Source organism: Jatropha curcas, chromosome 4 (genome assembly GCF_041381405.1).
Source record: "Jatropha curcas cultivar XTBG-Jc1 chromosome 4, XTBG_Jcur_1.0, whole genome shotgun sequence".
NCBI lineage: Eukaryota > Viridiplantae > Streptophyta > Magnoliopsida > Malpighiales > Euphorbiaceae > Jatropha > Jatropha curcas.
The window spans coordinates 2200820-2272908 of NC_143154.1; the positions used below are offsets into that span (position 1 = coordinate 2200820).

The 72089-nt window shown below is 32.6% G+C and overlaps 6 protein-coding genes and 2 long non-coding RNA genes across 24 annotated transcripts; 4 read left to right on the forward strand and 4 right to left on the reverse strand.

The window, feature by feature from the left end:
- Positions 1 to 4684: 4684 nt before the first annotated feature.
- Positions 4685 to 7451, reverse strand: LOC105628974 (transcription elongation factor SPT4 homolog 2). Its single transcript, XM_012210486.4, has 5 exons — positions 7267 to 7451; positions 7089 to 7180; positions 6885 to 6940; positions 5897 to 5958; positions 4685 to 4998 (listed from the first exon to the last, which is right to left on the reverse strand). The coding sequence occupies exons 1-5, from the start codon at positions 7354 to 7356 to the stop codon at positions 4948 to 4950; spliced, it is 351 nt and encodes a 116-aa protein (XP_012065876.1). The 5' UTR covers positions 7357 to 7451; the 3' UTR covers positions 4685 to 4947.
- Positions 7452 to 11574: 4123 nt separating this feature from the next.
- On the forward strand, positions 11575 to 13886 carry LOC105628957 (PPR superfamily protein). The gene has a single exon (XM_012210463.4). The coding sequence runs from the start codon at positions 11835 to 11837 to the stop codon at positions 13716 to 13718; it is 1884 nt and encodes a 627-aa protein (XP_012065853.1). The 5' UTR covers positions 11575 to 11834; the 3' UTR covers positions 13719 to 13886.
- A 3844-nt stretch (positions 13887 to 17730) lies between these two features.
- On the forward strand, positions 17731 to 26095 carry LOC105628965 (Pentatricopeptide repeat (PPR) superfamily protein). Of its 16 annotated transcripts, none has more exons than XM_089720151.1 (6): positions 17731 to 21596; positions 22022 to 22264; positions 22408 to 22435; positions 23894 to 23949; positions 25553 to 25608; positions 25799 to 26095. In XM_089720151.1, the coding sequence occupies exon 1, from the start codon at positions 17946 to 17948 to the stop codon at positions 20337 to 20339; it is 2394 nt and encodes a 797-aa protein (XP_089576277.1). In that variant the 5' UTR covers positions 17731 to 17945; the 3' UTR covers positions 20340 to 21596; positions 22022 to 22264; positions 22408 to 22435; positions 23894 to 23949; positions 25553 to 25608; positions 25799 to 26095. The 16 variants fall into 16 exon arrangements, with proteins under 16 accessions (XP_089576277.1, XP_037494631.1, XP_037494632.1 ...); XM_037638703.2 differs by lacking the exon at positions 25553 to 25608 and having other exon boundaries at positions 22022 to 22098; positions 22209 to 22264; positions 22341 to 22435; XM_037638704.2 differs by lacking the exon at positions 25553 to 25608 and having other exon boundaries at positions 22022 to 22098; positions 22209 to 22264; positions 22369 to 22435.
- A 521-nt stretch (positions 26096 to 26616) lies between these two features.
- Positions 26617 to 28479, reverse strand: LOC105628944 (uncharacterized). Its single transcript, XM_012210448.4, has 3 exons — positions 28216 to 28479; positions 27238 to 27391; positions 26617 to 26856 (listed from the first exon to the last, which is right to left on the reverse strand). The coding sequence occupies exons 1-2, from the start codon at positions 28375 to 28377 to the stop codon at positions 27239 to 27241; spliced, it is 315 nt and encodes a 104-aa protein (XP_012065838.1). The 5' UTR covers positions 28378 to 28479; the 3' UTR covers positions 26617 to 26856; position 27238.
- Positions 28480 to 32051: 3572 nt separating this feature from the next.
- On the forward strand, positions 32052 to 33439 carry LOC105629341 (WEB family protein (DUF827)). Its single transcript, XM_012210916.4, has 2 exons — positions 32052 to 32346; positions 32448 to 33439. Exons 1-2 carry the CDS (start codon positions 32209 to 32211, stop codon positions 33000 to 33002), a joined length of 693 nt encoding a protein of 230 aa, XP_012066306.1. The 5' UTR covers positions 32052 to 32208; the 3' UTR covers positions 33003 to 33439.
- A 6267-nt stretch (positions 33440 to 39706) lies between these two features.
- Positions 39707 to 50059, forward strand: LOC105628929 (protein RRC1). Of its 2 annotated transcripts, none has more exons than XM_012210422.4 (18): positions 39707 to 39865; positions 41554 to 41642; positions 41765 to 41900; positions 42075 to 42120; positions 44075 to 44141; positions 44241 to 44393; positions 44622 to 44735; positions 44837 to 45002; positions 45419 to 45531; positions 45703 to 45774; positions 46225 to 46446; positions 46704 to 46762; positions 46882 to 46966; positions 47049 to 47186; positions 47598 to 47822; positions 47905 to 48710; positions 48884 to 49053; positions 49437 to 50059. In XM_012210422.4, the coding sequence occupies exons 2-18, from the start codon at positions 41568 to 41570 to the stop codon at positions 49724 to 49726; spliced, it is 2937 nt and encodes a 978-aa protein (XP_012065812.1). In that variant the 5' UTR covers positions 39707 to 39865; positions 41554 to 41567; the 3' UTR covers positions 49727 to 50059. The 2 variants fall into 2 exon arrangements, with proteins under 2 accessions (XP_012065812.1, XP_012065817.1); XM_012210427.4 differs by having other exon boundaries at positions 44244 to 44393.
- Positions 50060 to 50179: 120 nt separating this feature from the next.
- On the reverse strand, positions 50180 to 52104 carry LOC110008919 (uncharacterized). The gene is made up of 3 exons (XR_002283716.3): positions 52037 to 52104; positions 51237 to 51733; positions 50180 to 51121 (listed from the first exon to the last, which is right to left on the reverse strand). It is a non-coding gene; the product is annotated as an uncharacterized LOC110008919 (long non-coding RNA).
- A 15398-nt stretch (positions 52105 to 67502) lies between these two features.
- LOC119370717 (uncharacterized) lies at positions 67503 to 68035 on the reverse strand. Its single transcript, XR_016320678.1, has 2 exons — positions 67890 to 68035; positions 67503 to 67779 (listed from the first exon to the last, which is right to left on the reverse strand). It is a non-coding gene; the product is annotated as an uncharacterized LOC119370717 (long non-coding RNA).
- Positions 68036 to 72089: the final 4054 nt, after the last annotated feature.

Here is a 72089-nt window from a genome sequence, read left to right on the forward strand (position 1 = left end):
TTAATGTCTTACAAACTCAATACTCTCTTGCAAACTCAAGAATCTATCACCAAGAGGGATTGGGTTCTTAAAGACAAGGAATCTCCCATGCTAAAATCTTATAGGATTATGTTGGGTTTTGTAACTATGGTAAAGTTGACATTTACACACTATAAATTAATTTTGTGGATATTTTGTTTCATCTGTCAGTTATTGTTAAGTTGCAGTTATATTGTTGTAATTAACAATAAATAGAATTACTATGTATTTCATGCGACTATGTGTTGTCCTTTTTATGAAACGTAATTTGTTTATGAAATTTATTATTTGTTTGCTACGTAAATTTGAATTATGATTTGATAGTTGAATTATAATTAAGGCATCTAGAATGTATTTTGCAAAGATCAATACTTCAAAGAGATTTTGAGTGCTTTTGGAGTGAAAATTAAGCATCTATTTATAGGTGTTCAACTAAAGGAGAAAAAGGCATTTTTCATCGTTGGATTCTACGCACAACCGCTAATCAAGCTTGGTGTAATCACCGGTGGTCAGCGTACCGCCATTGTAGTTAAACACCTAAGGCTGGCAGTCGACAGCAATCACGAGTGCGATTAGGGTTTTTGATTCGATTCAATTCTACTTTCAACTAGTTCGACCGGTTCATAACTTATTTGACATCTGAGTTGGGTCCATGATATACTGTTGGAAAGCTCTTGACGTCTATTTTCATTAATACCAAGTTTTTTTAAAAAATTCTCTGTCAAAAGAGTTATAGCCTAAAGAGTGAACAAAGATTACATCCAATCCTTTATCAATTCGCTATTGATTTTGAACCTCACTCCTTATTATTGCTTTTACACAATATGAAAGTATAAAAAAACACATTATAAGCCAAGATGCTTGCCGAGATAAGCCATTGGTAACTCATTATATATAGATATATTAATTTATTTTAAACATGCGTTGCATGTTGTTTGTACCTATTGTATGTCCTTGTGTTTTGATTCTTTTTATATATAATTTCTTATTAAATTTTTATAGATGATATTTTTCCATATCCCTAAAAACTTTGAAGACCCTCCAAATTGAGTTTAAAACTGAGTTGGATATAATTAATTATGATAAAATTATTTTCTTGTTCTTCAGCTTTCCAATGCTTTGCTAGAAGAAATTTCAACATTTTTAAAGAGTAATAAAATTTCTTATTGAGTTCAAATAAATTGAATCATAAAACAAAACTTCTAACTAAAATAAATTTATTTTCGTATGACTTATAAGTGTATTTGCATGTAATCACTTGCAATAAGACAAAATAAAATGTATTATAAAAATTTGTTGAATAATAAATACAAATTGCATTAAAATAATAAGTTGAGTTAAAATAAATGGAACACAACCAATAAATATAAATAATATGTCTATGCTTCTATATCTATCTATCTATATTTATATTTACTATACATAAAAGTGGGAATGAAGGGAATAATGAGATTTCTGATAACGCCTTTGATGAAATTCAGGATGTCCTAAAATAACCTTAGTTATAGTCAATTAAAAAATTACATTTTATTAGTTGATCGGATATATTTATAAAAATTATTTTTTAAGTTAATCATGAGTGCTCTGATTGTTTTCCCACTTATATGAAGAGTGAGAGGTCTCGAGTTTGAATCTTCTTGACTGCAAGCGTTTTCACTAATTTGGTGAGTCTATAGGCGGATTATTCCTTGTTGTGTAACCCGCAATATTATTTCGATCCATCAGGCATCCTAATGAATAAGAAAAATTATTTTTAAAAAAATACTATAAATAATTAAGGTGGCGTTTGTTATTGTTGTTGTTTTCAGTTTTCTGATTAATTTTGGTAAAAAAAAAAAATGAAACATGTTTGTTGTATAAGTGTTTAAATTTATTTTTTAACTTTTTCAAAACAGTTTAAAAACAAAAAACGTGTTTTATGAAACTATAAATTGTAGTTTACACGGTTTTATTTATTTATTTTGATGATATGCTTCTCTCTTCTCTCTCTTACATGTCTCTCCTATAAGTCTCCATCTCCTACAAATCTATCTCCTACATGTCACAGGTTTTTCGTGTTTCAATTAAAAATTATATCTTTTTAAATATTTTATTATCGTAGTCTCTTTTTTTATCTCTTTTAATATATATATATATATATATATGAGTTGATTTTGTATATAAAAAATGTTTATAAAAAAAGAAACTCAGAGGAAAAGAAAAAGAACAGTTTTCAAAAATTAAAAATCAAAAATCAAAAACAATTTTTTGTTTTTTAAGAATGAAAAACAAAAAACAAAAAATATAACAAACTACCCCTAAGCATTTCAAAATTTTAAATTTTATTTTTACTAAATTTATTTTTTAATAAATATATATATGATAATAAGACATTTGAAAATTTTTTAATATTTTATTTATTAAATAATTAATTCTATTTTGATTATAATTTTAATATGTTATCTAGGGATAGATAAAAAAAAAAAGAAAAGATATATTTTTTATTAATATTCTTTTTTATGTTTGTATAATTTAATAGATATATTTTTTAAAAATAAATTTTCAAATAGAATATATATAATATTTTAGTTATGTGAAATAAAAAAGAAGAAAAAAAGTATATTATTTTTATTAATATTATTTTCTTTATGTTTGTAAGGTTTGATGTGATATTATTTTTAAGAAGTAAAATTTCAAATAGAATTTACATAATTAAACCTTGGATGGCAAACGGTTGAAAATTTTAATTTAAAATATATATATATAATAATTTATTGATATATTGGTACATTTTTATACATTGAGACATTTTTTCTTATGTGAGTTTTAGAAAAGTGTTATTCCTAATAATAATTTTTATTTTATTTTTCGTTACTGAATAATTTGTAATTACTATCGTTTTAATTTAGTAAGAGATTTATATCTTCCTTCAATAAATAGACAGCCTATTAATGATTAAACATTTTTAATCTTCTTGATATTTTTTTTCTCTTATATCATAAGTTTGTTTACTCTTAAAAGAAACTAGTGTTTAAAAAATAGAAAAAAAAAACTGTTTAGGTCACTTTTTGGAGTTTCAAGAATTTGTGTGTGTATACATATATTCATTTCTCTGATGCATTACGTAAATAATACTGCAATTGTAGTCGAAGTGATTTTCATTATCAATTCAAATCATCTTCTCATTTCTTTTCTTTTACCTTGCAATAAAAAATAATTTTTTATTATTTTCATTATAGTTATATATGAATATTGATTTGGGATTGAGAGTAGGGAGTTAGAGATTGAGTGATGACTTGATTTTCTTTCGGGCACTTATCAGGATTTTTAAAATCTGCATTTATAAATTAGAAACTAAAGGATTAGTTATAGGATTGGGCTGAACATTATTCTGAGATCACTTCATTTTATAAAAATAGAATTAAGTACATAAGAAGTAGCATTACAAGTAGTTTGTAATATAAAATGCAATACAAAATAACCACTTGTATTTATTTTAATCTAAACAAAATTTATACTTTAATATTATGTAGAAAAACAAATGAGTATATAATGAATATAGTCAACGTGCAACCGCACGTCATACAAGAGACCGGTAATTATAAATATGAGAAAGAGATCCAATTCATAGATAATAAATCAATAAATCAAGTTTCAATGATAATATTTATTCACTCAAACTCAAAAAGAATAAAAATTCATATCTCAAATGTCAAGTTTAATTACCTATAAATGGTTTGTTTGCAATTTCATATTTTTATTTATACAAAATAAGTAGTTTAACTATTAAAATGTATTGTTCAAGAATTTAATTTGAGAAAGGAATTTTTTTTTTGTTTATGGAAAATAAATTCTCAAATTTAAATAAAAATAAATACATTAAAATATAATTTAACTGTAATAAAAACTTTTTAAAAAAATTATATTAGAAATATGTTATAAAATTACTATATATATACAAAAATTCAATTAGACCATGTTCAACAACAACTTTTGAGCTGACTTTTAACATTATGATTATACAACTTTATAATAACTTTTAGAGATTAAAAGAACTAATAACTAATAGAGTAGGTAATAGCTACTATGTTACAACAACTAACAACTCTTTAAAAGTTTCCCATGTTAAGGAGGCGGAAATAGCTAGCTGTGCGATCATACCTAAAAAAGAAGAGAATGGACTGAAAATCAGAAAAGACCAAAGACATCCAGAGACCAAATTAAAAGTATAGAAATATGACAGAATTAATACTCCACTTGTTTTTTCGTAAAATAACTTGCTGAAAAATATTTTTTATAATTTTTTTGTTGTTTGAGTCGTTCAAAAATATAAGTGTCAAAGAAAAATTAAGCAATTTTTAAAGAAAATGAGTTCCCATTTTCAAGAGAACATTTTCCGAATTTTAATAAACTTATTATAATCTTATATATCCATATTTTAACAATTTAATAATTATCGATAGCCACTACTACCACTCACTGTTTACCACCATCGGCTATTGTCGACCACCACCACCAGTCACCAGCAGCTTTCATAATTTAATATATTTTTTTTCACATTATTCTTATATTTAACTTAAAATTATTAAAATATAAAACTTATATTATTATTATTATTTTTTTTTTTATGGTCTTATAAGTTAAAAATTTTAATATTTTAACTCATTTATAAATTACAACCAAACAATGAAAAATAAGTCATTTAAAAAATATTTTCCTTGAAAAATATTTACATATAGTGAATGGGGTAAGAGTATTCAAGTACTAAGGAATACAGTTTCAAATGTAGTTTTCAATTGATTACATCTCACGAAACATTGCCCACAAGTGCAAATTGCATTAGCAGCCAGGTAAGCTTAGAAAAGATACTGACTGGACATTCACTTGAGAAAACCCTGTCTCACAAAGTTGGAGATTCAACTCGACAAAAATAAAAATTCAACTTTACCCTCACACACGTTTTGGTGGAATGTATTGCACACGTTCATCTTCACATAAATTCTGCAAGAAGCCCAACAGAATGGTCAATTTAGATGACGTATGACGCACAATATACATAAGAGAACGAACATAAAGTTCAAAATATAAAAGATCAAATAAGCATAGTAGTCAGCTTAATTCTTCCATTTTGTCTATTTGTGATTCTCTCTGCCTATCTGCCATATAAAATGCAGCCACAGAAAAGTATTTAGCAGCCAAAAAGAATCTCATGAAATTTTTTAAAGACTGATCCGTTATAATCCCAAATCAAGAAATGGAATTCTACCTTCAGCCGTCAAGTTAAACAAAATCAACATGAAACGTATTCCACCTTAATCTCAAAGTAAGAAAAAAGGAAAAAGGAGAGAGGGAAGAAGAAAAGAAGGGTTAAGGAGATAGAGAAGGGACGTTCAACCACCAATATAAGCAGCAATTAGCATGACCAGTAACATGAGGCTAAATGGTGCAAACGAGCGCATTCTGGAAATAGTAACCTTCACAGCAGTACAAAATGCTCCAAAATCTTGGAATTTTAAAGTGCCATGAACTTGCAGCATAAAGAGACCACAGTGCATGGTTCAAATAAGTAGCAAGACAAACATAAACACTAGTAAACTTAACAAGCACCATTCCATCTTTTTCTCAGACACGACCTATAAAATAGCAAATCAACCTCAACATGTTCACACTTAAAAGGCAGTTGATTCTGATGGAACATTCAAACTATTAATCCTCTTAAGTCAGCAGTAAGTTAGTACTAACCAGCTGAATTGGACTTGTGCTTAGCATGCATAAGTCAATACTCAGTTAATCCTCTTAACCTTTGAGTGACTAAGTAGATAGAAAAATTATTTACTTAAGTGGAAAATCATTTTCAGCAATGAGTAATATAAATTGCAGTGAGCACAAAGATATAAACCTGCAAGTCTTCTGGCAGTGCCTCTGAGACAGCAAGAGTGTAACAACCGGGAACGAATCTTCCTGCAGAAGATTTAAGAGAAAAATCTCAGTGAAGAGGATTGCTGATCTAGTATACCACATCATATATGTGACAACACATGAAAATGACAAGACGCATCACTATGTTCCAGGAGGTAAAAACACATTCAATTCTAAACCACCGGCTCTCTCTCCAGAATCCTCTCTATTTTCCATTGTTGCTCAACCACAAACTTACATGTGGCTATGATTTATTGTTGACCATGAGATCATCAACTTAGAGTTAGAATAAATGAGTTGAGTACTTGGGCGAGAAACAAATTGTTTGGTGAAGAGTAAAAGAGATTATGGTGAGTGAAGGAAGAAGAAAGACCAAGCAAAGTTTAGAGTGTGTTTTAGTAAGACTACTTACTTACATTAGTATTACTTAATTATAGACAGAGCAGAATTGAAATAAAGAATTCATATAATCAACCTCAACAGTTTGAGATTAAAGCTTAGTTGTTATTGCTGGTGTTGTTTGAGAGGTGCTATTCAATTGTAAAAATTATAGTTTAGTCATTCTTAATAAAAGTTTCTTTCAATTAAGTCCATCTTTCTCTCTTTTCATTTTCCAAATATAGGAACCAGAAATCCTAAATAGAACATCAAATTAATCTTAAATAGAACCTAGACCTGAACCTGATTCAGAAATCCTAAACACAATCAATCCTAGATCCTCCTGCCACGTCTTCTAACTTTCTAGGCATCCAGACTTGGTATAATAAACAAGCTTGAAAGAATACTTGTTCTCCACAAGAATACTTAAATCCTTGTAACTCATAAATTCAAGGGGTAAAAGGCACTTATAAGATCATATTGCACACCGCCTTAATAAAAAGGCAATAACTAGTTCGTGAGAGGAGAAATAGAAGTCAAATGGAAAAACAAAGATGTAAGCAAAGCAACTGCAGAACTGTCCCTCATACCAATTCTCAGCCAGCGAGCAGCCCAGCTTCTACTTGGGTCCATTACAGAAATTATTCTAGGAACATGCCAGCAACAAGCAAATCGTTAGAAAATAAGATAGTTATGGAGAGAAAGTTTGTAGTTTTAAAGAGAATGCATTAGCATTCACAGAACAACTAAAGAATGGGACATCCCATGAATAATGAAAATAAATAAATAAATACCCATTGAAGTTAGGGGTAGTGCAGTCGACGACACGCTCATGATCTTCATCCATTTTAAAGAATGGGCAATTCTCGCATCCAGACTCTCTAAACTGCAACATAAATATATCCCCTTTGTTTAAAATTAACTCAACCCATTATTTGGCTATGTAAGAAGAATGGTAAGGAGGGAACTGACCTGATCGTAGGTTTTAACGAGCCGGCAACGAAGACAAGCTCTCAGCTCATGACCAAAGCTAGTCGGAATTTGTGCCGGTGCGCTTCCCATTCTCTTCCGTCTTATAATTAGTCTGCTGTGGCAAGCTTGTGATTGGAAAAAAAAAAAATGCAGAACACTCTCGACCCTTTTCTGAGTGTTGAGGCTTCGAAACTTGCCTGAAATAACGAGGACATTAGGACCTTAACCATTCCACAGCGATGGGTTGGGTAGGAGTAAGATTGGGCTTGGCCCAGATACCCAATTTACAACATGAGTTTGGGCCTTTCGTGCTTTGACCAATTAATATTTTTCTTTTTCTTTTTTTTTACTTATAGAAAAATGATTATATGGAAAAAAATAAAAATAATTAATAGTTTCCTTTGCTTTTTCACCTCGTACAAGGGTTGCTTGATGTTTAGTTTTGTTTCCTATTGCTTTATAGTTTTAGTGAGATGAGAAATACTGATTCTTAAAAAAATTTTCTTGAATAATATTAATAGAAGTAAAATATGAATGCTCAATAATTGTTATGAGATATAATATGTCTTCTAATGGGATGTGATACAAATATTTATAGTGTACCTCCTATTGTAACTAAAGATGTAAATGCCTAGTAAGATTTGAGTAATAAATGTTGAGCGAGAATCTTGAACATTAATTACATATAATAACTCTTTCATCGAGCATACCTTTAGTTGAATTGGTTTGAATAATGCTAAGTCCATTCTATTAATCACTCGGTCCATTCTATTGCTCATCTCATTTTATTGATTGATCATCCCATTTTATTGATTGCTCAACCATTTTATCAATTGCTCCTAACAAAAGTCCCCCCAAAATATATCGAATCGTTTATGTTCGGTTGAAATATTTAACATATTTGTTCATTCCATTTTCTTGTTCTCTTCAATTGATTATTCTTAATCTATTTTGGCCGAACACTTGTAACTCTTCCATGTCTGCGCTAATTGTCCGTTGCTTTTTTTAAAATTATGCACCTTTTCAGTTCTAGTTGTTGATTCAAGCATCATCTTTAATTGATGTGATTTTTGGAGCTTGCGTGAATAAAAGTGAAAAATTTTATCAATAACTTGGAGCCTGATTTCTAAGCATGATCAAATCAGGATGGACAAGACTTGGGTCCAGATTAAGTTGAGTAAGAGAATGGGTCTAACATAGCCATTTTCGATGTTCCCCCAAGTTGAAGGGGGGTATTTTTATATATTTTCTCTAATGAAATTTTATATTTCTTTTTCTCAAGGTCTTTGATTTTGAGTTCTCTAACTCATTTTTATTTTGAGCTTACTTAGGCTCATGATTTTAAATGTTCAGCACGCTAATTTTAGTGCTTCTACCATTTTTCTCTATACTTTTATTTCCTTTTTGTTAAAAGGATATATAGTGTAATTTGGATGAGTGTTACTATAATTACGATGATCAATTGTAATTAGTAACTTCTTTATTCCTTTTTTTGTGAATTGTTTTTCCTCAACATTTTTTGCTCAAGAATATGATGTTCTGGATGTGTAATTTACCTGAGCAAAGTGCGGTCTACTGAATCTTGTAGGTGATCGTCTTCTTATTGAGTCCTCCTTCTTTCATTCATATGGAACTTTGATCTATGCTTGCTGGATTTCCAAGCTTCATCTAGCTGCGCATTGTTGTTTGCTCGGAACATTAATTCTGCAAAGAAAGTGGAGGATCAATATTAATGAAATCAAACAATTTTCCATGCTTATAATTTTTTGACATGGCTCTAATGGCCACTTTTGCATTTAAGTCCTCAATTTGCGTAGCTAATTTCTGAAATTTATTAAGGTACTCCTTGAGTGATTCTTGATCATCCCTTTTTAGATCAATCGGGTCTGATGATATCTTTTTCCTTGGGATACATGTGACAAATGGAGCTTTGAAGGTAAAAGCTAGTTGGGCAAATGATGCAATTAATCCTGTTTTGAGCATTTGGTACTACTCATGTGGCTAGTCCATTTAAAGTGGTTGGAAATGCTCGACATAATAGAGCATCTAGAGTTGTCTGAATGTGTATTATCGCCTTAAAGTTAGCTAGGTAATTTCTGGGATCTGTTATGCCATCGTGTGTTTGAAATGTTGGCAACTTGAATTTCAAAGGAAAAGATACTTTTAGTATTTCTCGTCATAATGGAGAATCATTCCTGAGCCCATAATCACTGTTATCTCCCGCCACTCTATATTCCTTAAGAATCTATATGATTTTTGCTCAAAAGTTTCTTTTGCTCAAATCTTTGATTCTTGCTTGAGAGTATTCTTTGCTCGCCCCTTTGATTCTTGCTCAGGAGTTTTCTTTGTTTGTCCATTTTGGAACATTTTTAATGTTCTTACTGTATGTTGTTTTTGTCCTCCAAGAGGATTCAGTTTCTTCAAGGAGGTTCACTTGCTCCTCCTCTTCTCCTTGAACCACTTGTTTTCTATTCCTAAGGGAATAATTATGTTACTGGAAGGTTAAGAAGAAGGTTGAGAACGTATAAATCGTTCTAGGACAGACACAAAGTTATTATATGCTTCTGCTAAGGCTTTTGTGACTTGCGGGCCTGTCATGGATGGAGGATTAGGAGCAGATGGAATGCCACTTTTGAGTATGATCATTTGAATGTGTTACAATATTTGAAGCCAGGCTGGACGAGACTCCATTCCTGCATTTTGAGCTTCATTGAGCAGATTTGAAATTCATTGGATGTTATTTTTAAGATAATTGTTGGGAGAAATTATTGAAAAACTGAGGTGTGTTCCATGTTCACCGCACTAATTTGATAGAAATAAAATATGAATGCTCAAAAATTGTTCTGAGATGTAATGTCTAATGGGATGTGATACAAATATTTATAGTGTACCTCTTATTGTAACTGAAGATGTAAATGTCTACCAAGAATTCTACTAATAAATGTTGAGCGAGAATCTTAGACATTAATTATATGTTTAAATGACTCTTAATAATTTTTTGACCGAGCGTTACCTTTATTTAAACTGATTTAAGTAACAGTCGATCCATTCTATTAATTGCTTCGTCCATTCTATTGCTTGCTCAGACCATTATATTGCTCATCCCATTCTATCGATTGCTTCTATCAATCTATTGCTCATTGCATTCTATCGATTGTTCAGCCTATCTTATCAATTGCTCCTAAGAAATATTATTTTCTTAACAATTGCTGTTATTTTTATTATTTTTCTTTCTTAAATGGAATATTTTTCTTAATATGAAAAAATTGCACTATTGTCGTCAATCTAATATTTGGGCCTTTCCTTAAGTTTCGATCGGAAATGGAAGCTACACATCTGCCAAACCTATTTTTTTATATATAAATAATTTATGTTGTATATTGTTATATTTTTTAATTCACGTGTGTGGCATTATTAATGAGTAAAAAAAGAGAATAATTTACGAAAATCCATTTTGAAGAGATAAAAAGATATTTATCTATCGATAGTCATATAAATTTATTAGATCATCACTTTAGATATTTGGTGTAAATGATTAGGGGATTATTTATCATATTTACATGTATGAAAATTGTTTTGATTTTATTATAATGTTAATTAGATATTACTATTAAAGATATTTGGTGTAAATGATTAGGGGATTATTTATCATATCTAATTATGATAACGCTATATTACTATTAAAGATTTATAAATATTTGACAATTAGAGTAAAATCATGTCTTCCATCAATAATGTGTAATACACCTATAAGGAAAGAGATGAAAGCAAACAAAGAAGTGTAGGAGGTCAATAGGGCCCTAAATGAGTCAAGTTTGCCGGACTCGAAGCTCAATTTACTAGAATTTAACTTGGCTCGAGTTCGGCTCGATGAATGCTCGATCTTAACTTGAAATTTAAGCTCAATTTGAAAAATTTTCAGTTTGATCTTAGTTTGAAGCTCAAGTAAATCTAATATATGTATAAACTCGATAAGACGAATTTTATGCTAAACATCATTAAGTTCGAGTTCGGCTTGTTTGCTAAACAAACAGGCTCGAGTTTGATGCTAAATTTTTTTAAAATTTTTCAAGACAAATCAATTGAAATTTGCTGTAACAACTTTACAATTGAACCAAAATTATTGAATATGATACCATACCACCAAGAATTAATCCAGATTAGGGGAAAAAAAACCAACCCACAGTATGATTATTTGGAAGCTAAATTCTTAAAATAAAAAGAAAAGTACCAATGAATTTTCCAAAGCCAATCAAAGATTTTTCCTTTTCCGAAATGGCGAAGAATTCATACAAATAAATGAAAAAAAGAAAATGTCAAGAATAAGTGAATAACTTCAAAATTAAAAAGAGCGAAATAGGTAAAGCATACTTCTCCTCTTCAACGAGGGAGATGCCCACAAAGCTTCAATCTTGGAATCAAAGTCGTCAGATTGAATGAGCCACAGCGCTCGTTATCAAGACAACGTAGTTTCCTTTCTCCCTTATCTTCCCTCTTTATTGAAAGCGTTGTTGATGCCGTAAGCTAAACAGCAGTCTAACAAGCATTCTCGTCCTCAATGCATACACATGAAACTAACATGGCGAGAAACAAAATCAGTATCACCTCTGGCGAATCTTCTATGCCAACGATTCACATCAACTCCAAACTCCAAGGAGTCAATTTCAATCAAACTCAAAGAGATGGTCTCGAAAGGACTTTATGGCCAAGCACTAGTTTTCTACAAAAAAGATCTCCATTGCGCAGGTCTCCATGAAAACTCCTTCGTTATCCCTACAATTATCAAAGCTTGTGCTTCTTCCTTTGATTACTATGACTTTGGCCTTCAATTACAAAGCCTTGTTCTTAAATCAGGTTTGGACTACGATCCCATTATCTCTAATGCCTTCATTTCCTTTTATGCTAAATCTTTGGATGATGTTGAACTCGCACTTAAGGTGTTTGATATAATGCCTATTAGAGATACCATCTCATGGAATTCGATCATAAATTGTTGTATACGAAATGGGTATTTCACTAAAGCATTTGAAATGTTTAAGGAAATGTATAAATTTGGTTTTGTACCAAAACCTGAGTTGATTGCTAGTGTTATATCGACTTGTGTAGGATTAGGATATTTGAAACTAGGAAGAGTCATTCATGCTCTTGCTATTGTTGATGAGAGGATTGAGGAGGAGGTTTTTCTTTTAACTTCTTTAGTTGACTGGTATATTAAGTGTGGTGATTCGTCTATGGCTTTAAGCCTGTTTGATAGAATGAAAGTGAAAAATGAAGTTTCCTGGACTGCCATGATTTCAGGCTGCATTGCAAATTTGGAATATGACATGGCCATTGATTGTTTTCGGGCAATGCTTATTAGTAGGATTAGACCTAACAGAGTAACATTGATTGGGATTTTACCAGCTTGTGCTGAGTTAGGTTGTGTTAAGCATGGGAAAGAAATTCATGGATATGCATTACGTCATGAATTCAATTTGGATCATCATTTCTGGTCCTCGCTTATTCCCGTATATTGCAGAAGTGGGGATATATCTCAGTCTGCCAGGCTTATTTTCGAGAGGTCAAAAGTTAAAGATGTTGTGATGTGGAGTTCAATTATTGGGAGCTATTCTCGAAATGGAGATGGCATTGAAGCTATGGAGCTCTTTAGGCGGATGAGAGGGGAAGGAGTTGAGCCAAATTCTGTGACTCTATTGGCAGTAATCACTGCCTGCACAACCTTGACTTCACTTAAGCATGGAAATGCAACTCATGGCTACATTATGAAATGTGGCTTGAACTTTGATATTTTCATTGAGAATGCACTTATAAATATGTATTCAAAGTGTGGTTGTCTTATGGCTTCGCATCAAGTTTTCAAAGAAATGCATAAGAAAGATTTAGTGTCATGGAGCACATTGATTGCTGGTTATGGCTTGCACGGTTATGGTGAAGAAGCTTTATATCTTTTTTGTGAGATGCAAGAGAAAGGGGTAGAACTGGATGCAATCACCTTCCTTTCTGTTTTATCAGCTTGCAACCATGCTGGCCTTGTCAAAGAGGGACAACAGATTTTCAATAATGTGAAGAAGGATGGGAAAATTCCACTAACTATGGAGCATTATGCTTGCCTGATTGATCTTCTTGGAAAATCAGGGAAAATTGATGATGCTTTTGACATCTTGCAAACGATGCCCATGAAACCTAGTGCAACAATATGGAGCTCTTTGGTGTCTGCTTGTAGAACTCATGGAAGATTGGAAATTGCAGAAATACTAGCACACCAGCTTATAAAAACAGAACCTGGAAATGCTGCTAACTATACTTTGCTGAGTATGATTTATGCTGAATCAGGTAAGTGGTCTGGCGTAGAAGAGGTGAGGAGACTTATGACACTTCAGGGACTAAATAAACGCTCTGGACATAGCCAGATTTCAGTAGGAAATTACAACTCTACTTTGTTTCCAATTTAGTTGTACAGTTCAGTAAGCCGACATTTCTTAAGACACCGGAATTTTAAAAACTATATATATATATATTTTTTAAAAAGTGGGTGAGAAGAAGACGAGCAGAATTGATTTGTACGTGAAGAAAAGTACACAAAGTCTGTATGAAATAAAATGTATATTCTTTCCCTCTTATTCAGCAACTGCCTTCAGTTTTTTTTCTTATGTTCCTATTTTTCTGTAACACCCACCGGCCAATCCCGGAGAACCAGACGACAGATGCCACAATCGGTGCCGGAGCACCGTCTTATGTCCCTTATTAAAGCTAGATCACAAATTAGAAGTGGTTAGATTTTCATAAGAGGCAAGTAATTAATTTTTTTTTTTTTTTTTTTTTTTACAAACAAATAAATAAAATAATAGTTAAGGACATTCCTACGAAAATTTCGCAAGAAGTTCCCCTAAAAATTAACTTGCCACACAAAGAAAATATACACACTTCCAATTTTCTCCAAACCCCAAAACTCTAATTCAACACAACATGCCTCAAGCACTTCTAAATATCCATAAATATATATAGGTTCCATCACAATATTCTAAACACATTCTCTTTTCAAGGAATATATAATTATTATACACAAAAAATATAATAAGATGTTATTTAATAATTCTTAAGAAATTATACACTTATTATATACAACCTCCATAACACAATATTTTATATACATGCCAAAAATCACCATTTACAAAATATTTTACCCAAAATGGTATATCTACTCTGATGCTACTCCTCTGGTCTTGAAAAACATCCTCCGCTCCTAACTTGCGTGTGATAAAAATCAACGCGCTAAGTGGAAGACTCAGTGATGCTAAATAATCAACAATTAAAATAACAAGAATAGCCAAGGGAAGTTTCGCAAGTGCTTTAAATTACTCAATTATATAAATACCGAAATCACATTAATTTAATTCAAACACTTTGAAAGCAATAAGAAGATTATAAATATAAATATGTCTTCATTTTTTTATAGCAAAAATAACATTTCATTCTTAGTTAAGGCTCGTACTAATACAGAATGAACATAAGCAGATTTGATCGTGGCCTATGTTAGTGCCACCCCCATCTCACAATCGTGGCCTATGAAAGCGCCACTCCCATCACACAAATAAGCGCGTCCGCCTATTTAGAAGGGCTAATAACCCTAGCATATGATCATAGCTTCACATAACAAAATCAATCTCATCATACCATATTTCAATCATGCATAGTAGAGCCCAAATCAAAATCATTCTTTCAAAATTCTTAAGCAAAACACTCCATTACTTAATACCCATCATTTCAAAATTTCTCAACGTACAACTTACAAAAATTACCACATTCTTTTAAAGATATCTATATAATATAGTATAAAAGTACATAAATCAAGAAATTTTCGGCATTTTCATAAACATGACCTTTGCTGTGTTCTTGAGACATAACTTGAGTTATAAGTCTCCAAATTGAGTGAAGTTAAATTCAATAGAAAGATAAGACAAAATGCTACTAATGTTATGAAGGGACCACAGCCTAGATCAATCAGAAAGATAGCAAACAAAAGTTAGGAACACAGACCAACAGATCAGACCTGATTCAGCAGAACCAAGTCCAATGTTTATTGAATTCCTACTTAACCAAACACTCAAATTAAACCAATTCAGAACGAGAGAAGTCTCAAGACATAGGACAACAACTTTTATGAAGAACTCAGAACCTAATCTTGTCATTATAGTGGTCAAAATGGGCACTCAATTCAGTGATGCATGTGGCCCGACACAACAGAGTCAGTTTGGGTGTTTCAGCCATAAGTTGGGCTATGTATCTCCAAATTGGACACAAGAGGATGGGTTGAAAAGCTAAGAGGTAGAGCTACAACTTTTATGAAGAACATAAGACATTATTTTTCCATTTTAGTGGTCAAAACGGACAAGCATTTCGGATATACAGGTAAGACACCATAACATAACCAGTTTTGGTATTTAAATCATAAGTTGAGCTACAATTTCTTGGAATTAGACAAAAGAATATGTTTTGAAAAGCTGAGAAATAGAGCTACAACTTTCATGAAGAAGTCAGAAACAGATGGGAAGTGTAAAGGGGTCAAAAATGATGTCCAATCCCACTTAAGAACATATCTAACATTAAAATTCATCAATTTAACCAAAACATACAAAGTTTCCAAAATACATTCAAAAAAACTAAAAATTAAAAACAACTTAAAAAAGTGAAAGGGGAAAGAAAATATTAGTGCATTAACCTATTCACAAGTTTGAATAAGCTTGGAAAGCCTTACTCCTTGGCTTTCTCTTTACGTTTAGAGGATGGTTCTCCAACCTCTTCAAAGTATGAGAAATTAACATTAAAATCAAAAATTGACAAAAGAAATAGATGGAGCATGATTTAATGCATCAATAATATGTCTAAACCATGAATTCTATTTATTAATTCACACAATCTCAAAACCACAATTTACTTGCTTCAGTGGTAACTTCACTTCTCTTTGCTTTTAATCACTAATCTCACCTTCTACTACTTAATTCTTAAGAATTAAGTACTATTCCATAGTTTAATTAGGTAGCTTAGTGGTAATTGGAGGTAAGAAAATGAAGAAAATGAAAGAAGAGGAAGAAGATGAAAATGGCGTTGGAGAAGGAGAAGAGAAGAAAAAGAAAGTTAACTTTAAGGTGACAAAGTCAAATTTGACTTCCTAATTTAACGCCAAATGTGTGGCTAAGATCAAGTCCTAAGTAATCTCATCCAATGGCTTTAAATATTCCTCAAATAATTCTCTTCTACTTATGATTTCACTCCACCAATTAATTAAATTAACTCCACTACCATAATTCCTCATTTATTTCTTAATATCCCACACTAGAAATAATATTCATTTAATACATAACCTCTCCAATAATATTCATGAAATATTTTCTACCCGCCTAAATCATGCAAACATGCTCCAAAAATAGTAAATAAAATATTAAATATGCATAGTAATTTTTCCGGACTAAAATAATACCAAGTCCCAGACCGATGATACTATTCACAGACTGGTAAATCACTATTACCGACACTAACAGAAAATCAGACTGTTACATTTTCCTTTTAATTTACAGTTAAAATCTAATAAACTATTTCATTTATTTCATTAATTTGGCAAGATGCATGCATAACTTATTCTTTTATGCTATCTTCCTGTTTCTCCTTTGGAACTTAAGGCAAGGCTTGAAGTACTATACAAAGGGAAATTAGCTACATTTGAGAAAAGGAATAAAAAAGCTATAATTATGATAAAAATAATTTATTTGGTGAGATAGATTATTAGGGAGACAAGAAGAACATGAATCAAGAAAGTCATATCTAGTGTGGGTTCGGATTTACAGGTCGGGTACCCGTTACCCATTGTTTTAAAGACAAAATATTATGATAAGTGATGGAATTGAACTCATAACCTTGTTTGGCAAGATGCATGCATAACTTATTCTTTTCTCCTATCTTCCTTTGGAACTTAAGGCAAGGCTTGAAGTATTATACAAAGGGAAATTAACTACATTTGATAAAAGGAATAAAATAGTTATAATTATGGTAAAAATAATTTATTTGGTGAGATAGATTATTAGGGAGAAGAGTTCTTGGCACCGAAGAACATGAATTAAGAAAGTCATATTTGGTGTGGGTTCGGGTTTACAGGTCGGGTATCCGTTACCCGTTTGTTTTAAAGACAAAATATTATGATGTGATTAAACAACTTCACCACCTGGCTACTTGTCATCTTTGACATAAGAGATACACAAAAACTGTTTTCGTTAGGTATTTATATTATTATGTTACCTGTTACCTGTCATCTTTGACCATCATTATTTATATTACCTGTTTTTTGTTCTATTTTAATTTTAATATCATTATGTATTGTAATTTTATTATTTTCATGTTGAATTTTAATATTAATTTTTTAAATATATCTTTTGCTGCATTTTCAGGCTTGATTCAGGTTTCAGATGGGTTCGAATTCAATGTATTGAATGAACTTATAATTAAACGGGTATTTAACAGATTCGGGTATAATGGATAATGTCTAAACGGATTCGTGTGTTTTGACAATCGGATTTCGGGTAATTGATTTTTAGCGGGTACCCGCCCGCTGCCATCACTTGTTTCTAATCTCTCAGGTGGCCGAATATTTAAAACTAAAAAAGGTACGAAATTGTATCATTATAAACATGAGAAGTATAGATCACGTCCGTACAGTGGCAAACCGTTATGCATCCCATCTTCAATTATGTTGCCCTCAAAGCTCCAACTCTGGTTCATTTGCTCGTACCATCCATGCCCACATGATAGCTTCTGGGTTCAAGCCACGTGGCCATATCCTGAACCGTTTGATTGATATTTATTGCAAATCAGCAGGACTTGCCTACGCCCGCCATATGTTCGATGAAATTCCTCAGCCGGACATAGTTGCCAGAACAACGTTGATTTCTGCATATTCTGCGACTGGTAGTCTAGAACTTGCGAGGGAAATATTTTTTGGAACTCCGTCAATTATGCGAGACACTGTTTTCTATAACGCCATGATCACTGCCTATTCGCATAATAATGATGGTCATGCTGCTATTGAATTATTTTGTGACATGAGAAGGAATGATTTCAAACCTGATAATTTTACTTTTACCAGTGTTCTTGGTGCTTTGGCGCTTGTGGCTGAAAACGATAGGCAGTGCCAGCAGCTGCATTGTGAAGTGGTGAAGTCAGGAACAGTGTTTGTTACTTCAGTGTTGAATGCATTAATATCTGCTTATGTTAAGTGTGCATCCTCACCATCAGTCTTATCATCGTCCTTGATGGGTGCAGCTAGAAGATTGTTTGATGAGATGCCCGAGAGAGATGAGTTGTCATGGACAACTATTATTACTGGGTATCTGAAGACTGATGATCTTGATGGAGCCAGAGAGTTTTTTGATGGAATGAGTGAAAAGTTAGCGGTGGCATGGAATGCAATGATTTCAGGTTACATGCATCGTGGGCTATATCAAGAAGCATTGGAGATGTTTAGGAAGATGTATCTGTCAGGAATGCGGTTGGATGAGTTTACTTACACAAGCATTATTACTGTTTGCGCCAATGCTGGTTTCTTTCAGCTTGGTAAGCAGGTGCATGCTTACATTTTAAAAACTGAAGCCAAGCCTTCAGTAAACTTTTCATTGCCTGTGAATAATGCATTGGTTACGTTATACTGGAGATGTGGTACTGTTGATAGAGCTCGAGTGGTATTTAATAAAATGCCAGTGCGGGACCTTGTATCATGGAATGCAATTTTATCTGGATATGTGAACACTGGACGTTTGAATGAAGCAAAATCCTTTTTTGAGGAGATGCCTGAGAAAACCGTACTGACATGGACTGTAATGATATCAGGGTTAGCACAAAATGGATTTGGGGAAGAGGGTTTGAAGCTGTTCAACCAGATGAAATTAATGGGTTTCAAACCATGTGACTATGCATTTGCAGGAGCAATTACTTCTTGTTCTGTGCTTGGATCACTGGAGCATGGACGCCAGCTCCATGCTCAACTACTCCGTTTAGGATTTGATTCAAGTCTTTCTGCAGGAAACTCTCTGATAACTATGTATGCAAGATGTGGTGTTGTTGAAGCTGCACGTTCTATATTCCTTACTATGCCTTATGTTGATTCAGTATCTTGGAATGCCATGATTGCTGCTTTGGGGCATCATGGACATGGTGTTGAAGCAATTGAACTTTTTGAACAGATGGTGTTGGAAGGCATATTGCCTGATCGGATAACCTTTCTCACAGTTCTGTCTGCCTGTAGCCATGCAGGTTTAATTAGAGAAGGGCATCATTATTTCAACTCAATGTATGCTGTTTACAATATAACCCCAGGTGAAGATCATTATGCCCGTGTTATTGATTTGTTATGCAGAGCTGGGAAGTTTTCAGAAGCAAAGGCTGTGATGGAATCAATGCCTTCTGAGCCTGGTGCTCCAGTTTGGGAGGCGCTTCTTGCTGGGTGTCGGATTCATGGGAACATGGATATGGGCATTAAAGCAGCAGAGCGACTCTTTGAGCTGAAGCCCCAACATGATGGAACCTATATACAGTTGTCAAACATGTATGCAGTAGCAGGCCGATGGGATGATGTGGCCGAAGTGCGGAAGTTAATGAGGGACCGAGGGGTGAAGAAGGAGCCTGGATGCAGTTGGATTGAGGTTGAAAGCATGGTCCATGTATTCTTGGTTGATGATGCTGTGCACCCTGAGGTGAATGCTGTGCACAAGTATCTTGATGAGCTGTCCAGGGAAATGAGAAAATTGGGATATGTCCCTGACACAAAGTTTGTGTTGCGCGATATGGAGTTTGACCAAAAAGAATATGTCTTGTCTACTCACAGTGAGAAGCTTGCAGTTGCATTTGGACTTATGAGGCTTCCCCGTGGAGCCACTGTCAGGGTTTTCAAGAACCTTAGAATCTGTGGTGATTGCCACAATGCATTCAAATACATGTCAAAAGTTGTTAGCAGGGAAATTGTTGTGAGAGATGGAAAGAGGTTTCATCACTTCCGGGATGGTAAATGCTCTTGTGGTGATTATTGGTAGGCAATTTCTGATGAAATCCGAGACAGTCAATGTTCAAGTCAGAAATTTGTCTGACTTTTTGATTGATTTTCAAAGTATAGCCTTGCCTTCAACTATATTTCAAAAGTTGCAGGAAGGAAAATTTTGTAAGGGAGAAAGAGGTTTCATCACTTAAGATGTGGTGAATTGAGTGATTACTGTGTTAGGATTCAATAGTTGCGGAGTTAGCTCATATAAGTAGGGTTGAAATCTCAAAGAGTTAGGGTTGAAATTAGAAATATGTTTGAGTTTTGGCGGAATTCTGCCATAGCCTTTCCAGTTGCCACCAGGATTGCAACTTCTGATGTAAATAATTCTCTTCAGAGGATTATTAACCAAAGTTTTTTCCCCCATTCTATTTATTTACCCTATTTCCCTTCAACAGAAGAAAAAGTAGAAGATTAGAAGTTCAAGAACTTCCTTTCCGATCTCCAATGGGATGATTGATTTTTCATTTAAGTGGTAGCTCCGGCATTTGTTATTCTCACTTTCATCTATGGTCCAAATTGCTCCGTATGAAAGGCTTTTTCTCAAGACATCACTTCTTACCCAAGCTTCTTCTCAGGTAAATGACATCAGATCCACCCACTGCAATGATTCTATATTTTGTATCCTTGTGTTTCTGGAGTAAGAAGGCTCTATGTCAATGCAGAAAGGATAGAACTGTCAGAACCTGGGATTCAGGTTGTTCCCCTGCTGCTGCATCACTCCAATTGTCAAATATTGTTTTTGCAACACATTTTGAGGATTTTAAGAAACATGAAATTGCAAAAAGCTTTTAGAAAGAAAACTTTGAAACAGCAATTTCTCAAGTCTCTTCTGGCACAGATATTTTTTGTGGATTCGTGCTTGATTAAGCACTTATGCATAACTAGAGGACTGTGGTTCAAGTTGAAGGATTATGATGCTTTCTAATTAAGCTGAAAATAGGAGTACACATCTGTCGAAGGAAACTATTGGATTGTTGGATTTTTAACTATATAGTGCTTCTGGTTTGTCGTCATATTTCCAGTTACCAAGCATGATTGCTGATGTATAAATGCGACGGCCTAAGAGCATCATTGCAAGGCACTTACACAGATTCTTTAAATTGATAAGCCAGTATACTAGCTGATACATTGACCAAGAAGCATTCTGAATAGCACAGTTTAATTATTTATTTAATTCCACTATAGATCACAGAAATTGGTACTCAATTTCTTTGGTCCTTGCAGTCTGCAGAGCCCATGCTGATCACAGGTGATATTTCCTGATAACTGTAATCACCAAAAGCTTTTTCTCTACTTTCATTATTTATTTTCTGTATCGTATTATGAATAAAATGATTTTGCTCGTGTATGTGTATCCTGCACAAAATCTGTTTAAATTAGAAACTTCATGACATAACTTCATATGTAGGTATCAAAATTTTCATTTATTCACTTCCTATTCCTTTGCTTCTAGTTTCAAGATGTTAGTCTGATGTGATTTTATGACATTTTTGCTAAGTTCTGTATTTGGTGATTCCATTCCAATGAAATTCGTTTGACAATATAAATAGATGTCAACTCCAGGTCCAGTTACATAAATGTCTTATCATTATGCAGAATGGTTCTTATGTTGAACTCCATATTAACCAAAGTTTTTACGCCATTCTATTTATTTACCCTATTTCCCTTCAACAGAAGAAGAAGTAGAAGATTAGAAGCTCAAGAACTCCCTGTCCCATCTCCAATGGGATGATTGATTTTTGATTTAAGTGGTAGCTCTGGCATTTGTTATTCTCACTTCATCTATGGTTGAAATTCCTCCTTATTGGATTGTACGATTTGCAAATATAACATCGCTTCTGGTTTGTCGTTATATTTCCAGTTACCAAGCATGATTGCTGATGTATAAATGCGATGGCCTAAGAGCATAATTACAAGGTATTTACACAGATTCTTTATTTAAAACCAGTATACTAGCTGATACATTGACCAAGAAGCATTCTGAATGGCACAGTTTTATTATATATTTAATTCCACTCAAGATTACAGAAATTGGTACTCAATTTCTTTGGTCCTTACAGTCTGCAGAGCCCATGCTGATCACAGAAGGTATTACCTGATAACTGTAATCACCAAAAGCTTTTTCTCTACATTCATTATTTATATTCTGTATCGTATTATGAATAAAATGATTTTGCTCGTGTGTGTGTATCCTGCACAAAATCTGTTTAAATTAGAAAACTTCATGACATAACTTCATATGTAGGTGTCAAAATTTTCATTTATTCACTTCCTATTTCTTTGCTTCTAGTTTCAAGATGCTAGTCTGATGTGATTTTATGACATTTTGGCTAAGTTCTGTATTTGATTGATTCCATTCCTAATGAATTCGTTTGACAACATAAATAGATGTCAACTACAGGTCCAGTTACATAAATGTCTTATCATTATGCAGTATGGTTCTTCTGTTGAATCTCCATAGTAAATTAGTAATCATAATGAATTGAAGTGTAAAACATGATTCCCATTGCACCTAGGGGTGAGCATCCAGTTCAATTTATTCAGTCAATTTGACCAATTTGATTCGGTAAATAAATAATATTCGGTTAGAAGTTAAATGAAACTGCACAAATTGACGTAGATTTCAGTCTTACTCTTACACACTACCAAAATGCAAGACTTAGCTCCCTCTCCCTATTTCTCACTTCTTTTTTTATTCATCTGTCCATGCAGTAAAATTGTTTTATTTACCCTTCTTTTTTTTTTTCTTTTAACACAGGAGGAATCTGTAAATTTAAGGTAATTTGCAAAATTTCGGTTAAGTAATAACAAGGAATAGATTTCGATTAGTTTAGTTAATTAGTAAATTTAGTTAAAGTCGGTCAGTTAATTAGGCAAAAAAGGTCATTAAATTCAATTAAATGATTGATTCAGTTCAATTGGGTTAAGTCAAAAAAAATTTCAGAGTACTTAAGTTCGAATAAAAATGTTACTCAAATTGGCCAAATTGATTGAATGCTCCTTGCAACTTGCACCACTTTTATCAAAGGAGTAAACTGTAATATTATATATATACTAAAATGAAAACCAAAATCATTGTTCATGAAACAGTGATTTGACAATTTAACCATTTTCCTTTTATGTTATTCCTATTTTGTCTTATCCTGTATTTTCACGATCTTCCATCAACTGACTTCTACACCGACTTCGATTTTTTGAAATACAATGACTTCACTTCCATTTTATGTATCTTCCAGGTGATTTTCTTTTTTGTTTGCCTTTACCCTCCTTGCATCTGCATTCTCCATTTTCGTTTCTCTCTGAAAACTTCTCTCTTTGCAAATCACAGTTTCAGTTCCGGAAGGGTGAAAAGGGAGAATTTTGATTCTAAGTTACTATTCGAGTTAATAGAATCTTTCATTGTTTATATTTAATGTTCTTTTTGCTGCATGTACTTGAGATGCTTGATATGCATTGATTCTGAGTTTAACTTGGATATTGGTTAAAATTTTCATTTTTAGGATTTTGATTCAATCTCTCTTCCTAATTGATTGAAACTCTCAACAGGTTTACCAATCAGTTATTGTTATTTTGCAATGTCGCTTTCAGCTATGTCTGCTAAGGTATGCTATATCTTGCTTAAAGTTGCTTATTGTGAATCAAATTGAATTTGTTTCAGCTAGATTCATGTTATTTGATTGAATACGTGCTATTGTTTGCTGTTATTAACCTTATAGAGGTTCTGTATAGGCTTAGTTTGTGGAAATGAATGAAAAAGAATGTCACAACAAAACCTCCGGTTCCATTTTTGTATTTTTCTTTGGGCTGATAAATTGTTAGCAGTTACCCATGGTCAAGAATAGAGTTTATGATAGAGTTTTTAACTACCAACAGACACTTGGATCAGTCAAAGTGTACTGCATCCTTAAGCAAACTTAAACAATGTGAAATGAAATGTTTTATGAGGAACTAGACTTTCAGGTAACTGAACAAAGGGAAAGTTATAAGTAACTCAATTCGCCTTAACAAATCCGGATCCACAAACATGGTTCTGAGATTGTTAACCTGTTCTAATAAAACTACTAATTAATGTAAAGGTTTAATTTGATTATCTCATTAACAAACTAATAAATCCCACAGATTGAACAAATTAATATATATGTATATAAAAGATAAAACTGGAATTTAATTACCTGCTGCAAGCCCAAAGGAGAGAATGTGAATAAAAAAATTCTGGAGATAAAAGTGCATCATGATCCTTCTCTCCTGCAACATTGTGATCTCCTTGAGCATGCCTGACCTGGACAAAGAATTAATTAAAAAATTAATTGGAAATGCCAGATGGTTAAAAAGATTAAAAATGAACCTTTTGTGCCTGGTTGGCATTGAATTTCTGTTCAAGCTTCTGTAAATAGAGGAAAAAAATGGTGGAATATAAGGAAAAAGATATCATAGACTAACACATACAGTAGCTAGAAAAATGCAGAAATACTCTTCTTTTTTTTTTTTTTTTTTTTTTTTTTTTTTTTGAGGAAAAACATGAATATAGTTCTGCAGCTTGCCTCCTCCTTGCAGCTCTTTCTTCAGTTCTGAAGCTAAAAGGTGTAGTGGAAAATTTTGGGGACTGAGATTTATTTTTGCAAGCGCTCATAAACTTTGAGCAACTGACATACAAAACGAAACACTATTAAAAATAACTCAAAATTCCTTCTAAAAAATTCTCACATGCGTCTTGGAGTGATCTATATGTTTTGCAGTATACGTAAGTCAGAAATTAGCTAATTAGACAATTTGCAGCCAATAATTATATATGCTTTGTAAATGTCAAGTATATTACTCTGTTGGCAGGAAATGCCATCTCGAGCGAATTGTTTTGCTTCCAGATGCCAAGGGGGTAAAGAGGTGTTCTTGCCTTGAAATTTTAAATCTCATAGAAGATAAAGACATAAAAAAATTGGAATTTCTTGCCTTCTTTGTCAAATTTGATAGCATTCATACCTTCTATCTTCTGAGTGAGGAGTGGCTAGGGTGTGCTTAGGTTCTCAAAGACATTTTTTTAAGAAAAACAAGAGTGCTTGGTGGTTGATTATTATTACAAGATAAATAGTATAATTTAAAGTTTATTTTGAAGCTAAAGCTTTGCCTTTTGCCCCTGGACAAGTTTTATTTATTTTTTCTCAATGCTAAGTAAATTATGGGCTTTTAGTGAGTTTTGTTCCTTTCTAGGAGGTAGATGGACTGGAGCAATGTAATAAATATGCCTCTTGAAATAGTTCACTCAGGTTTTTTTTTTTATCCTTTTCTCTGTTTTACTACATAATTGTCTGTGGCATAAACTCTTCTCAGATCATATTATGAACCATTTAGTTTTTTCATCCAATTCTGTTAAAATATTGGAGATGGTTTTTCATTGCACAAATCTAACTGCATAATATTTGGATTTTTTTTTTTTTTTTTTTTTTTTTTTGCAAGGCACAATATTTAGCTTTTTGAAGAGAATGGGGAATTTAACAGAGAAGTTGAATCGGAATAAATCGTTTGTCTTTGAAGAGAAAACAGTGACGTTTCTTTTTGTGTGGGTGATTAGGGATGAAGAAATCGCCATTGCCAATGCAGAATATATATAACTGGAAAAGAAGCATTGGTGAAGCTATTGAGATGGTGTTTGGTGAATCTATTGAGATGGTGTTTATTGCTTCTTTAATTTATAAGTGACACATGACTCGTATTGTTCATGCATTGGAATACAAACACAGAATATTTTGACAATCACAGCTTCTCCTAAGTGAGTCTGGTTATTCGCACAAAATATTTTGACAATCACAGCTTCTCCTAAGTGAGTCTGGTTATTCATTCTATACAAGACACAAGTTTTTTTTTTTTGTCATTTATACTGGTCGTACAATCCTTTTACATCATTCAAGGCAAGTAATAGTTTCATTTGCTGGCCAAAAAAAAAAAAAAAAAAAAAAGAGCGCTGACAATTCGTCATTGTTCACCTTACCCATGTAGCAATCCTTCTCCAACAGCAGAGTACCAATTTTACATTTTATTCATCATTCTTTTAACAGTTTTACTCATCATTTAACTTAATTATAAACTAAAAATAAAAGAAGAAAAAAGATTGCGCTTGTTATGTCCTGTAAACTGGCTTGAGAATTTAAGCTAATCATTTTTATGGTTTTAATTGGCAATAATTAAAATTCATTTTAATATATGCATATGCGTGAATATCACCTGCATCTACAATTGGTTAAATTCATTTTCTTACTATGGATAAAAGACCTGCAAAAGGATAAATGGCTGCTTCTACTTTATATGAACCAGAAAGTCTTATAATAAACATTCAAATGACACTACCAAGATGGAATTTCAGTTAAACAAGATGTAGTATACATTCAAAAATCTTATGGAATACTGAAATCCCTCAAGGGTTCATCCGTCGGGATGCAAACAAAATTCAACACAATTCCATCAGCTATCCTAATGCACAACTCAGGTCTATCAGATACCTCAAGCAAAAATTTTACCTGCCACAAAGAATAAAAACAAAAATCAGCTCTCCTAACTCCGTCAGTAAACTAGCCTTAAACTTGCAAAACCACATTGCATCTATTACGAAGAATGAAGCATGATGGCAAATGTCAACAGTTGCTAACTAAAATGCATATAAGGACTATGGAGAGAGAGAGAGAGAGAGAGAGAAACAGATAGACAAGAGAAGTGCAATATGGTAAAGATCTGAATCATAATACATCAATTGAAGATACAGCTTTCAAAAATCCTTTGGTCTTAGAGATTATGCAAATGACAGTGCACAATTTGTTATGCTCATTAGGAAACATCAAGCTTTACAAAATGGTAAAAAAGAAAATTAAAAAATCAAGAATACATATTGAATTCAACCAAACCTTAAGAGGTTGAAGAATCTGTTACTTCAATGGTGGAATTTGAACTGGCAGCATTATCAGCAGAAGGCGGCACATAAATTCGTGCTTTTTTCAGTATTTCAGCAACGACCCAATGCTTTCGTTTGCTCAATGGTCTAGAAGGATCCAATCTAACCTGAAACCATGTAGAATTTTCCCACAAAATAAAAATTACATGACAGCCATTATCCATATGCAGCAAAAACTCTTACTCTTGTGAATGACACTAAATATACATGTTTTTACGTTTAGTTAATTCTACCACAGATTATACAAATGAAAGAAAAAAGGAAAGAAAGAAGAGAGAAAAAGGGAAAGAAAGAAGAGAGAAAAAGGGAGCTCAAAGAACAAACTAGAACTATTAGCATTTAGCATAATTGATCAAATTTGTTAATCACTAGGATAAGATTTCAAGAGAATTTCCACTAAGAATCTAGTGACTAATATATACTAGGTGGTTCATTGTAAATAGCAATTATAAGATGTATTAGGAGTGTAATTGAATGATAACTGATTCTTATATTTTTCCACAAAGATCTCTCTTTTTATTTCTCTCATTCCTAATTCTGACTTTTCTCTTCATTTTCCCACACTTTCCCTCTTTTTCTCATCTCCCAAGCACTCTTGTTAGGATAGGTCCTAACAAGGGCCATAACAAACAGATTTCCGTTATACTGCAAAATTACTTTGAAAAAACAATTACAACTCTAGATTCTCAAAAATATATACCAAATCAGACTAGTGCCTCTGCACTTACAATAAACAAATTACAACTCTAGCTTCTCAAAAATATATACCAAATCAGACTAGTGCCTATGCATTTACAGTAAACAAAAATAAACAATACGGCAATCATATGACCAAATATAAAATCATTCAAAATTCTAAAATTTATGTTTCAATAAAGTACCAAATTCCAGGTCACAGTTTCATTTCAATTCAATAGAGAGAGATGGTTACTCGATCGCCGATGTTACATTGATTTTGCTCGTCGTGAGCCATGAATTTTGAGGTGCGCTTGACGTAACGATTATAAAGCTTGTTGTGGAAGAGCCTATCAACGGCCACTACCACCGACTTCTGCATCTTGTTCGACACTACCATCCCCACCACCGACTTCATCTTCTTCAATCTTCAATTTTAATAAAACCCTAAAACCCTTAATATATGCTCTCTAATTTAAGCCGTTTGCCATTTTTTTCTGAACCTTTTGAGTTTTATTTATTTCTCTCACCTTTATATAATGTCATGTGGGCTCCGACCCGAGTAGTTCATTAGTTGTAGCATTATCAGTAATGGGTTGGATTAGTCTTCTAATTATGGGTCCCTTCAAATGTCCCAACTCCCATCCAGAGAAGAAAACGAGAAGTCCAATAAGACACGAGAAGGCCCAAATTAAAACCCAAGTAGCAAGCTTCCAACAAAAAAGAACCAAATAAAATAAAAAAAATATGAAAAGAAATGGAAAAGAGTCATCGCGGATAAAAAGTAATGGCTCAAAACATAAAATTTAAAATGAACACTAATCCCTTTATTTATAACAAATTCATTTAAAGATCTATATTTTTGTGTTTAGAATGAAAAAAAGTATAAATTTCAATTCTAAAAATTCAATTCCATAGAATTGGATATGACTACTCCAAATTCCACAAAAATAGGTTGAATTTCCAAATGAATTTCACAAATTAAGCAATCCAACTTTTAATGATAAACTACCATTCTCTATTTACAAAATCATTTTTTCCTTTTTATAATTATTCAAATTATTTATTTTATCAAACTTGACTAAAATCTTTTAAAAATTTTATTTTTTTTTAGAAACTTATTATTGTGTTTTTATTTTAATATTTTTCATCTTTTATTTTAAATTTTTTTTTACTACCAATGAGAGAGATTCAAGTTAAATATCTATTTATCACCAAATTAAATGCAATAATTTATTAATATTATTTTTATTTTGTACATTTATTTTAATAAAAATATAAAAAATTATATAGTATAATATAAATATAATTGATATACCATTTCAAAGATATTTTAAGAAACAAAAACAAATGAATTTTCAATTATAAATTTATTCTGAACATAATTATGTGGAATTTAATAATCATATCAAATATGAATAATTCATTCACAAATGAATTCTACTAGAATTCATCTACAAATAAATTACATATTTTAAATTCATTTATACCAAAGGTAGTATAAAAGAGAGAGAGAGAGAGAGAAAACCAGGGTTCAAAGGAATATAAAATTTAAGAGCCACCAAGTATAGTCCTCATACATTAGGGTAAACAAAGCATTTTACATTGTTTTAAGGCCTAATGACAAAAAAAAGTTTGAATTTTAATCTTTTTTTCAATTTTGGCCAGTTCTTTTAGTTTTATCAATCAATATAACGTATTTAGTTTTTTTTATCAATTCTAACGTATGTTTGTCTTCCGTTAATTTTATACTAATATCGCAATTATCTCTCAAAACTGGGCCCTACAACATCAAATGTGAGCGCCAAGTCATGTATCCACGTATACTAAAAGAAAAAACATGAACTTCAACGTTTTTATTAAATTTGGCCAATTCTTTTAATTTTATCAATCAATATCGCGTACTAATTAATCTCTATCAAATGATGTTGTTATATTGATATTTATTTAATTAAATAGTTTATTAATAAATACATATCTTAACGTCCAACATTAATAACTGATCTTTTTTTTTAAAAAAAAAAAAAACTACTATATTGATGTAAAATAATAGTACTACGGTTCCTAATTAAATTTTCTAGTTAGTTTTGAGCATTATTACAAGGACGGATTTGGTGCAATAAGTAAAATTATACCACTTCTAATCTAAAGGTTTTGTATTTAAGTAATTAAAATTGTAACAGCGAGAAAAAACATTATATACATCAAGTTTCTCATATACCACTAATGTGGAACAATCCGTGTACAATTCCTTTTGAAGTGCTATTAGATTTATAAATTCAATTATTTTAATTTTATTAACATATATAGAAAAATATACTACCTCTGTTTCATAATACTTGTCACATTTGGAATTTCACATTTTTTAAGAAAACTATTAAATTTGTCTAAGTTACAATCAATTATTGAGTAAATTGACTATATTATCTTTAATTTAATATTAATTTCGTAAGAACCATTAAATTGAAGTAATAATTATTAGTCATACAGAAACGGTAAACATGGAAAAAAAATAATTTATTACTCATTGAAACCACAAATGTGACAAATGCTTTGAAACAAACTATTTTCTCAAATGTGAGAAGTAGTATGGATTGGAGGTAGGACTGTGCCATTCGCATATAATTATGTTACATTGTAAAATTCAAATGTTACTTTTTTTCATTAAGTGACTATGAAATATCAAAAATATTATTAAAAATAATTGTTATAGAGTTGAATGGTTTGTTCAAAACATTATTATTATAACAAAATCATTTGATAGAGACTAATTAGGACACGGTATTAATTGATAGAATTAAAAGAACCGACCAAGTTTGATAAAAATGTTAAAGTTTAAGGCTGTTTTTTTTTTTAAAATATACGTGAATATATGACTTAGCGCTGAAATTGGATGTTGTAGGGTCCACTTTTGAGAGATAATTGCCACATTAGCATGAAATTGATAAATAACAAATGGAGGTTAAAATTGATATAGAAAACTAAGTACACAGTATTGATTGATAAAATTAAAGAACTAGTTATAATTGATAAAAAGATCAAAGTTCAAGCTTTTTTGTTATTAGGGCTTGTATTAATGTTTGTGAATATTAGGGACCTTGAATCACAATAGACAAATAAATAGAAATTAATATGAATGAGGTAGCTCAGTAGCAACGAGTCAGAGCTAAATTCGAGATGTTAATGAACAAGACGTACTTCTATTTATCGATAATATCTTCTGTTTCGTCCAAGCAGGATCCGAAATATCCGCCGTCACGTAAACTCCCTCCGAATTAGCCCATTTGCCTCTGAGAGCAAATAGATATAAACATGAAAACAAGAATTCTACCAATAGATGTTCTAATTGATAGGCTCCTAATATTTGCCAAGTCAAAACTCCACTGAGATTCAATGTGTATTGCATTGCATAATTATGAAATGTTTCATTAAAAGTAAGTTATATACCACTTTTTTTGGTACATAGAATCAGTAGCTAGAAGACTATTTTACATTAACGGCAATTTACGCCAATTGCACACACCATACACATATGAATAGACATCACTATATTTATATTAAAGTCAAAATTTATAATATTACTGAAAATGGAGCTAGCGAGGCTATAGGTATATAGCATTAAAAATTATCTTTTACTAGTTTCATTTAATAATCTTTCATATTCTGCTTCTTCAAACTCTAAGAATAGCTCTAGGAATAATAGTATAAACCTTACATTATTGAGCATCATAAAGAATTGAAATAGTGTCTTAGATTAATAAAAATCACTAGGATGTATTTATCTGAATTTGATTTATGGGTTATCCATTAGCCAAATTAATGAAAAATAAATTTTTTCCCAGATTAATTAAAAGCATATAAACATATAATTTTTTCCCAGATTAATTAAAAGCAGAAAATAGACTGTGGGGATCCACCTCTCTACCGGTAGACAGGTCCTAACCAATTAGTTAACCATCGAATCAATGAAGAACAGCTACAGAATAAAGCCTAAGAAGATCTATCAATGGTTATTGTCTTGGTCCAACCACCCATCTGTCTCATATAAAAACTCATCTTGTCAACTTCAAATAACAAAATTCCAGTGCAGTGGACGCGAAGAAACAAACACTCCAATCATCATTTTTTTTGTTAACATCAATCCTTTAACTAAAGCATTTCATTGTTAAAATCTGTGTTCTATAAATATATATAATATATATATCTCTTCTTCGTCCATCTCCATTTGTAGCATAAGCATTCATCAATCATGGAAGAACAAAGATTGGTAGTAATGGGAAGAGCAGAGATAGATACAAGAGCACCATTTCGATCTGTTAAAGAAGCTGTTTTGTTGTTTGGAGAAAGAGTTTTAGTTGGGGAAATCTATGCCACCAAGCTTAAAGAGGTGTTCTTAATTATCCTTTTCTATATTTTTTTTTTCTTTATACATTTTTGCAATGCTTAAACAGGTATTCTATATGTAAATGCACATTTGTCATTTTCCAGATGCGAGGTGGAGCAAGTGAAAGTGGGGAGTCTCAATCCAAAATGGCAGCCATAACTGCTGAGCTTGAGGAAACAAAACTGAGCCTCCAAAAAGCAAGAGAAGAAGCTGAGTTAATGGGGACTTACATAATATCTCTTAGAGAAGAACTAGAACAAACCAAGAGAGAGCTAAATTGGCTAAAAGCAAAAGAAAGAGAAATGTTTAAGAAACGAGCAATTCTTGATGATCCTGAAATTGAAGACCTCAAATTCATTGAAAATGCAACTAAAGTGGAGATGATGATGAAGAAGAAGAATAGCCAAAGTCTTGATTTTGATGATGATGAAGAAGAAGAAGAAGAAGGAGGAGGAGGTCTTGGAAAGAAAAGATTTGTGAAATTTGCAAGCCCTCCTTCATTGGCTAAGATCATCGTTAGCAAAGAGGAAATGCTTAAGAGATCTCCTTCAACTAAAAAGACATTGAAGATAAAAAGGTCATTAGTCCCCGTTTTAGGATGGCTATTTTCAAAAAAGAAGGGAATCAATCAAGAGGTTCATTCTCCTACAGTGAATTGAATGCTTTTCTTCCCTTTACATCGACATATACTCTCTCCCTCCCATTTTATTTGCATGATTTGACAAAACACGCATATTAAAATTTAGTCAATAAAAGTTATTTTGCCCTTCTTTACTCTAAATAAATACTAAAAGTCATTCCTTTAATGAACAATTATAAAGATTATTATAAAAAAAATAATTACTTACATATCTAAATTTAGAAAAGTTACAAAAATTTTGTGACATATAAAAAATAAATAACAAGCAAACAAAATGGGACGGACAGAGTAGAATAAGTATATAGTCATTGGAGAACAAATAAAGATGAGCTTGGCCCAAGAAGAGGCATCTTTTGTGACACTTTATGTTGGGCCTTGTGAGACTTTTAAGCCCAACGTTTCATATTTCCATGTAAAGCTAAATGTATGTTACACTCTTCTTTAGTTGCTCTAAAATTTTCCAATCGTTCATTTTCCCTCACAAAAGAAAGGAGAAAAAAATTATCCTTTTACATCTTTTGCTCTTTCACTAATAATTGAGAGTATATATTTTAATAATGATAATTGATGCAAATAAAAATATAAGTCTCTTTGCAGTGAAAAAAAAAAAATATAAACAATAATAAAGAGTGCCAATTTTTTGAAATGATAATTAATTATTAATTAATGGGTGTTTACTTACCTTCTAACTCAAGTTTTTTTTTTTTTTGGGTACGATTCACCTCTTTTCTTTTTATTTTTGAAATATTTTTATTTTATTTATTTATTTATTATGGGTGGGTAAGTCAGCTGAATTGAATAGTGATGTTATGAAGAATGATTGAGTATTTAAATTACAAATACTTAGCCATGCACATGTAACCATGTGAACCCTATATTACCCAAGACAATAAATTTTTGCTTAGCCATCAACCGATGGCTTTGAATTACAAATGTTCTTTAGCTTGTTGCATTGGTTCGGTCACTACCGTTACCATTCAAAATTAAATTATTTTTATTTTTTCAATTAATAAAATTAAAATCCTTAATAATATTTTTGGCTATCCACAACTTTAGTTAGGGTGTTTTCCATTCCAATATTTATATCTACTAGTATTTTTTTTATGACATGAGTTGCACGTTGACTATGCTCGCTATATACTCTTTTTTGTACTATTTTTGACTTTTTTATCCATATAATATTAAGATATAAGTTTTTATTTATATTAAAATAAATACAATTAATTAATTTGTATTAGATTTTGTCGTACAAAGTATTTGTAATAATACTACTTTTTATGTACATAATTTTATTTTTATATAATAAAGTGGTTTGAAAATAAAGTTCAACCCAATTTCTAAACCTAATCTTTTCAGTTTTTAATTTATAATTGCAGATTCTTAAAACCTTAATAGGTGCCCAAAAAAAAAAATAAGTCATCACTCAATCTCCAACCCACTGCTCTCAATCCCAAATCAATGTTTATATACAACTATAATGAAAAATAATGAAAAATTATTTTTTATTGCTAGTTAAGAGAAAATAAATGAGAAAATATTCTGAATTGATAGTGGTAATCACTTTGGCTATAGTGGCAATATTACTTACTCATTGCATTGAAAAATGGAATATATGCACATACTTATAAAATTCTTGAACCCAAAAAGTAACCCAAAATAAAAATATATAATTCTAATTATTTTCAATTTCGTAAATGATATTTTCTTTCAAGTCAAACAGATTTAGAATATAGAAGAAAAAATATTAAGAAAATTAAAATGCTTAATAATCAAGAGACCATCTATTTATTGCAAGCGAGATATTAGATCTCTTACTAAATTAAAGTGATAGTAATCACAAATTAATTCAATAAAAAAGATAAAATAAAAAATAAATTTTTTTATTGAGAAATAAAACTCTTTTAAAAATTCAACATATAACAAGAAACAAATTATATTTAAAAAATATCAATTTAAATTTAAAAATCAACTTTTCTTCAATTGGAAAGGCTATAATTTAACGAAATTTGATGTTGACAAAAAATCAATCAATAAATAGAAATTACAAAACAAATCGTGTTAAAATTCAATATTGATCATTTAATGAGTTTATTAAAGTATTTTGTTTGTCTGTTATGCTAAGTTGCAAATTTAAAATAAATAGATAAGTTAATTGATTAATAAAAAAATATATTATCATATCCAAATAAACTATGAATTCGCCCTACAATCATACAAAACAAGAAAAAAGTATTTCTCCCCCAAATAAAATATGATTTGTATTCTATTTGAAAATTTGTTTTTTAAAAAATATATACAATCAATTTATACAAACATAAATAAAAAATTAAAAAATAATATACTTTTTTTCTTTTTTTTATCTTTCTCTTAAATAAAATATTTTAAATTATAGTCAAAATAAAATAAAAAAAGTAAAATATAAAAATTTTCAAATGTATCGTTATCATATATTTATTAAAAAATAAATTTAAAAAAAAAGATAAAATTTTAAAATTTTAAAATTTAATATTTATAAAAGAAATATTTTATCTTCTCCAAATAAATCTTAATTTTCCATAAAATATATATATTTTATCTCTCTTCTAAATAAAATATTATTTATATGCTTTCTAAAAATTTATTTTAAAAAATATATATACAATCACATCGTATAAACATAAAAAAATATATACGTTTTCTTTTTCCATATGAGCATAAAAAAGAATATGCTTTTTTATCTCTCTTTTAAATAAAATATTATTTATATTCTATTTGCAAATTAAAAATATAAATAATCACATCATACAAACATAAAGAAAAAAAATTTACATTTTTCTTTTTATCTCTTTCTTTAACAAAATATTTTAAATTATAATCAAAATAAAATTAATATTTAAAAAATAAAATATAAAAATTTTCAATGTCTCATTATCATATATTTTTATTAAAAAATAAATTTAAAAAAGATAAAAATTAAAATTTTGAAATTCTTAATTATCTATATGTATTTATTTAAAAAATAATTTTTATAAATTATATTCAATTAAATAATAAAATATAATTTTCTAATTGACTATTACTGGAGTTATTTTAGAATATTTTAAATTTCATTAAGTTTGCTATCGGAAATCCTTATTTCGACATCTATATATATAATAATCCTAAAGAAAAAAAAAAATTTTTGAAGCTGATTTGGCGCTCTATCTTTTGAGTATTTCTATTTTTCTATTTTTCCAAATTTTTGAGATTTTTTATTTTATTTATTGTGGTTTTTCTTTGTTATTACAATTTAATTGGACACAAAAATATTTTTTAAATTTAAAAATTAATATTGTTATAACCAACATTTTTGAAATTTAATCTCATGTATCTAAAAACTATATATCTATATACTCTCTAGCGGTTAAATCTCAATCCTCATCTATCTATTATTGGTTTAAGTTAATAAATAGACGAGAATTAAAATTTAAGTTAATTTCCCATTGGACCAAGTATGCAATCTAGTATGAAGTAAGAACGTGAATGAATTGGTTGGTACTCATGGTTACTCCCAGAATTTAATTATGGTGTGAAAATATATGTTATTAAAAAATATATTATCTACTCAAACTGTTAAAAGATAAAAACATTCTCATAATTGAATGCATGTAACCAAATCTGTATTTTTTTTTTCTTAGAATATATACAGGTTGCAATCCTATTTGGCCATGGTTTGTATAATTTGTGAGTACTCTATCTTGCCACGTCTCTTGATAGTTAGGTATGCAATGTTGCCTCTTCTGACATAAACTACATCTTTACTTCTTTTTTTTACTAGTGTATAATTTCTTTTTTTATCTAACATAATTTAAATTTAAATAAAAAATTAATATAACCAATTAAAATTAAATTATGTATATTTGTTCAACAAATAAAATTAAAAATATATTATATTCTTACTATATTTAATATATACATATATCATTATATAATAAATTTTCTTAATTTATCCGATATAATTTAAATTTAAATAAAAATTAATATCATCAATTAAAATTAAATTATTATTATTTTTCAACCAATAAAATTAAATTTTTTGATGATATTTTTATCAATTCATAATTTTTTTTTAATTCATTAGAGGCATTTATAAGTCGAAATAACACTGCGGGCTACTTCACAACAAGGGGTAGGTCTCCCCCTTCGCTCACAAAATCGGTGAAAACAACTATGGTCGAGAGAGACTCAATCTCAAGACCTCTTACTCCTCGCATAAGTGAGAAGATCAACAAAACCATCGTCTGAATGACTTTATGAATTCATAATTTAGTAGAAACATTTTCAGCGATCCTAATGTTTCCCCTATTCTACTTTTATATATAATTATAAAATATAGATAGATATAAATTATACAATTATTGATTATATATAAATGGAAAATATAGATTTTGTAGATAGATATGGAAAGATGCATGTATAATTCTTCATCAAAAAAAAAAAAAAAAAAATTACATGTATAATAATAACCCAATGACTTTTAAATTCGTTTGTTGTTAGATTTCACATCATTTCCAGCAAGTTTTGTTCTCTTCCGACACATCATCATTAACTCTGCCTATTTTAGATTTCAAATTTTTTAAATTTTAAATTTTTTGCAAATTATATTTAATTTTTAAATTTTAATTAAATAAGCCACAACACATGATTAGCCAGCCAACCTTCTTGTTTTATACACAATCCAAATAATAAATAAACATAAATCTTGTCTTATATGATAGATTCTCATATAAAAAATCCTTCATAATACACCCAAAGCTCTTCAAACATGGAAAAAGACCGAAGCTCTGAAAAAATGAAGACCCATCATCTTTGCATCTCTACCAAGCTCAGAAGCAGCAAAAGTAAGAACTGCCTGTCTCCGATGACTCTCCTCCAGCGCTTCCACAAAGCCGTCTTCCGGTTGATGATGGTGTCTGCTCTCTCCAAGGTCAATAGTAGTAGTAGTAATAACAACAGCAACAGTAAGATTGATTGTGGATCACCGGTGATGAAGAGATATTACTATTCAGCTGATCACCATAGCGAAGCTGTGGCCGATTGCATTGAGTTTATCAAGAAAACAACGGTTGCAGAGGAGGAGAGTGGCGGCCGAAGCTCCACTGCCCCTGAGTTGGTTATGCCTGCAGTCTCAGTTACGTGAGGAATTATTTAGGATTGATTTGGATTGTTTGTGTATTTTTCTATATATTTTATGTGTTTAATTTCCTTTTTTTTTTTGTGTGAGTAATTTTATTTTATTTTGGAAATATCACCAGGTCAGGTGGGAGATAGTATCTATATATATATATATAAAATACATATCTTGTAAAACTTAATTAGTTTGCATGAAATTTACAGCAAATTGTAGGTTATCAATTGATCAACCTTTCTTTTGTTGATTTTGTTTTTGAAAAAGAAGATGTTATTTATGAATGTCAATGACACGTAAAAATTTTTAACCCTCCCAGCAAAGTATGTTTTCTAATATTAAATTTGTATAATCATTTTTAGGGGGTTGAAATCGTTTATCACCCGAACCACCATCTTATTAATTAACAGCTCTTATTAAAGAATAAACTAAAGTATTCGTAATTTACGGGACGAAGTTACCTTGTGCCATTCTCTTTAAAAATAATATTTTCCTTCGAATCTTGCCCAACTAAGATTTCAACACCATGTCTCTCTTCTTTTATAATATTTTCATTTAATTAAATTTTTTACCATTTTGCCCTCTATTTTTAGACCCTAGCTTTGTTTCTATTGATTTACAGATATACTCGATAAAATTTTTAAAATGCCTAAATAATTCTATTGACAATATATATATATATATATATATATATATATATATATATCATTAACAGAAAATTAGGATATAATAGAATATCTACTTTGATTATGTACCAAAATTTGAGTTAATAAATCCAAGGAACGAATATCACTTACCAATTAACTTTATCCTTAAATAACTGGGTTTTAATTTGTACCAAAAAAAGATAACTTAATTTGTTTCACTACTATGTTTAACACTACTTATTGCATTAGTGGTAGGGGTGTAATTCAATTAGCATTGAATGTAACCTCGTCCCAATTTCATTCCGAAATATTTTAAAATTTCAAATTTTATCCCATTTTATTGAAAATATATTTTAAAATTAAAAATTTCATTTCATACGATTTTATGAAAATTCAATTTGATATTGATAATTCTAAATTTGTCAAACCTAAACATAGATTTAGTCCATTGTGATATATTTTAAGATATAAAATTTTAAATTTTAATAAAAAAAATTAATATGTTGATTGAAAATTAAGTGTAAAATACTAAAAAAATATAATTAAATTGTAATAAAATAATAAATTAGTATTATAATCACAAATTTAAGCTCATTGACGAGGAAGCGAAATATATTTTCACTTGATAACTTTCTATTTAATTAGTAATGATTAATGAAGTAATGATAAATACAGAAGAAGACTGAAAGTTGGTGTGACCATAAAACAAATACAATAAAATTTAAAAACAAGAAATTACAAAGAGAAATAAGAAATTAAATAAAAGTAAAAAACAAATCAAAAGAAAAATTTCATAGTAAAAATTTTTAAAGATGTGAAAGTTGATCGAGACATGCAAATTGTAACTATATAAAGCTGACTTCTCTTTTTATTTTTAATGAATCCACGAACAAAACTACGTCGTTTTACGTTAGGTTGCATTTTAATTACAGAAACAAAGAGTTCCCTCAAATCTCTAACTCTCCCTTCGTGCAACTGCACCGCTTTCTCTCCTTCTACAGCCACAGTCTTTCTTTATACCTTCCCGTCGCTTTCGTTCTTGACCGTCGCCTCCGCAGCAGTCTTGCTCTTCAAGCGTACAAGTGCCAGGTTCGTTCTTGATCTTTTTTTTTTTTTTTTCGTTCTCAGTTAATTATTTTCGTTTTGCTTCGTCCCTTTTCCTTTTTCTTTTTTTTTTTTTTTGTTTTTTTACATATATACCTATAAACAGACAAAGAGGAGGAATTGGTGGATGTATTGTTGAATTAATTTGTGGGTTCAGCTGAGAGATATATGTTTATTGTTTTATTTTTTCATTTGTGGATTTGCGCATGTTTTATTTGTTGAAAATATATAAATTAAAAGACAAAAGGATGATGAATATAAGCCAATTCGTGGCTATATGAGTGAAATTTGACATGTTTGGTTTGTTAATTCAAAGTTTGGTTTGTTAATTCAAAGTTTGGTTTGTTAATAATGATTAAGATTGTGTAGAGATACTGAGAATGAGATTATTTGCATATAATTGTCATATACTGAGAATGGTTTGCTAATAAAGTGTGTGTGTATATATATATATATATATAGGATTAGTATTCTGTGATTTTATATAGGGCTGGAACTTTTTTTTTTTTTTTGAGAATATAGGGCTGACTTGGATAGCTTGAACATGTAAGTGTTTTAGTCATGTTGCTAGACTTTGAATTCGCTAGTTTAATTTGCTCCAAGTAAACTGTTGCTTTTTTTTTTTTTTTTCTAAACTGAGTTACTTTAGACTATGAGAATGAGATTATTTATTTCTGATTTTACATTGTTGTTGGTTTTCTTTTTCTATTTAATAATGTCATGTATTTAAAATTGGTTGTTGGCCAACTCAAGTGGGAATTACTAAACTCATTGAATTTTAGATAGGAAATTTATCAAATTATTATAGTATCAAAGTTCTTATTTATTTATTTTTCAGATTCTTGTTCACGCACGGAGTCAAATGTTTTTTGTGTGGAAGAAGATGATGTTGATTGTTAATTCTTGCAATCTTGGTTCTTGTATAAATGGAGTTCAAGAATTATGTTTGTGTTAAGAATATTATGTTTATGTAAAATTTCTTGTTTCTTTTTTGTAGGGTTGTTCTGTTTTATGTACTTTTTAATTTAGTAATTTTTTTTGAGATACTTTTTATTATGTTTTATATGGATTTAGTTCTCATTATATGATAATTTGTTATAGTTTAGTATTATTATATTTTAATTGATTTTTAGTTTGTTATTGTTATTATTCTTATTGAATTTTAATAGATGTATGATTGTCAAATTGTTTAATTGAGATATTGGTTTGAATTATTTATTTAGGTTGAATTTCAATTCTTTTGTTTTATTTAAATATTACTATGTACTGTTGTTTTAGAATATTACAGGTTAGATTGTTTTATTATTTTGAAGTTGAATTTTAATGCATTTTTTTATATATTTTTTTGTTGCACTTCGGGTTTGGATTCGGGCTCCATGCGGGTTTGGTTTTCATAAATTGAATAAATTTGTGATTAAACGGGTATGTAAATGGGTTCGGGTAGTGTGTGGGTAATTCTAAACAGGTTTGGGACGGTTTTGGGTATTATTGGTTTATTCCTTAACGGGTTCCGGTACTTAAAGTGATAATGGATTCGAATTTGGGTACTTTATTTCTAGCGGGTACCCGCCTTGCTGCCATCCCTAGTCGGGATCAGATGCGTATTTTAGTTTTGGGCTGATTTCTTTTTGAATTTAGAGTTTTTACGCATTTTCTGGAATTTTTTTGCTCAGAAATCGATGCAGAGATGAGTTCCTTCTCAATCACTCGCAAAAAGACACCTTTCCAGAAGCATAGAGAGGAGGAAGAAGCAAAGAAAAAGGTACCTATTGTGGTTGCTGCCTTAAATCTAAATGTCAAAGTTGACTGAGCTCTATTTGCAAATAAATTTGCTACCTTTGTTAATGAGTTGGTTTCTTTCTCCTCTATCCTTCTTCTCTGAAGAGAGAGGATGATGAGACAGCTCGTCTGTATGCGGAGTTTGTGGAGTCATTTCAAGGGGATAATGCACCCGGGTCTAAGGCTTTTGTTCGAGGTGGAACCATCAATCCAAATGAGAAAGTAAAGCCTGAATCTGAAGGTTAGTCTAAAAAATATAACCTGTTTGCTCATTGATTTTAAGTTACGTTTTTTCATTTTAATTTTATGTTTTATTCTTATTTGTTTCACACTCTGGATAAATTACTAGTTTTCTATTATTACGGGAACACATTAATAAAAGTATGGGCCTTTTTTATTCATTCGCAAATGGCAGGTGAAAAGTCCAAAGATGGGGTATCTGGTCCAAAAAAGGGAAGTAGGTAAAGAAATACTTTTGATTGATTACAAACTTGATTAACCATGTTGCAATGCGTTTTCACAAGGCATCATGAAGTTAGGATAACGTGGTGCTGATATCGTTAGATTTAGTTTTTGTTTGTTAGGCTTGTAAAATCTTGTAAAATTTAAGGAAACTAGGAGATGACTTGGTTGTTGTTTTGTTTGCTTTAAGGCCTCATTTTGCCTTAGCTTCATTTTGTGAGAATTTGTGAATAGCTATTTATGATACTGGAACTTGGCAAAGTTTCTATATGTGCAGTGAGATTTTCAATTTGGTGATGTCTTTATGCTAGATATTTTTTGAAATTCGCCTCTTGGCAATCTCATGCTTTCTTTGATGCTGTAATAGTGTTCGAGTCTCGAGAAGGTTGTTGACTTGTTAATTTCAATATTTTATGTTGACATCATGCATGGTGACTGATAGAACTTAAGTATAAACTCTAGAGGAAGATGAGTAATACTGCTTTCTTCTGATTATCAACTTCTGCATTACTTGGCCTTGCTGAAGTCAGTGGTCACATTGATGTTGACTTGGGGAACTTTAAAGCTCTTAAAATTTTTTGATAATTGGTTTAAAGTGGATCCTTGTATCATTGTGTTTTAAGCATAGCCATGAGGTGCTTGTATATTGTTGAATGTAAGTTATTCTTGAAATATGGATGTCCCTCTAAATTTGTTGTATTGAGCTAAAAAAAACTGTATTCTAAATAGTAATATTTTGATAGTATCTTAGGATTTTGTGGATTATATATCCTCTCTAATTAATTTTTCAGGTATAGAATATCAGTTGAAACGTGGTTGGCTTTTCTTGAATGCTTTTGATGTTGTTATTCTGCTTTAGAGTTTTCAGATGACAAGAAATGTTTGTTTGGTATAATGAATTTGGATAAAATTTCAAGAGAAAGCAGTGGAGTATATTATTCAGTAGTACATTTTTCGACATTAAGAATATGAATGATTAATGCATGTTTATAGGTAAAAAATTGACACATATTGGCATCTGCTCTAGGGTTAGTGTAATTGATTGATTGATTGATTGATTGTTGCTTGGACTTTTGTGATGAAACATGAAAACTAGTGTCATAAATTAGTATCTTATCAACACAAATGAACGGTTATTAGATGTGTCAATTGTGTTGGTGAAAAAGAGGGTTCTCTCTTGTGGAACTCATAGTCAATTCTCTTCGAATTACATCCTATTGTTGGAGAGACTAGGGTATCAGATTTCCCTTTGTGCAGAAGTAGCATACCATCTACTTACTGTTTCTTCAGTGTTTTACTATTTTTTGGTGAATTATTTGATATATTATTTTAGTACCTTATGGTAAATCAGAATATTGTAGATATCTCACTTTATGATGTTAAGTATACATAATGTCTATTGACTGTTGAATTATAGTGAACTCTACTCATCCTTCCACCCCTGGGCATAGTTTGATTTGTATTACAATAATAACTTATGACAGTTAGAGGAATGAAAATGTGCTACTAAGGTCAATACTTAGGGAGAATACCAGCGTATAATAAGCATCTAAGTTTTGTCTATGAACTGCCAAATGATACAAATGTTCCATTGTGATTAGTAGCTTAATCAAGGTTATGATCAAGTTAGTGATTGAGTCTCTGTATGATATACGCATATTGATGCGTCCTTGGCACCATATCCAATTCATATGCTGCTTGTTAACAAGAGGTCAGTGTCTCTGGTAGATGTTCTTATCACTACTGCTTATTAGAATGGGACCAACATTAGACTGATAAAATGCACTCCATTTCTCATCTGCTTTAAAAAAAATGTGGAAATAGAACAAATGGAAAGTTAACATGAGCTTTGTCTTTGGAAAAAAGATGTTGTGAACTGTTGTTGGCTTTGTTACCAAATTATCTCTCTGTCTTGGTGACCTGGATGTTTTATCTTTAACATCACTTCTGCAGGTATGTCCCATCTTTTTTGCCACCTCCAATGGCAGTCAAGGGAAAAGAAAAAGAATCTGAGAAGAAGGTCAGTATTTTGATAGAAGTTATGGTACACTGCTTGTATTCTTAAGTTTTTGATCGTAATGCACATATCTAATATCAAACTTTTGCATTTACTTTATAGAAGGAGGAGGAAAGACCAAAGGAGAAGGAAAAAGGAAAGACAAGGAACATAGATCATTTCATGGAGGAATTGAAGCATGAACATGAGCTGAGAGAGAGACGAAATCAGGAACGTGAGCGTTGGCGTGATGGGCGTCCTAGTGAGAGTGCTGCTGTAAGTTCACTCTCGCCCCCCACCTTCTTTTAACAACGTGATCTTTCTTTTCAGAGTGGGGATATTAGACCTAAATCACCCTTTTGATACACGTGTTTCTTTAGTTTTTGGCCTTTGTATTATTCCGAGCAACTCTTGATATAGGTGATAATGCTTCCTGTGATATCATGTTTACTCTGTGTATCTCCAATCACTCTGAAATATAGATGAACTTTTTAATATTTCCAGCCATCTAGTCGATTTGATGAACTGCCTGATGACTTTGATCCAAGTGGAAAAGGATCATTTGATGATGGTGATCCACAAACTACAAATCTTTATGTTGGGAATCTCTCTCCTCAGGTGTGATAGTTATTTTGATACTTGTTCATTTTCTCTCATTAATTCTTTATTATTTTTGCACTCGAGAACTTGGTAACATTTTCTTGTGCTTATTATTCTAGGTTGATGAGAACTTTCTTCTACGGACATTTGGAAGATTTGGGCCTATTGCTAGCGTAAAGATAATGTGGCCCAGAACAGAAGAAGAGCGAAGGCGGCAGAGGAATTGTGGATTTGTAGCATTTATGAATAGAGCTGATGGACAAGCTGCAAAAGATGAAATGCAAGGTTTGTCAATGTTCTTTGCTTCCTATATGTACTATAAATCTTGTTAACGAGTTATTGAGGTCTCTGTTATGAGAACTTTGCTACTTGCCCTCCCGATACCTATGTCATATATGGGTATGGAATGTGGATTCAGACTACTATTTCAGACACAGCTTTGTCTTCCAATCTGAATAAACCAAAAAAAAAAGGGTAAAACATGCAGAGTATAGATGAAAAAGACTGTTGATTATTACTACTTGGACAGTTTAGAAAATAGTCTTTCTATACTACCTTTTTGTAATTGAACAGGTACATTCAGTGCGTCAATGTGCCTGCACTATCAAGTATTCTTGATTTATTATTGATGTGTTTTGCCTCTATTTTCATCTGTAATTTATAATGAAAATGTGGTTGAAGAGATATATTTCGTGTCACAGGAGTTGTTGTGTATGAATATGAGTTGAAGATTGGGTGGGGTAAATCTGTAGCTCTTCCATCACAAGCACTCCCTGCTCCACCACCGGGACATATGGCCATCAGGAGTAAGGAGGTATGCTACGTTTTCCTATAAACACCTGAAGCTTATGTTTGAGACTACTTTCTCATGAAAAAGGAAATACTAGTTTTCCTCATTTGATAATCATTAGCATAATAGGCAGTTCAAGAATTTGCGTTGTCACCATGCTCCGTGATTCTGAGACATTTAACTTCTGTTTGATAGGGTGCGACTGTTATTCTCTCTGGTCCATCCGGCCCACCAGTTACTTCGGTCCCAAATCATAATTCCGAACTGGTAAGTTCACCAAATTTATCCTGACTGCTTTATTTTAAAATGGAGCTATAATATGCGACTCTTAAGTTTAATGAAAATGGAATAAACTGTAATATGACGTTGTAATTGGAGAATTTTTGTTGCCCTCTTATATGCATTCTTTTTAGAGCTTACAAATGTTGCTATTTTGATATGACAATCTGATCAGAGCATAGGCTGCTATTCTTGTTAATTCGTAAAATGTATATACTTTAACTAATTTGTGGTAAAAAAAAATGAAATGTTCAAGGTGATATTTTGGATTGCTATTACCATCTTATTTTGGTCCATTCTTGTCTTCAGTAATCCAGTTCATGCTAACCATATTTGGGAACATGTCTATCTTATCCAATGCTTATTTTTCATCTGAAGTTTTGAATTTTCTTGTTATTTTTGTATAAATCTCATTCATGACTTGAGCTTTGAGTGCAGGTTCTTACTCCAAATGTTCCTGATATTATGGTTGTACCACCTGATGATCATCATCTGCGCCATGTAATTGATACAATGGCTCTGTATGTTTTGGATGGAGGATGTGCTTTTGAACAAGCTATCATGGAAAGGGGTCGTGGGAATCCTCTTTTCAGCTTTTTGTTCGAGCTTGGGTCAAAGGAACATACATATTATGTTTGGAGACTGTATTCTTTTGCTCAGGTGCATCCTCTTATGCCTGGCTGACATGTTGACATGTATTTGGAGTTTGCAGTATAAACTTGGTGATTCTTAAAAGTAGCATCAAATTTCATTCTGAATAACAAGAATTATTGTTAAATTTGTATGGTATGGTCGTCGTGATCATCTGCCTTCGTAAAATTTCATGTTTAAATTATTCTGCTCTAAAAAAAAAGGTGTCTTTTACATATTTATATTCATTAGGCGGTTGACAATGTTCCATTTTTCTGGCAATTTAGGGTGATACTCTTCAAAGGTGGCGAACAGAACCATTTATCATGATCACTGGTAGTGGGAGGTATGCTGTGTTTCTATGATGTTGGTGCATGGTTATTTCAGTAGGCACATATAAATTTCTGACTGTGTTGTTCGGAAGACAATGGTGATGTGATATTACTTGTTTTTATTTTCACCTAGATGGATGCCACCACCTTTGCCCACGGCAAAGAGCCCAGAGCATGAGAAAGAGTCTGGTAACACTTATGCTGCAGGAAAAAGCAGGGTATATTTATGATTTGTATTTCTGGCAGTTACAGTTTACTTGCAGATTATGTAACTCTTCTTACTGATTTGAAATTTTGCAGCGTGTTGACCCAGAAAGAACCCTGACTGATCCACAGAGGGATGAGTTTGAGGATATGTTACGTGCCTTGACATTAGAAAGAAATCAGATAAAGGAAGCCATGGGTTTTGCCCTGGATAATGCTGATGCTGCTGGAGAGGTGATGCCTTGTATCTGAGCACTTACCTTCGTTTTCTTTTACATACTCTGCTTTGTGGACTGCAAATATTTTGTTCCATTTATTTATTCCATATATTATAAGTTCATTCCATTGGAGTGACAAACAATGGTTGGCACCTGACACTATGGTCTAATTGATGCTAGCCTACTTATTTGTTTTAACTGGGTCTTCATTTGCTAATCATGTTGATTATGAAGATATTGAACTTGCTATGGACAGAAGCTGTGTTCATCAGCGAGGAAGCAAAATAATTGAAGTAATAACTTTTTGGCCTGGGGACTCGAACAATTAACACTGAATGGAGGATTTGTTTTGCAATCTGTTTTCATGGTTATTAATTGGAAGTACTTGGTAACTTATGTTTCTCATGTATTTTGGATTTTATTGCAGATAGTGGAAGTTCTAACAGAGTCTCTGACACTCAAAGAAACTCCAATTCCCACTAAAGTTGCAAGACTCATGCTCGTTTCTGACATTCTTCATAATAGCAGCGCTCCTGTTAAAAATGCTTCTGCATACCGTACCAAATTTGAAGCTACACTGCCTGACATAATGGAGAGTTTTAATGATTTGTATCGTAGTATAACTGGAAGGATCACTGCTGAGGCACTCAAGGTAAAGCTGTTTTCAAGTTCAACTCTCCTTTTTCATTGATTTTCACCCTTCCCTAATGTAAGCATTCTCTGGGTATCAACAGGAACGGGTCCTGAAGGTATTGCAAGTATGGGCAGACTGGTTTCTATTTTCAGATGCATATGTGAATGGATTACGGGCTACGTTTCTCCGATCTAGTACTTCTGGAGTTATACCATTTCATTCTATATGTGGTGATGCACCAGAAATAGAAAAGAAGACTAGCTCGGAAGATGCAGTTGATGGGGCAAAAACCAACCAAGATGCTGCATTGGCAATGGGCAAAGGAGCAGCTACGAAGGAGCTAATGAGTCTTCCCCTTGGCGAGCTGGAAAGGCGATGCAGACATAATGGACTGTCTCTTGTTGGTGGAAGAGAAATGATGGTTGCACGACTGCTTAGTCTTGAGGAGGCAGAAAAGCAGAGGAGCTATGAGTTGGATGATGACTTGAAATTTTCTCAGAGCCATTCAAGTTCTAGTAAATTTTCAAGTAGCCGCAGAGACAAAAATGTTGAATCAGAGCCTGCAGGGTTGTCCGGGTGGAATCTTTATGGGGATGATGAGATGGAGTCTCAAAGCAGAGGGTCTGCATCTTTATCAACAACTCTTCCAATTCCACAAACTGAACTAAAAGCTTTCACAAAGAAAGAGAAAAATGATCCCATTTTGCCAGCCTCTAAATGGGCCCGAGATGATGATGACAGTGATGATGATCAAAAGAAAAGTGCGAGAGGTTTGGGGTTGAGCTATTCTTCATCCGGAAGTGAAAATGCTGGCGATGGTCTAGTTAAGGCTGATGATGAAATAGAGTTTGCTACTGATGCAAGCATTCCCATGCAGACTGAAAGTGGGATGAATGAGGAGCAAAGGTAAATCTGTTTTGTTTTATTAAAGCGTGTTGAAAATTTGCTGCTTTATTATTATTATTATTTAAAAACTAAAAGATTCTTTTGGAACATCACTGATTTAGTCACTCTAATTATCCATCACCCTTCCATTTTTTGCCCAGTTTATTCATTTTACTTTGCTTATGATGTTGCAGACAGAAGTTGAGACGTCTAGAGGTTTCTTTGATAGAATATCGTGAATCCCTTGAGGAGCGAGGAATAAAAAGTGCAGAGGAAATTGAGAGAAAAGTTGCAATCCATCGGAAACGGCTACAATCTGAATATGGATTACTGGATTCTCCTCAAGATATCCCTGGGAACAGTAGTAAGTCATCATTTTGCAACTAAGTGGATTCCTGCCTAATTTAGTTATTGCGAGAGCTATTATTTGTCAGTAGAGAATTTGTGAGATATAGCATTTATTATGCAAGTTTACATTAGTTTCATGCACCTCCAGTTCCCAAAAGGGCAAAAGAGCTACCTTCCTGGAGGCAAATGAAGTATGATAGTTTCTTTGAGAAATTCTATTCTGTTTATTTTGTTCATGTGTAGGTTTGTCATCTTGGTCCCCTCCGAAATAATATTAGTTCCTTGGTATTGGTTCCATTGTTGCTTGTGTACTTGTGGTTTAGTCTTCCCATCTGTACCATTTTACTTAACTATTTTACCTGAAGAAAATACGTGTAAATTTATCTCCTTTAACTGCAGAGAGAACATCATCAGAAAGGAGGGATAGAAGGGATGATAGCCGTGAATCTTCAAGAAAGCGACACCGCAGCCAGAGCCCACAACGGAAAACATCAACCAAGGACAGGGAGAGGGAAAATGCTTCGGACAGGGACTGGGAAAGGCACAGGGATAGAGATAAAGCTCATGATTTGGAAAGTGAAAGGTGGGATAGGGATAGCCGCGAAAAGAGTGGAAGTAGAGAGCGGGATGATCATGACAGAGATAGAGGTAGAGAAAGAGATAGAGATAGGAGGAGACGGGTAAAATGAGTTTGTCAATTCAAGGGATCCAACAAAGCAGAATTTCTTGTCCATATTAAGTTGACAGTTAAATGAACATCAATAGGTGCACATTTCTCCGAGTATTGGTCTGGGATGTCTTAAGATGACTTATTAATCGACTTGGGTACATTTACACCTTCCAGGTGAGAACCTAAGAGCAAGAGAGGAAACACATCTTGTTAAACCTTGTTGTAGTTGTAATTTGATTTTGCCGTTATTAATTCTGAACGTCTCGTCTTTCAGCTAAGTAATTGTGCCATGCATGTATAATTTTTCCTCCAAATGCAATTAATCTTTCCTTTTCGGCTTCTGTTTGTTAAATTTCTCTCTTGCTAATTTCTATGACAAAGGAATGTCAAGGATTTTGTTGGCATCTTCTTTAACAAATGCGAAATTCTTAGAACCGGAGGACCAATCTGGCATCTGCATCTTTAAAGCTTGTTTCTTCCTTCAACAAGCTCATCGTCTCGTCAAGTTCAGAAAGACGCCATTTGAGACATTCAATTGGACAGCATATGTTTAGTTCCTTACATTCGCCTGTCCATAACAAACAAAAGGCCCAATTACATGTGCTTCGGTCATGAACAATAGAATATTTTCTGTCGGACACTGGAACTATTTCCTTTGTAAACAAACATTAATTTTCAAAGAGAAAATATAAGACACCGACCGGAATCCTGAAAAATAATATTCTCTGTACTAAGCAAAGGCTGCTAAATTTTCCATGCTATTCACAGGGGAAATCAGTCATTGCAACGTGCTCGCAGAGGAAGTATGTATCTTTCTCGTCCTGCTCAAAATGAAATCTGATCTACATTTACAAATTTAACTTGACAATTAAACAATTTGTAAAGCTCAGTGCTATTTTGTCTTCAAAAATCCTTTGTCTTCAAAAATCCTAGAAGTGAAAACAACATGAAAATTTCTCCTATGGACGAAGTTATCTCAGCAACCACTTCTTTCGGAGTGAGGCATCCAGTGCCAAAAATGTCTTTGCCTTTTTATCATCTTCTAGAAGATCACAAGCATCCAACAGAAGTTCTTCATCTATGTCTGGTATAGCTTGAAGAGCATAAATTGCTCTCTTTCTTACTTACCGATATTGTAATAAATGCATCTGCAACTTCAGAAAGAGCTCTTCGCATATCTTTGCCAGTTTTCTGTACCTTGTTAGCATTTTCATGGTCTGATGGTGTTGTAGAAGAAAATGTCCATCTACAAGTAATCCATCCACCAGGACTTCCTGGGTATCATTGTCAGTTTGCTGTTGTTGACCTTGTTCTCCAATATTTGACACTTCATTTCTTTGAATTCTGCATAGATCTCCAAGACTTTATTTCTGTAGAAAATGGCATCTGGCTTTTCCTGCAGAATTCCATGGGACTGAGTAGTAACATGATCAGTGAAGTCATTTATAAATAGAACCTCTCAGTAGAGATTCATATAGCAATGGGTTTGATATAATTTGGCACATGTTCAAAAAGAATGAGGAACATACCTGAATGTAAGCTTCCCAGGCTGCATCATCAGCAGTTACCATCTGTTGAATTGCATCCCATGCAAAACCACTATGACTGAGAAGAAATGAGAGGAACACGTCCATGCCATAAGGACTTGAGAAATTCTCAACTGGGGGGTTAACTTTCAAGGTGTAAAAAGAACTGAACACTAGGACAGCATAGGGCCGAAAGGAGGCATAAAACTAGTTTTTGAGGCTTTGTTTTATCCTGCTGTGAGCTTTAGTTTCCGCTCATGGGCAACAGTACATATTTTAGATCTTTATGACTGAATAAATCCATGCAAAAGCATTCAGAAACAAACTAATCCTGATAAAAGTGAAGTTGCAATTCACTAGTTTTTATTCCACAAATGTCCTTCGCTTGATGTAAATTAGTGTCAACTCCATCTTCAGTTGCATCCCCAAATACATATAAGGACCAAATCATTGTAATTTGGCAAAGTCTTCATTCTGTATGCCCGTGCTTGTGGATGTACCTACACAGCAATTGGGTAATGTTATTTAAAGAAAAACAAAGAAAACATCATTGTCAGCTACAATCATTTGTTGTGTTTCATCCCAGCAAAAACCATTTTCTTTCAACAATTTCTTGTATCTGTCGTAAAACTCTTTTTCCGACCAAGCTTGTTTATTAAATGTGTTGGAAAATGGGAGAGGAGAGCTGGTTTTAGCATTTTCAAAGAAACAACAGAAGTATATCTTAAACACATAACAAAGGAAGAGGTAAAGATGAAGAGAAAAAAAAATATAAATTCATTACTCATAGTAAAAGGATTTACAAAGCATAAAAAACAAAGGTTTTTTCTTCTTCTTCTTCATTCTCATCGTTATCCAACTCTCTCCTTTTTCTCTTTTTTCACAATCTCAAATCTGTCCCAGCAGCCACATTTATACAAAGAAATGCAATCTAGTCTTTAAAGGGTCTATTCGGCAAATTTAGTTGTTTTAGTGGTTATTAACTGTTTTACGAGTGGTTAGCAGTTAAATATTAACTATTAGTGGTTAACGATTATATAACGGTTTGGAATAAAAATGTTCGGTACAAATAACTATTTGATTAGTTGTTTAGACAAAAAAGGTATGAAAGTGAAGAACAAGATATATAAAAACAAGTGATGGGCATATATGTCATAAAGAATTTATAAAACGCTAAACATTAACGAAGATAATGTTTCATAAAACACCATTTCAAACTCTAAACGCTAGAATAGATATTATATTACCGAACGTTATAATTAATTAAAATAGTGTTTCTACCCTGTCAAAACATTAAACACTATTTCAAAAATTGCTGCGGAAGAGGGCACAACTCTCTGCCAAAGGCCATACTTTTTTTCCTTAAAACAAGGGCTTCCATCCCTTTTCAACTAAGCAAAATCTTATTCTCCAACAAAATGTATTATTAGTTTTATTGCCTTTTATTATTTGGTCTAGCAACAGTTCAACAAAATACTGGTCCATACTTCCAGTCCTTGGACGTTCATTATATGATGAAGCACAACTTCCCATTGCATCACCTAAATATAGAGAAAACACTCAGACGGAGTTTTGTATATCTGATCATAGGATGTAGTTGGTAGTCCATTGGTTTGACCAACCAATTTTTTTCCATTATAAAAAGGAAAAAAAAAAAAAAAAAAAACAAAAACCAATGCAGACCTTTTGGCACCTCAAAAGCTGCAATCAAAATTTAAGTAGTGCTCAACCTATCTTATGATAGGAGATCACCTAGCTAGGCCATATGAATGGTACCTGATGGCTGAACAGTGGAAATTTGGCCTTAGGTATGATAAGGTAAGATCTACCTTGTTTACGGCCACAGCAAGTTCTTGAATAATGCAAGATACTGGACATAACAAAGTCGTATCTTCTTTACCTACCTCTCTTGTCTTGTCACTAAAATTTTAGATTAATATTTCAACTATGTGATGGGAGCGGGTATAAAGCGGAAACAACCCTTTTCGAAATCATATGAGGCAAACTAAAAACATTATCAAACAAATCAATAAATTGACCTCTTGAAGCGCAGAATCGCTCACCGGTCTTCTTTTCAGAGATCTTGGAGTCACCCACGATCTTCTGCAGTAATCCCTAACTATCTCTCTTTTGGAACTCTCTGAGTGTCTGCAGTAATCCCTAACTATCTCTCTTTTGGAACTCTCTGAGTGGCAGAGAATAACGTGCGTCTCTCACTATTCTTAGGGTTTTCAAATCTTATATTAAAAAAACTCTCTTCGATAGGAAGATATTTTTTTTTAATATAAAATAAATTAAATAAAAAAATTATTTAATTAAAATAATTATCAATTATTTTAAAACTAAATAATTTATCTATTATTTAATACACCATTAACTTTCCAAATAATTAGGGCATTACAGGGACCGCAGGAATAAAATAAATCAGGCTACTAATTATAATAAGAACCTATGTAGACCAACATATTCTTATTATAATTAATCATGAATTATTCTACTAAAAACTCATGACTGAACTCCTTATTTATTTTACAATTCCACAACATAATAAAATAATGTTCCCCACGTTAAGATTACAGATGCTGTCATTTAAATAACTTACTGACAATTTATTTAAATCACAATATAACTTTAAGATTGTCGCTCAACTTATTTCATGTGTCGGATTCAATATCCACCTGCAGGGTTTACACTATGAAACCTTATAAGCTTACTTAAAGTGCATCATCAATCTCTAAACCGAGACATGGATTCTATCATTAATTAATATTTCACAAACACAAAATATCTTTGTCCAATTCACCGAGAATATTATTCCAATAATGAAACTCACCCTTTAATGAATCAAAGCACAAGACAATCAATGTTTGCTCATATTAAAATAAATCAAGATTAAGAACAATAAACATTATTTCTAATGTCCTAGAGAATATGTTTAACAGTCAGTACTAAACATCCATTCTCTACTTGGTCCAATTAAATACATACAAAATGTACTAATCACAATTATTGTTCATATGCTAATAACATTTATTTAATGCAAATTTCCAATTAAATACAAAGAAATAATTGTCAATAGAAAATCATTCATAGCTATACTATTACATATGCATGGTTAATAGTATATCTCTATCAATCTCCCACTTAGACTCATAACCATGCATCTATAACTTTAACTCCCATTCCTTCTACATGACTGTCAAAAGTCTTTGCTGGTAAGCTTTTTGTAAAAGGATCTGCCAGGTTGTTTTCCGATGCAATCTTTGTCACTACCACATCTCCCCTTTGAACTATGTCTCGTATCAAATGATACTTCCTCTCAATGTGTTTTGCCCTTTTATGGCTCCGTGGCTCCTTCGAGTTTGCAACTGCCCCACTATTATCACAATAAAGTGTAATAGGCAATTGCACTGAAGAAACTACGCCTAGATCCATAAGGAAGTTCCTAAGCCATACAGCTTCCTTTGCAGCTTCAGAAGCTGCCACATATTCAGCTTCCATGGTGGAGTCAGCAACACAAGTTTGCTTAATACTCCTCCAACTTATGGCTCCACCTCCCAAGACAAAAACATTACCACAGGTTGACTTCCGAGAGTCCTTATCAGTCTGAAAATCCGAATCTGTATACCCAATGGGTACAAGATCGTCAGATTGATAAACTAACATATAATCCCTAGTCCTTTTCAAGTACTTGATTATATGCTTGACTGCAGTCCAGTGTTCTCGCCCAGGATTAGATTGAAATCTGCTAACCATGCCAACAGCAAAACAGATATCAGGTCTGGTACACAACATTGCATACATAAGGCTTCCAACTGCAGAAGCATATGGAACTGCCTTCATGTTCTCTATCTCCTCAGGTGTCTTAGGACATTGGTCCTTAGATAGAGTGATTCCATGTCTAAAGGGAAGAAAACCCTTCTTGGAATCCTGCATGCTGAAACGAGCAAGAATGGTATCAATATAAAGTGCTTGAGATAAGCCAATCATCCTTTTCTTGCGATCTCGCATAAGCTTAATCCCAAGAATATGAGCAGCCTCTCCCAAATCCTTCATATCAAAACGTTGGGATAGCCAATCTTTGACAGAATTCAACATACCTACACAATTCCCTATAAGCAGAATATCATCCACATATAGTACTAGAAAAACAACCTTACTACCATTCCATTTCTTATACACACAAGACTCATCATGACACTGATCAAAGCCAAAACTTTTGATCGCCTGGTCAAAACAAGTATTCCATGACCTAGATGCTTGTTTAAGCCCATAAATGGACCTATTCAATTTGCAAAGCAAATTTTCTTGTCCATTGTTTATGAAACCTTCTGGTTGCTTCATATAGATGCATTCATCAAGACTTCCATTTAGGAAAGCTGTCTTGACATCCATTTGCCAAATCTCATAATCATAATGAGCTGCAATGGATAGAAGAGTTCTAATAGACTTTAGCATGGCTACCGGCGAAAAAGTTTCCTCATAATTGATCCCTTCTTTCTGAGTAAACCCTTTTGCAACAAGCCTTGCCTTATAAGTTTGCACTTTACCGTCTATACCCCTCTTTTTCTTATAGATCCACTTACATCCGATGGGTTTAACCCCTTCAGGTGGTTCTACAAGTTCCCAGACTTGATTAGAGTACATGGACTCCATCTCAGATTTCATAGCTACAAGCCACTTATCAGCATCTTTATCTTGTAGTGCTTCATCGTAACAGACAGGTTCAATATTCACTTCTTCAGGGATTCTATCAAAAGCTTCTCCCAAAAGTGTATATCGAACCGGTGGTCGTCTAATTCTCCCACTACGACGAAGTACTACAGGTTCTGCAATCACACCTTCATCTTGCTGTGGCTGTAAAGCCGGCAAGTCCATGACTGGTGGGACTACATCTGGATCATGTTCTGGAACTTCAACATGTCAGTCATCACCAGGAGGCAATGAAATGTTAGAAGCCCCAACATTGTGCTCCTGTATATTTGGATCAACAGCTGCCACTTCAGTTTCTACATAACTCCCACTACTTTCAGGTGGTAGTGAAATGTTAGGTACTGAATATTCAGGCTGATGTTGATTTACTGGTCGACTAACATTTCTTCCACTACGACTAGGCAATGGAATGTCAGCTCCAACCATTGATGGTTTAGGTTGTTGTTCTAATGGAAAGGTTCTAGTTGATATATTTTCTCCTCTCAATTCATACAAGGCTAATTGACTTTTGGGAATATGGTTTTTAATATAGTCTTCCTCAAGATAATGTGCATTGGTGCTAACAATGACCGTTTTATCTTGAGAACTATAAAATAAACCACCTTTCGTTCCTCTAGGATATCCAATAAAGAAGCATAAGTCTGTTTTTGATTCCAACTTATCTGCTTTCCCTTTCAGCACATGGGCTGGACAACCCCACATCCGAACATGTCTCAGACTTGGCTTTCGCCCAGTCCACAGTTCTGTAGGAGTTTTAGGTACTGACTTAGATGGAACCAAATTCAGAATATATGCTGCTGTTTCTATGGCATACCCCCAAAACGAAATGGGCAAATCTGAATAACTCATCATTGATCTAACCATTTCCATAAGCGTCCTATTTCTTCTTTCTGCTACACCATTCTGTTGTGGCATTCCAGGTGCAGACAACTGTGAAGTAATTCCTTGTTTTGATAAATAAGTAATGAATTCCCTAGAGAGGTATTCGCCACCACGGTCAGACCGTAACGACTTGATATATTTTCCATGTCGTTTCTCCGTTTCTGCCTTGAACTCTTTGAATTTCTCAAAGCATTCAGACTTACGGCGCAACAGGTAAATGTATCCATATCTTGAGTAATCATCTGTGAAAGTCACAAAATACTCAAAACCACCCCTAGCTTGGACACTCATTGGACCACACAAATCAGAATGAATTAATTCAAGTACATCATTAGTTCTATTACCCTTTATAGGAAAAGGCCTCTTAGTCATTTTACCTTCTAAACAAGATTCACAGGTTGGTAGTGCCTCCACTTTCAATGAACTCAATGGTCCATCCTTGACCAACCTAGAAATCCTATCTAAATTAATATGACCAAGCCTTAAATGCCACAAATAGGTATGACTAAATTCAATAGGACGTTTTCTTTTCAATGGAACAATGACATCAAAGTTATTAACTTCAGAATTAGGAATTTGCAGTTCAGGTGAAACTTTGAGAATAAAAAGATCATCAATCATTGAGCCAGAACATATCATTTGTTTTCTAAATTTAATAACGACAGAATCATCATAAAATTCATTAAAACAAACCGAATATCCATTCTTGCTCAAACTAGAAACTGAAATTAAATTCCTTCTAATTGAAGGTACATATAAAACATCCTTCAAAAACAATGTTCTATTATTCTCAAAATTCAAAGAAACATTTCCTATAGCTAGAACTGCAACTTCTGTGCCATCTCCCAGAAAAATGCTTACATCTCCTTTATTTAGCTGACGAGTTACCTGAAACTCCTGCAATGAATTGCAGACATGATTAGTGGCTCCAGAATCTACACACCATTGGAGTGTAGTCAACACCGCTAAACAAGTTTCAACTATCAGCATATAAAACAGAGACATACCTTGCTTCTTCTTGGCTAACCATGTTGCACATTGTGACTTCCAGTGCCCAGGTTGCTTGCAGTGAAAACACTTACCCTTAGGCTTTTTCACAGCAACACTTGCACTAGTAGATGCAGCACTTGTTTTAGGCTTAGCCTTGTAAGCATTTTTCTTCTTCTTACCCTTGTTCTGGGCAGAAGAAGAACCTCGCTCAACATTAAGCACAACAGGTGCAGCTCCTTGCTTAATGATAGTCTCAGCAGCCACCAGCTCATTCAGCAACTTAGACAGAGTGAAATCCATCTTATTCATGTTATAGTTCAAACGAAACTGCTGAAAACTGGCTGGCAAAGTGTTCAAGATCATTTCTATCTGTGTAGCATTGTCAACCTCAGCACCAAGAACCTCCATGTCATTCAGAAGACTCATCATCTTCAAGACATGAGTTCTAACTGGAGTTCCCTCCTCCATTTTGGAAGTAAGAATCTCCCTCAGTGCATTTTGCCTTGCTGCACTAGTTTGATCTCCAAACATCTCCTTGAGATTTTCGAGCATGTCAAAAGCTGTGTCCATCTTCTGATGCTGATGTTGCAAAACATTTGACACAGAAGCCAAAATGTAACATCGCGCCATCTCATCAGCTTTAACCCATTTCTGGTAAGCTCTGGTGACCTCCTCAGAGGCACCCTCACCGGGTTTTTCAGGACAAACTTCAGTAAGCACAAACTTATACTCCTCAGCAGTAAGCAAAATGTCCAAATTCCTCTTCCAGTCAACATAGTTTGGACCCTCAAGTTTGTTTTGGGTTAAGATGTTTGCAAGGGGACTGAATGATGCCATTTCTATATCATGCATTAAACAAAAATAGCATATCAATAATAAACATTGAATAAATCAAAATTGCAAATATACAACATTGATATCACAATTCAAAAAAAAAAAAAAAATACACATTCACAACATTCATGAATAGCAACCTCGATGGGAGAATTCAACCAATCACATGTTTTGCATATTATAATTAGATAAGACCGGCACATACTACTCGATGGGAGATAACATGCCTCTTAAATTAACATTAATGTGTGAGAAAATATTACATCTGATTCATGTCACTAATTAATTTACTCAGATGGAGAGTTAAATCAATACAGACAAATTAGACTAGTTCAGTAATTATATTAAAACATGACATCTTCCGATGGGGAAGAAATGCAAATAATTACAACTAGAAAGTAATAAAAAAACCACTCACAAATTAATTCATATAATTAAAATAAATTAATTATAATCAAAATTGCAAAATAATATATTTTTAAGACAATTTTGCAAATAAAATTAACATTTTTGGTTGAAAATGTTAAAAATTTAGCGTTCTAGTCTATTTATGCAAAAAAAAATTAAAACATTCTGGGTTTATCTTGCAAAAACAGAAAAATTCTGGGCCATTTCGCAAATTTCAGAACTTGTTTGGACTATTTTGCATAAAACAGAAACTATTGGGCCAAAATTGCAAAAATCGGAAATAGTCTAGGCAATTTTAATAAAACCAGAAACAATCAGGGTCACTTTATAATTTAAATAACTCCAGGGGGCCAAAACGGAATAACTGATACTTTCTGGGTCAACATTTAAAAAATTAAAGTCCAGGGGTTAAAATATAATAAACAGAAAGATTTAGGGTCAAAAAAATAAAAATTTAAAGATCAGGGGTCAAAAATATAAAATTTAAAGAAATTGAGGGACCAGACGGGAATTTTGGCAAGCAGCAGCTTCTTCTTCACGAAGAAGCCCTAGCCGCCGCTGCCCCTTTTCCCTTCAACCTCCATTAACGCCTAAAATTTTATCTTTTCTTGCCCCTTTACTGATCTTCAAAACAAAAACCAAAAAAAAAAAATTTTTATTTTTATTTTTTTTTTCGTCTTTTCTTGCCCCTCTCCTGTTCATCGAAACAAAACCCCAAAAAAAAAAAAAAAAAAAAAATATATATATATATATATATATATATATATATATATATATTAATGCCCATTAAAAACCACAGTTTAAAAAACAAAGGTTGTATCAGGTACTGCACTTTTGTGCTGCTGTCCTTCAAAAACTCTTGAAGCTCTTGTAACCATGTACCAATCAAACAATCAAAACAGCTTATAGATACACGATTGAAACATGACAAAATAGCCACCATCATACAGTTTCGTATGGCTCTGATACCAATTGATGGGAGCGGGTATAAAACGGAAACAACCCTCTTCGAAACCATATGAGGCAAACTAAAAACATTATCGAACAAATCAATAAACTGACCTCTTGAAGCGCAGAATTGCTCGCCGGTCTTCTTTCCAGAGATCTTGGAGTCACCCACGATCTTCTGCAGTAATCCCTAACTATCTCTCTTTTGGAACTCTCTGAGTGGCAGAGAATAGAATAACGTTTTTCTCTCACTATTCTTAGGGTTTTCAAATCTTATATTAAAAAAACTCTCTTCGATAGGAAGATATTTTTTTTAATATAAAATAAATTAAATAAAAAAATTATTTAATTAAAATAATTATCAATTATTTTAAAACTAAATAATTTATCTATTATTTAATACACCCTTAACTTTCCAAATAATTAGGGCACTACAGGGACCGCAGGAATAAAATAAATCAGGCTACTAATTATAATAAGAACCTATGTAGACCAACATATTCTTATTATAATTAATCATGAATTATTCCACTAAAAACTCATGACTGAACTCCTTATTTATTTTACAATTCCACAACATAATAAAATAATGTTCCCCACGTTAAGATTACAGATGCTGTCATTTAAATAACTTACTGACAATTTATTTAAATCACAATATAACTTTAAGATTGTCGCTCAACTTATTTCATGTGTCGGATTCAATATCCACCTGCAGGGTTTACACTATGAAACCTTATAAGCTTACTTAAAGTGCATCATCAATCTCTAAACCGAGACATGGATTCTATCATTAATTAATATTTCACAAACACAAAATATCTTTGCCCAATTCACCGAGAATATTATTCCAATAATGAAACTCACCCTTTAATGAATCAAAGCACAAGACAATTAATGTTTGCTCATATTAAAATAAATCAAGATTAAGAACAATAAACATTATTTCTAATGTCCTAGAGAATATGTTTAACAGTCAGTACTAAACATCCATTCTCTACTTGGTCCAATTAAATACATACAAAATGTATTAATCACAATTATTGTTCATATGCTAATAACATTTATTTAATGCAAATTTCCAATTAAATACAAAGAAATAATTGTCAATAGAAAATCATTCATAGCTATACTATTACATATGCATGGTTAATAGTATATCTCTATCACTATGTAGGAGGATTTTTACAAGCTCAAGTAACATATTTGTCAAGGAAATTAAAAAATGATACAAACAGTTGATGAGTTAATTAGTACTATGACTAGGACAGTGCATTTACATCGGCCAAACATTGGGCAGCATTTGTCCCCTCTCATCCAATTCAATACCCATAAAAAAATGGCAACTTGGCCTTAGGTATGGACATGGAACCATGTATTCATAATGTTGAGAGATTATATTGTAGTTGTATTTCTTGTATCTCATCAATCGATTACATAGGTCTATATATAAGGAATTCCTATGCTACCTAGCTATTTAGAAATAAAAATCATAAACTAATTAGGAATCTAATTCCTAATAGAACTCTATTTACAACTAATCCTTAACACTCCTCTTCAAGTTGGAGCATAGATGTTAATCATGCTAAACTTGTTACAAACTACTACTTTCCACAAAGCACAATATTGCCATACTCAGCATTGTACCCACTTCATTATAGCAGTATAGAATCCCAAACCAAATAGTAGTAGCAGAATCAAGACAATACACTTAGGTTGTCGAAACAACTCACAGGGCTGTTTCAAGCTTCCATAATCAATGCCTCAAAGAGGAAGCCCAGTAGCGCAGATATTCAGAAATCGCAACAAAGGAAAATCTGGCAAACGGAGCACACCACTGAAGGCCGAGAACACAATGCAACTCACTGGGGTTGCACTGCTCTCGACAAAGGAGAAGGTTCAAAAGCAGAATACCCGTAATTGCAGTAAAGGTATAATACTAAACCCTAATGCAAAAAGAAATCACTAGAAAATCACCGAAATTTACCTAAACCAATTGTCACAGCAAAGGAAAAATATATTTCCTCAGCAAATTAAAGCAACAACAGTAGCAGAGAGGACTGCCCGACACAGTTGCAACAGAATCGCAGCAAACAAACCTATTGAATAAGCCCAAGAATGACAATGCAACTCACTGGGTCGCACGTCTCTCTTCAAGCCAACGTCGGAGAGAGGAAATGATGTGAAAAAGACCATTGGACATGCACCAGCGTGTGAACCAGAGCAGGAAGAAAGGGGTGACAGGTGGGGGCCATTCACTTGGAATCTGGCAACCGGATTCTGGGGAGGCGCTAATCAGCGGCTGGAGAATATCCTGAGGTCGGTGGTGAGACAAAATACTAACCCTAGAAAGGCTTCCTAGGGTGGCAATGGCTTCTCGCAAGAGAAGTTTTGAGAAATTTCTTTTTTTTTTTTTTTTGAATGGAAGCTCTGATACCATGTTGAGAGATTATATTATAGTTGTATTTCTTATATCTCATCAATCGATTCCATAGGTCTATATATAAGGAATTCCTATGCTACCTAGCTATTTAGGAATATAAATCATAAACTAATTAGGAATCTAACTCTTAATAGAACTCTATTTACAACTAATCCTTGACACATAATTTCATATTTCAGGCTTAGAGCTTTTTTTTTTTTTTTTTTGGGAAGGTTTAATGTTATTGTCAGTTTCGTTCCATTGCTCAAGAAGATGAAACCCAAATAAAATAACTGGGTTCACTTGCAATTAAATTGAGATAAGTTACAGTGGAAATGGATCAGTACCATTTCTGTACAATTTTTGCTCATTTCCCAGCTAAAAAGTTGTAAAATCTTCCATTCAATTCAATTTCAATAAATCCAGCAGTTTTAACTGTGCCTGTGTTATTCATCATCTCTCTCCATCTGTCTGCTTCTTCCCAGTAGCCACATGATGCATATATGTTAGCAAAAATCATTAACTCTCCATCACTAATGTATGGAGCTGTAGGAGAAACCAGCTTTATTACTCTCTCTCCGGTCTCAAGATCCTGATGAATTATACAGGAACTAAGCAAAGCACCAAGGATGGATTCTCAAGGTTCAAATGGCATAGCTTTAATTACCAGAAATGCACAATGTAGATGCCTAGCCCTACAAAGAAGATCTACCAGACATCCATAGTGCTCTAACTTGGGAGATATTCCAGATTCCTGCATGGAATCAAATAACGGGCAGCCCTTTTCAACCAAACTTGAATGGCTACATGCATTTAGTTGGCCAATGTAGATAATATCATCAGGCCTTCAAGTTGATGGGAGCGGGTATAAAGCGGAAACAACCCTTATCGAAACCATATGAGGCAAACTAAAAACATTATCGAACAAATCAATAAACTGACCTCTTGAAGCGCAGAATCGCTCACCGGTCTTCTTTTCAGAGATCTTGGAGTCACCCATGATCTTCTACAGTAATCCCTAACTATCTCTCTTTTGGAACTCTCTGAGTGGCAGAGAATAGAATAACGTGCGTCTCTCTTATTCTTAGGGTTTTCCAATCTTATATTAAAAAACCTCTCTTCGATAGGAAGATATTTTTTAATATAAAATAAATTAAATAAAAAATTATTTAATTAAAATAAAATCAATTATTTTAAAACTAAATAATTTATCTATTATTTAATACACCCTTAACTTTCCAAATAATTAGGGCACTACAGGGACCGCAGGAATAAAATAAATCAGGCTACTAATTATAATAAGAACCTATGTAGACCAACATATTCTTATTATAATTAATCATGAATTATTCCACTAAAAACTCATGACTGAACTCCTTATTTATTTTACTATTCCACAACATAATAAAATAATGTTCCCCATGTTAAGATTACAGATGCTGTCATTTAAATAACTTACTGACAATTTATTTAAATCACAATATAACTTTAAGATTGTCGCTCAACTTATTTCATGTGTCGGATTCAATATCCACCTGCAGGGTTTACACTATGAAACCTTATAAGCTTACTTAAAGTGCATCATCAATCTCTAAACCGAGACATGGATTCTATCATTAATTAATATTTCACAAACACAAAATATCTTTGCCCAATTCACCGAGAATATTATTCCAATAATGAAACTCACCCTTTAATGAATCAAAGCACAAGACAATCAATGTTTGCTCATATTAAAATAAATCAAGATTAAGAACAATAAACATTATTTCTAATGTCCTAGAGAATATGTTTAACAGTCAGTACTAAACATCCATTCTCTACTTGGTCCAATTAAATACATACAAAATGTACTAATCACAATTATTGTTCATATGCTAATAACATTTATTTAATGCAAATTTCCAATTAAATACAAAGAAATAATTGTCAATAGAAAATCATTCATAGCTATACTATTACATATGCATGGTTAATAGTATATCTCTATCAATCTCCCACTTAGACTCATAACCATGCATCTATAACTTTAACTCTCATTCCTTCTACATGACTGTCAAAAGTCTTTGCTGGTAAGCTTTTTGTAAAAGGATCTGCCAGGTTGTTTTCCAATGCAATCTTTGTCACTATCACATCTCCCCTTTGAACTATGTCTCGTATCAAATGATACTTCCTCTCAATGTGTTTTGCCCTTTTATGGCTTCGTGGCTCCTTCGAGTTTGCAACTGCCCCACTATTATCACAATAAAGTGTAATAGGCAATTGCACTGAAGAAACTACGCCTAGATCCATAAGGAAGTTCCTAAGCCATACAGCTTCCTTTGCAGCTTCAGAAGCTGCCACATATTCAGCTTCCATGGTGGAGTCAGCAACACAAGTTTGCTTAATACTCCTCCAACTTATGGCTCCACCTCCCAAGACAAAAACATTACCAGAGGTTGACTTCCGAGAGTCCTTATCAGTCTGAAAATCCGAATCTGTATACCCAATGGGTACAAGATCGTCAGATTGATAAACTAACATATAATCCCTAGTCCTTTTCAAGTACTTGATTATATGCTTGACTGCAGTCCAGTGTTCTCGCCCAGGATTAGATTGAAATCTGCTAACCATGCCAACAGCAAAACAGATATCAGGTCTGGTACACAACATTGCATACATAAGGCTTCCAACTGCAGAAGCATATGGAACTGCCTTCATGTTCTCTATCTCCTCAGGTGTCTTAGGACATTGGTCCTTAGATAGAGTGATTCCATGTCTAAAGGGAAGAAAACCCTTCTTGGAATCCTGCATGCTGAAACGAGCAAGAATGGTATCAATATAAAGTGCTTGAGATAAGCCAATCATCCTTTTCTTGCGATCTCGCATAAGCTTAATCCCAAGAATATGAGCAGCCTCTCCCAAATCCTTCATATCAAAACGTTGGGATAGCCAATCTTTGACAGAATTCAACATACCTACACAATTCCCTATAAGCATAATATCATCCACATATAGTACTAGAAAAACAACCTTACTACCATTCCATTTCTTATACACACAAGACTCATCATGACACTGATCAAAGCCAAAACTTTTGATCGCCTGGTCAAAACAAGTATTCCATGACCTAGATGCTTGTTTAAGCCCATAAATGGACCTATTCAATTTGCAAAGCAAATTTTCTTGTCCATTGTTTATGAAACCTTCTGGTTGCTTCATATAGATGCATTCATCAAGACTTCCATTTAGGAAAGCTGTCTTGACATCCATTTGCCAAATCTCATAATCATAATGAGCTGCAATGGATAGAAGAGTTCTAATAGACTTTAGCATGGCTACCGGCGAAAAAGTTTCCTCATAATTGATCCCTTCTTTCTGAGTAAACCCTTTTGCAACAAGCCTTGCCTTATAAGTTTGCACTTTACCGTCTATACCCCTCTTTTTCTTATAGATCCACTTACATCCGATGGGTTTAACCCCTTCAGGTGGTTCTACAAGTTCCCAGACTTGATTAGAGTACATGGACTCCATCTCAGATTTCATAGCTACAAGCCACTTATCAGCATCTTTATCTTGTAGTGCTTCATCGTAACAGACAGGTTCAATATTCACTTCTTCAGGGATTCTATCAAAAGCTTCTCCCAAAAGTGTATATCGAACCGGTGGTCGTCTAATTCTCCCACTACGACGAAGTACTACAGGTTCTGCAATCACACCTTCATTTTGCTGTGGCTGTAAAGCCGGCAAGTCCATGACTGGTGGGACTACATCTTGATCATGTTCTGGAACTTCAACATGTCTGTCATCACCAGGAGGCAATGAAATGTTAGAAGCCCCAACATTGTGCTCCTGTATATTTGGATCAACAGCTGCCACTTCAGTTTCTACATAACTCCCACTACTTTCAGGTGGTAGTGAAATGTTAGGTACTGAATATTCAGGCTGATGTTGATTTACTGGTCGACTAACATTTCTTCCACTACGACTAGGCAATGGAATGTCAGCTCCAACCATTGATGGTTTAGGTTGTTGTTCTAATGGAAAGGTTCTAGTTGGTATATTTTCTCCTCTCAATTCATACAAGGCTAATTGACTTTTGGGAATATGGTTTTTAATATAGTCTTCCTCAAGATAATGTGCATTGGTGCTAACAATGACCGTTTTATCTTGAGAACTATAAAATAAACCACCTTTCGTTCCTCTAGGATATCCAATAAAGAAGCATAAGTCTGTTTTTGATTCCAACTTATCTGCTTTCCCTTTCAGCACATGGGCTGGACAACCCCACATCCGAACATGTCTTAGACTTGGCTTTCGCCCAGTCCACAGTTCTATAGGAGTTTTAGGTACTGACTTAGATGGAACCAAATTCAGAATATATGCTGCCGTTTCTATGGCATACCCCCAAAACGAAATGGGCAAATCTGAATAACTCATCATTGATCTAACCATTTCCATAAGCGTCCTATTTCTTCTTTCTGCTACACCATTCTCTTGTGGCATACCAGGTGCAGACAACTGTGAAGTAATTCCTTGTTCTGATAAATAAGTAATGAATTCCCTAGAGAGGTATTCGCCACCACGGTCAGACCGTAACGACTTGATATATTTTCCATGTCGTTTCTCCGTTTCTGCCTTGAACTCTTTGAATTTCTCAAAGCATTCAGACTTACGGCGCAACAGGTAAATGTATCCATATCTTGAGTAATCATCTGTGAAAGTCACAAAATACTCAAAACCACCCCTAGCTTGGACACTCATTGGACCACACAAATCAGAATGAATTAATTCAAGTACATCATTAGTTCTATTACCCTTTATAGGAAAAGGCCTCCTAGTCATTTTACCTTCTAAACAAGATTCACAGGTTGGTAGTGCCTCCACTTTCAATGAACTCAATGGTCCATCCTTGACCAACCTAGAAATCCTATCTAAATTAATATGACCAAGCCTTAAATGCCACAAATAAGTATGACTAAATTCAATAGGACGTTTTCTTTTCAATGGAACAATGACATCAAAGTTATTAACTTCAGAATTAGGAATTTGCAATTCAGGTGAAACTTTGAGAATAAAAAGATCATCAATCATTGAGCCAGAACATATCATTTGTTTTCTAAATTTAATAACGACAGAATCATCATAAAATTCATTAAAACAAACCGAATATCCATTCTTGCTCAAACTAGAAACTGAAATTAAATTCCTTCTAATTGAAGGTACATATAAAACATCCTTCAAAAACAAAGTTCTATTATTCTCAAAATTCAAAGAAACATTTCCTATAGCTAGAACTGCAACTTCTGTGCCATCTCCCAGAAAAATGCTTACATCTCCTTTATTTAGCTGACGAGTTACCTGAAACCCCTGCAATGAATTGCAGACATGATTAGTGGCTCCAGAATCTACACACCATTGGAGTGTAGTCAACACCGCTAAACAAGTTTCAACTATCAGCATATAAAACAGAGACATACCTTGCTTTTTCTTGGCTAACCAGGTTGGACATTGTGACTTCCAGTGCCCAGGTTGCTTGCAGTGAAAACACTTACCCTTAGGCTTTTTCACAGCAACACTTGCACTAGTAGATGCACCACTTGTTTTAGGCTTAGTCTTGTGAGCATTTTTCTTCTTCTTACCCTTATTCTGGGCAGAAGAAGAACCTCGCTCAACATTAAGCACAACAGGTGCAGCTCCTTGCTTAATGATAGTCTCAGCAGCCACCAGCTCATTCAGCAACTTAGACAGAGTGAAATCCATCTTATTCATGTTATAGTTCAAACGAAATTGCTGAAAACTGGCTGGCAAAGTGTTCAAGATCATTTCTATCTGTGTAGCATTGTCAACCTCAGCACCAAGAACCTCCATGTCATTCAGAAGACTCATCATCTTCAAGACATGAGTTCTAACTGGAGTTCCCTCCTCCATTTTGGAAGTAAGAATCTCCCTCAGTGCATTTTGCCTTGCTGCACTAGTTTGATCTCCAAACATCTCCTTGAGATTTTCGAGCATGTCAAAAGCTGTGTCCATCTTCTGATGCTGATGTTGCAAAACATTTGACACAGAAGCCAAAATGTAACATCGCGCCATCTCATCAGCTTTAACCCATTTCTGGTAAGCTCTGGTGACCTCCTCAGAGGCACCCTCACCGGGTTTTTCAGGACAAACTTCAGTAAGCACAAACTTATACTCCTCAGCAGTAAGCAAAATGTCCAAATTCCTCTTCCAGTCAACATAGTTTGGACCCTCAAGTTTGTTTTGGGTTAAGATGTTTGCAAGGGGACTGAATGATGCCATTTCTATTTCATGCATTAAACAAAATAGCATATCAATAATAAACATTGAATAAATCAAATTGCAAATATACAACTTTGATATCACAATTCAAAAAAAAATACACATTCACAACATTCATGAATAGCAACCTCGATGGGAGAATTCAACCAATCACATGTTTTGCATATTATAATTAGATAAGACCGGCACATACTACTCGATGGGAGATAACATGCCTCTTAAATTAACATTAATGTGTGAGAAAATATTACATCTAATTCATGTCACTAATTAATTTACTCAGATGGAGAGTTAAATCAATACAGACAAATTAGACTAGCTCAGTAATTATATTAAAACATGACATCTTCCGATGGGGAAGAAATGCAAATAATTACAACTAGAAAGTAATAAAAAACCACTCACAAATTAATTCATATAATTAAAATAAATTAATTATAATCAAAATTGCAAAATAATATATTTTTAAGACAATTTTGCAAATAAAATTAACATTTTTTGGTTGAAAATGTTAAAATTTAGTGTTCTGGTCTATTTATGCAAATAAATTAAAACATTCTGGGTTTATCTTGCAAAAACAGAAACATTCTGGGCCATTTCGCAAATTTCAGAACTTGTTTGGACTATTTTGCATAAAACAGAAACTATTGGGCCAAAATTGCAAAAATCGGAAAACATCTAGGCAATTTTAATAATACCAGAAACAATCAGGGTCACTTTATAATTTAAATAACTCCAGGGGGCTAAAACGGAATAACTGATACTTTCTGAGTCAAAATATAAAAAATTAAAGTTCAGGGGTTAAAATATAATAAACAGAAGATCCAGGGTCAAAAAATAAAAACTTAAAGATCAGGGGTCAAAATATAAAATTTAACAAATTGAGGGACCAGAAGGGAAATTTGGCAAGCAGCAGCTTCTTCTTCACGAAGAAGCCCTAGCCGCCGCCCCTTTTTCCCTTCAACCTGCATTAACGCTGCTGGCCGGCTTTTTTTTTTTTTTTTTTTTTTTTTCTTGCCCCTCTACTGATCTTCAAAACAAAAATAAAATTTTGTCTTTTCTTGCCCCTCTCCTGTTCATCGAAACAACACCCAAAATATATATATATATATATGCCTTTTTTTTTATATATATTAATTGCCCATTAAAAACTACAGTTTCAAAAAAAATTTGTATCAGGTACTGCACTTTTGTGCTGTTGTCCTTGAAAAACTCTTGAAGCTCTCTTAACCATGTACCAATCAAACAATCAAAACAGATAATAGATACACGATTGAAACATGACAAAATAGCCACCATCATACAGTTTCGTATGGCTCTGATACCAATTGATGGGAGCGGGTATAAAGCGGAAACAACCCTTATCGAAACCATATGAGGCAAACTAAAAACATTATCGAACAAATCAATAAACTGACCTCTTGAAGCGCAGAATCGCTCACCGGTCTTCTTTTCAGAGATCTTGGAGTCACCCATGATCTTCTGCAGTAATCCCTAACTATCTCTCTTTTGGAACTCTCTGAGTGGCAGAGAATAGAATAACGTGCGTCTCTCTTATTCTTAGGGTTTTCCAATCTTATATTAAAAAACCTCTCTTCGATAGGAAGATATTTTTTAATATAAAATAAATTAAATAAAAAATTATTTAATTAAAATAAAATCAATTATTTTAAAACTAAATAATTTATCTATTATTTAATAGACCCTTAACTTTCCAAATAATTAGGGCACTACAGGGACCGCAGGAATAAAATAAATCAGGCTACTAATTATAATAAGAACCTATGTAGACCAACATATTCTTATTATAATTAATCATGAATTATTCCACTAAAAACTCATGACTGAACTCCTTATTTATTTTACTATTCCACAACATAATAAAATAATGTTCCCCATGTTAAGATTACAGATGCTGTCATTTAAATAACTTACTGACAATTTATTTAAATCACAATATAACTTTAAGATTGTCGCTCAACTTATTTCATGTGTCGGATTCAATATCCACCTGCAGGGTTTACACTATGAAACCTTATAAGCTTACTTAAAGTGCATCATCAATCTCTAAACCGAGACATGGATTCTATCATTAATTAATATTTCACAAACACAAAATATCTTTGTCCAATTCACCGAGAATATTATTCCAATAATGAAACTCACCCTTTAATGAATCAAAGCACAAGACAATCAATGTTTGCTCATATTAAAATAAATCAAGATTAAGAACAATAAACATTATTTCTAATGTCCTAGAGAATATGTTTAACAGTCAGTACTAAACATCCATTCTCTACTTGGTCCAATTAAATACATACAAAATGTACTAATCACAATTATTGTTCATATGCTAATAACATTTATTTAATGCAAATTTCCAATTAAATACAAAGAAATAATTGTCAATAGAAAATCATTCATAGCTATACTATTACATATGCATGGTTAATAGTATATCTCTATCACAAGTCTCTTTATCATGTCGCCAAAAAGTTTGACAGCAGCATAGCCATGGCCGTGAAGTGCAAGCCCAGAAATTATAGCATTCGAACAGTAAATATCCTTAACTTGGGACGTAAAGAAAGTCTTTAAAGCTTGGTCTATGCTTCTACACTTTGCATACATATCTATCAAAGCAGTGGTCACACAGGGACTTCTTCAAACCTTCTGGCTTTTTATTGCTTTGTTTGTTTTGTTTGCTTAGTTTTATTTATTCCAATTTCATTATCATTTTATATTTTGCTAATTTTAGTTTTATTTTATTTAGTTTTGTAGGGATTGAAGTTTGTGTAATAAAAAATAATCTAAATATGTTTTATGCAATAATGAATTTAATATGTTTCTCTAATTATATTCTTTTAATATTAAATCTCTATACAGAAACAGAAATCAAATACTTAAATTCTTCTGTATATCAACTTTAATTTCTAATAACATTTCCGGTGGCTTTTTCCTAAAAAAAATGAAAATTTGCACCCTACTTAATACACTATTTTATATTTACACTATTATACAGTCGTGAAAAGCAAATCATCGCTTATAATATATATATAAAACAAGCATTGTTTCCTTAGGAAATGACATGTGGCCTATTCTCCTTGCAGGCTTCCACTTAGCACCTTAAATTTAGGCTTAGGTGTTTTATCCTCCTTTATTTGTTATCATATAAATTATAATTATTATTTTCAATTAATTCTCATTAAAATATTTTTATCATCTTAATTCTCCTTTATTCGAATTGTTGATTGCCATTTCTATGGTTTTCTTATTATTTAAAAAAAATTTAATATCATAAATTTGAATATATACAAGTTTTAAATTTATTTATTTTCAAATAAGTTTATATGAATATTAGAAAATAATTATAATAAAAAAGT

Coding starts and splice junctions, on each gene's coding strand:
- LOC105629341 (XM_012210916.4), top strand. CDS start 32,209: ATGGAAGAACAAAGATTGGTAGTAATGGGAAGAGCAGAGATAGATACA. Junction 32,347..32,447: donor ATGCCACCAAGCTTAAAGAG/GTGTTCTTAATT, acceptor GTCATTTTCCAG/ATGCGAGGTGGAGCAAGTGA.
- LOC105628929 (XM_012210422.4), top strand. CDS start 41,568: ATGAGTTCCTTCTCAATCACTCGCAAAAAGACACCTTTCCAGAAGCAT. Junction 44,736..44,836: donor TTGGGAATCTCTCTCCTCAG/GTGTGATAGTTA, acceptor TTATTATTCTAG/GTTGATGAGAACTTTCTTCT. Junction 46,447..46,703: donor GACTGTATTCTTTTGCTCAG/GTGCATCCTCTT, acceptor CTGGCAATTTAG/GGTGATACTCTTCAAAGGTG.
- LOC105628965 (XM_037638699.2), top strand. CDS start 17,946: ATGAGAAGTATAGATCACGTCCGTACAGTGGCAAACCGTTATGCATCC.
- LOC105628974 (XM_012210486.4), bottom strand. CDS start 7,356: ATGGGAAGCGCACCGGCACAAATTCCGACTAGCTTTGGTCATGAGCTG. Junction 6,941..7,088: donor ACTACCCCTAACTTCAATGG/GTATTTATTTAT, acceptor GCATGTTCCTAG/AATAATTTCTGTAATGGACC. Junction 4,999..5,896: donor CACTGCCAGAAGACTTGCAG/GTTTATATCTTT, acceptor GGCTTCTTGCAG/AATTTATGTGAAGATGAACG.
- LOC105628944 (XM_012210448.4), bottom strand. CDS start 28,377: ATGAAGTCGGTGGTGGGGATGGTAGTGTCGAACAAGATGCAGAAGTCG. Junction 27,392..28,215: donor AATGTAACATCGGCGATCGA/GTAACCATCTCT, acceptor ACATGGTTTCAG/GTTAGATTGGATCCTTCTAG.
- LOC105628957 (XM_012210463.4), top strand. CDS start 11,835: ATGAAACTAACATGGCGAGAAACAAAATCAGTATCACCTCTGGCGAAT.